A 72,089-nucleotide genomic window follows, 5' to 3' on the forward strand; every position below is an offset into this window, starting at 1 on the left:
AATGAGTAAATCATGTACAAAGCAGGTCATTGTGATAAAACAATATAGGAAATGAAAAACTAAAAAAAAAAAAAAAAGTAGTGCTGGGAAAACTGGTCAACCACTTGTAAAAGAAGGAAATTAGAACACTTTCTAACACCACACATAAAAATAAACTCAAAATGGATTAAAGATCTAAATGTAAGACCAGAAACTATAAAACTCCTAGAGGAAAACAGGCAAAAAAACACTCTCTGACATAAACCACAGCACGATCCCCTATGACCCACCTCCCAGAATATTGGAAATGAAAGCAAAAATAAACAAATGTGACCTAAGTAAAATTAAAAGCTTCTGCACAACAAAGGAAACTATAAGTAAGGTGAAAAGACAGTCTTCAGAATGGGAGAAACTAATAGCAAATGAAGCAACTGAAAAACTAATCTCAAAAATATACAAGCAACTCCTGCAGCTCAATTCCAGAAAAATAAACGACCCAATCAAAAAATAGGCCAAAGGACTAAACAGACATTTCTCCAAAGAAGACATACAGATGGCTAACAAACACATGAAAAGATGCTCAACATCACTCATTATCAGAGAAATGGAAATCAAAACCACCATGAGGTACCATTTTATACCAGTCAGAATGGCTGCTATCCAAAAGTCTATAAGCAATAAATACTGGAGAGGGTTTGGAGAAAAGGAAACCCAATACACTGTTGGTGGGAATGCAAACTAGTTCAGCCACTATGAACAGTGTGGAGATTCCTTAAAAAAAACTTGAAATAGAATTGCCATATGACCCAGCAATCCCACTGCTGGGCATACACACCGAGGAAACCAGAATTGAAAGAGACACATGTACCCCAATGTTCATCACAACACTGTTTATAATAGCCAGGACATGGAAGCAACCTAGATGTTCATCAGTGGATGAATGGATATGAAAGCCATGGTACATATACACAATGGAATATTACTCAGCCATTAAAAAAAATACATTTGAATCAGTTCTAATGAGGTGGATGAAACTGGAGCCGATTATACAGAGTGAAGTAAGCCAGAAAGAAAAACAGCAATACAGTATACTAACACATATATATGGAATTTAGAAAGGTGGTAGTGATAACCCTATATGCGAGACAGCAAAAGAGACAGAGATGTATAGAAGAGTCTTTTGGACTCTGGGAGAGGGCGAGGGTGGGATGATATGGGAGAATGGCATTGAAACATGTAAATTATCATATGTGAAACGAATCACCAGTCCAGGTTCAATGCATGATACAGGGTGCTTGGGGCTAGTGCACTGGGATGACCCAGAGGGATGGGATGGGGAGGGAGGTGGGAAGAGGTGTTCAGGATGGGGAACACATGTACTCCCATGGCAGATTCATGTCAATGTATGGCAAAACCAATACAATATTTTAAAGTAAAAAAATACATGTTTCAATGCCATTCTCCCAAATCATCCCACTCTCTCCTTCTCCCTCTGAGTCCAAAAGTCTGCTATAGAAAGGAAAAAAACTGAAAAAAATAATAAAAAATTTAAATTAAAATTATAAAAAGAGAAGAAATTAAAGAAGAAGAAACAAAAAAGGAAAATTCCACAGAACTCCAAAAACCCAACATAGAGACAGAGGTTTATAACAACAATAAAAAGCATGACTAAATATACACATATACATATACATTCATGCTGCTGTTGCTGCTAAGTTGCTTTATTCATGTCTGACTCTGTTGGATCCCATAGATCAGCCCACCAGGCTCCCCTGTCCCTGGGATTCTCCAGGCAAGAACACTGGAGTGGGTTGCCATTTCCTTCTCCAATGCATGAAAGTGAAAAGTGAAAGTGAAGTCGCTCAGTCATGTCTGACTCTCAGCGACGCTCCTCTGTCCATGGGATTTTCCAGGCAAGAGTACTGGAGTGGGGTGCTATTGCCTTCTCTGATATATACCTGTAAGCAAAATCAAAACAGTTCAACAAAAATAAAGTATAATAGATTGACCTACAAAGAAAGGAAACCAAAGATTATATCTACCAGTTAAGAACAAAACTAACTAAAGCACAAACACTGGAGTGGGTTGCCATTTCCTTCTCCAACTAAAGCACAAACTGGAATACAAAACTAAAGCAAGGTGCCAGTTATTGAATAAAGCAATGAAAATAAAATGAACAAATATGTTGAGAGGAAAGGAAAGAAAGGAAGAATAGACATGAAAAATTAAATACAGGTAGATGAAGAAGATTTACATTGAAGATTAACTGTAAGGGGAAAAGAACAGTAGGAAAAGCAGACAAAGGAATACATATTAAAAAAAAATAGTATGTATAAAAAATTTTAAAAAGAGAAAAGAGAAAAGGAAAACTCTACAGAACTGCAAAAGCCCAACATAGAGGCAGAGGTTTATAACAACAAAAAATGTGACTGAGGGGAAAAAAAAAAAAAATGCTCCAAAGCTTAATTAGATGTCATTGTGCCAATAAAATCAACAGCTACAATGGAGGGGAAAAAAGGAAAAAGGAAAAAAGAAAAAAAAAAATCCAAAAGAATCTACAAAACAAGTCAAAACATAAGAATAATAAAGGCTTTTCTTGATTCACTGCTGTTACAGTCCTTTCCCTCACTGGGAGCTGCAGTCCACCTCACTTCCCTAGCATGCTCTCATTCATGGTGCTGATCTCTGGATCTGCTGTGCAGGCAGCTCCGATTCTAATCTGGTCCTACTCCCCTCTGTGTTTTTGCCTCCAATGTCCACAGCTATCAGAAGTAGTGTGTTTTCCTTTGTGGGAGCTCTCAGTGTCCTTTTATATATTTCATAGACACAGTCTGCCTAGTTGATCATGTGGATTTAATCTGCAGCTTGTATATCTGGTGGGAAGGTTTTGGGTCTTCTTCCTTAGCCATATTGCCCCTGGGTTTCAAGTGTTGCTTTATTTCCACCTCTGCATGTGGGTAGTCCATTGGGATTTGCTCCTGAGTCTTGCCTGGAGGACTTAGGTTTGCCCCTGTGAAAGGCAGATATGGAGGTGGTCGCAGCTGCTTGGGTCACAGGGGTTCTGACAGTATGAGGTACTCAGAAGAGTTGGTGGCTAGGGCAGCAGGAAATAAAGTGCTCTAGAAGGGTATGGTAACCTATATTGGCCAATATGCTCCAGTATTCTTGCCTGGAGAACCCCCTGACAGAGAAGCCTGGCAGGCCATAGTCTACAGGGCCATAAAGAGTTGGACAGTACCGAAGAAACCCTGAACGGGCAGATGCAAGGTTTTTGTTGTTGTTGTTGTTGTTTTTGTTTTTCGCCTGTGGCAGCTCTGCCCCAGTGAGAGTTGTGCGTGAAGGTGGTGCAGCTGTTTGGATTGCAGGGACCCTGGCGGGACCAACTGTGCAGCGACACAAACTGTCTTTGCCTCAGGAGTTATGGCCATGATCAATCTTTTTTCAAGCCTCTTGTAGCTGGCAATCAGAAGGCCTCTTTGGCTAGTCTTTCTCTGTGGCTCTGCCTGCTCAGGCACTTAGAGGACTCCCTTGCCTGGGGTCCTTCTCTGTTGTTTGGCACAACAGGCACCTAAAGGGCACCCTAGGTGGGGTCCTACTCTGTAGTTCAGTGCACCAGGCATTTGATGGGCCAGCCTCTCTATTGTTCAGCTGCTGATACTGGCATCTGGGGAAAGAGAGGCTATGGTGATGGCTTCACCCCTCTGCATGACTCAGCAGTATCACCTTTCTTCCATGGTTGCCTGGCTTTCCTCCACAGGTATTTCCCACCACTATCTCCTCCCTCACATCCTCTTGATCTGTCTCTCTGCACTCAACAGCAGCACTCACCCTGGGATTGCTCCACAATCCCTAAACTCCCAGCTGCTGGACCTTCTAGGGGACCTATGTCCCTGTCCGGGGTATGTATGGCTGCAGCAAGGACTGTCTGATTCTCATTCCATTTAGGCTGCCACAGATCACCTGTTTCACTCTAAGCCTTAAATGTTTCTCCTCAGACTCAGACAATTGCCCCAGTATGGAGATCAGACCCCTGTTACAGTTCCCTCACCCAGCGAGGGCAGGTCCAATCATACTACAGTCCTGTTTTTCCCCCTATTTCCTTCATCCTACCAAGTTGTGTGTGGTTCTATATATTCTTTTCGGCTGGTCAGGTACTTCTGTCCGCTTTCACCTGGTGTTCTGCATGCACTTCTGTGTCTGAGAGAGATGTACTCCACGTACACTTACTCCACCACCATCTTGTTCCCCCCCCAACCCCCTGGTATATGAGCCTCTTAATATATTGTTGAATTTGGTTTACTAACATTTTTTTGAAAATTGTTGCATCTATGTTAATCAGTGATATTGTACTGTAATTTTCTTTTCTTTTTGATATATCTGTCTGGTTTTGATATCAGGCATTATAGAATGAGTTCATTAGCGTTCCTTCCTCTGCAACATTTTGGAGTAATTTGAGAATGTTAAGTGTTAACTCTTCTTGAAATGTTTGGTAGGTGATAGCTAAAATAACTGCATTTTGAAGAATTAACTCATGTTTTGTTTAGCAAATATAAATTTTGTGTCCAAGGCACTCTAATAGTACATGAGTTACAGTATAACGGTTATAGTATAAGATACTTAAGTCATAATCTTTGTTTTCAATAGGATTTAAATTCAAATAAGAATGTCAATAATCAAATAAGTGCAATGAAATTTTCTATCAATATGGAGGCAAATGCTTGCTATAAATTCTGGCAAGTAATACCTGCTTAATAAATATTTATTTAAAAACAAATAGTAGAATTGATGCAAGTATGTGCCTGGAAAATTGAATGACAGTTCTGTGTTTTGAGAAAGGTTTAGGAATTATTATAAGAGGAAGTTTGTCTAGAAAAAAATGCAGGAGTTAACCAATGGTGAGCACAGAGGAAGATAACATTACAGGCACAAATGTTTGACCAGAGATCAAGAAAGGTACACTGTTGAAGTGTATTTACATTTGGCAGGAATTCTATACTAGAGGATGCCTACTCATTTTGCAAGTGTGCAGAGGGAGTTCTGGTTACTTCTCACCTTTACCAAGATGAGGAGAAGTACTTGTAGTCAGTTGTCCATGGAAATTTTCTTAGTTACTAGCATGTTGGGAATTTGCCTAGTTAACAATGAGAAAGCTATTAGTTCATTCATGAAACCATACATTTTTGCATTTAGATACATTTATTGAATGAATATTTATTTATGTGAAAACCTATGTTACTAAGTCTGTAAGGTTTGCATCTCAACATTTTTCCCAGGAATAAGAAGCATCTGTATCACCCAGGAGCTTGTTAGAAATGCACATTATCAGGGCCAGCCTCAGACTTCTTTAATCAGAATCTGTATTTAAAAGAGATTTCCAGATAATTCATATGGATAGATCTGAGGGGAAGAAAGAAAGCTTGCCTAGAGCTTTCTAGAGTTTAGTCGAATAGGGGAGATAAAATACATGAAGGAACAAGTATACCACAGTACCAGTACCCAAGTGGCACAATGTCAATATGTGTGACACAACCTAAACTCTTTGAAGTTAGAGAAATACTGATTTAAAGAATAATCTTAGATGCTTATTTGCTGTGTGAACTTGGACAGGTTATTTTTTCTTTCTCTGACTCAGTATCTTTACCTGTGGAGTATTAATGGTGACTAGTTTACTAGGCTACTTAAGAATTTAGAATGGCCCATGTAAATCCCTAGCATGGTATCTGCAGCAGAATAAATAATGATGAATATTATGGAAATTTCAAAGTTCACATTTTGCAGGTAGACATAATGTTGTAGATATATCTTAATGGAAAGATAACATTTTATATCTCTTACTGATAGAATTTTAATGTAGGGAATTAGGACACTGAGTGACTTTCACTTTTCACTTTGAAGCATGCACAAGGAAGGAGATTTTCAGCATTCTAATCATGATTTTCAACTAAGGGAAGCTATATTTCTTACAAAAACAGATACACCTGAGAGTCAAGGACTTTATATGTTACAACAGATCATCCATCATGCAATTTAGATCTAATTGTCAATTTCGACCAATTGTCCATCTGCAAACTCAATAATATAGCTTAAGCTAGATAGGTTGTTCAGATACATTACTAAATTTATTGTTTCAAAGTACCTTTAAAACAAAATCCTTTTCAAAATAAACAAACTGCCTCTTATAGTTTATTTATTTAGTTTAGAATTAAAATTAAATGACTTGGTCTTTTTATTGTTGAAAGCATGGTGACACTTTATAAAAAATATTGAAATTCAATCAAGGTTATTAACAATGAATGGACAAATACAAATCATACACCTTAGAATTCATGGCAATTTGACAACTGAAGGATTTTTCTTGGCAAAATAAAGTTTTGTGCGTATTATGTCTTGATTGATTGAAGAAACTGTAACTGAGTAAAATCATTTCGTCAAACTTACTTTGACTATTAAAGCCAGCATGCCTTCTCAGGATGCATTGGCAAGAACTACTAACTCTCTCACACCATGGACCAAGACAGAGAAAGTGTCTAATTTCAGCTGATGAGGCCAGGATTTATCCTTCCCGCATATTATTTTGTTAGGGGAACCACTGAAATTGCCCACCTTGGCCAGGCTCCATAGTAACACTTGCATAAGTTATCTTAACAGGAGGTTCTGGTAAGGAACATAGAACTAACAAGCTGTCACCAACTGGAAGAACTGGGGAAGGCTCAGAGGTTAAAGTATCTTCCCGCAATGTGGGAGACATGGGTTTTATCCCTGGGTCGGGAAGATCCCCTGGAGAAGGAAATGGCAACCCACTCCAATAGTCTTGCCTGGAGAATCCCATGGACAGAGGAGCTTAGTGGGCTACAGTCCACAGGGGTGCAAAGAGTTGGACACAACTGAGCGACTTCACCTTCTTTCTTTCTAAAGGAGAGAGAAGACTCCAATCCATATGTCCTACCAACCTCCCAGAATCCTTCCCACTGGAATCCATCTTGGTTGAGTTTGAGCAGGCCAACAAGAAGGGCCCTGAGTCAGAGTGATTGACTAGAGACAACCCAGAACTAACTCAATGACCATGAAACTCTAGACAACAAGAAGCCATATGGCAGAGCAATTCTCCTGGGTTCTTACCCTGCTGTTCTCCACCTGGGCCCTTCCCAATAAAGTCTCTTGCTCTGTCAGCACGTGTGTCTTCTAGAACAATTCTCTTTCTACTGTTAGACAAGAGCCCACTCTCAAGCCCTAGAAGGGGTCCCCCTTTCTGCATCAATTTCATTACAAATTTGCTAAATATTTCATTAGAAGTTCTGTGGTTAACACTGTAGAATTGTCCAAATTATAAGGGAAAACAGTGCTACCCAGGGAGAAATGTAAGTATTGCTATTTACTATTCCAACCTTTCCTTCCTTTCCCAAAGGCCTGCCTAGCTAAAATGAAAGTGTCCTCAGAGGGCAGTAGGAAGTTGCAAGGAGACCAGATATAAGGTAGAAAGACAGACTTTCACTTCCTCACAGTATAACCTTGTACCTCTAGGCCTTGTACATTTCCATCTGGCTCTTGTTATGCTTTTAATCAATACACTGGTTTTCTTTTTCTTTCCTTTTTCTCCTTTGGGAGACTATAAGAGGGGTTATTAAGGACTTTCACCTTCCTTCCACCTGCCTTAGTCAAGAGAGTGGAATTTTTGCTGCAGGCAAGAGATAGATGAGCAGTTTGAGCTGCTAAAATCTTTTAGATTTTGGGATTTGATGAAAGCCATAAGGCAAGGATTTCCACCATGTGTTTTGTGGGCTACAGGGAGACTTTCAATATTTACTATTTTTATCTATAATATTTTATATATTATAAAATATAAAAGTGTGTTTCACATATAATAAAATATAAATTAAAATAAATATATAATAAATAATAAGATGAATAATAAACACATATGGTTTTATTAGAAATCTCTAAGTACCTTGGTTGTTTTGGATGAAAAAAATTATAAAATGACTTGTTCACAATTATTTCACAAATTTTATTTATGTAAGAGTTAGACTTTCACTAAAATACCACCACAAGAAACTTGGGCAGTTTCTTGTACAGAACTCAGTTTACATATTGATCCTCACCTGAAACACAGTATTTTCTCATCTTTTCAATGCTATTGTTTTCATTTCCTAAGTTGACAATTGCATTGTTTATTTATTTATTTATTTACAATACTGTATTGGTTTTGCCATACATTGACATGAATCCGCTACAGGTGTACATGAGTTCCCAACCCTGAACCCCCTTCCCACCACCCTCCCCATATCATCTCTCTGGGTATTTTATATCCTGGATTGTAATAAGAATTCTAGTAGCTCAAAAATAATGCTTTAAAGCACACAATTAGCCGAAGCATAATAAGAGCTCACAAATTCTATTAATCGGAGAATAGAACATGAATCTTTTTGTGCTCAAAGCACTAAATCTGCAAGTGGGGTGGCTTTATACAGCTGTTCAAAACAGAAAGTGAATAAGAAGTACACTAGATGTGTGAAAATTAGATTTTTGTTGGTAAAGGCAACCATTGTGCTCCTAGCCACTACTGTCCTGTGTGTTAAAATTTCGGCCAAAGAGTCTTGAAGCCATAGATTATTTTCCAGACACTTTTCAAATGAAGCATAGTAGCCTCTCTGTTGTGTCAATAGATTTTTCCAAGACAAGTGCAGAATAACGTTGTCTAGGATGACTTTGATAGATACAGTCACTAAAAGTAGAGAAGATAACAAACCTATGAAGATATTATTTGAAGTTGCTTTCCTCATGACAAAAAATAATTAGTCAATTGCCTGCACAGTAGTTTAAGGAATAACCAACAAACTTGTCTTGCAGAGAAACAAAATGAACTATTGTCACAATCCTTAATCAAATGACCTTTTTGACCATCCAATATTAAGTACTTTAAATAGGAAATGCAAGTAGTATCTTGTGTGCAAAACTGCAGATTTTAAATTTACATTTTTCTAAAACTTCAATGTATGAATCTATTTTTGGCACATATATGGTGAGTATATATTTATTATTTGAAGCTTTTGTGTGGCTGTACACAGTTTTATTGGAGTAAAGGCTGATGGAGCAGTGATGCAAAGAAGAATACTGTGACATGAATAAAGGTTTGCACCTGAGTGCCTGGGCACCCACTGCTTTAATCACAGAAAACAGTTGGAAGATAAAAATATGTTGTCTCATCTTGGCTCCATATTAAAGAAAATAGTGCAAATCATAAGTACCATTGAATCACAGCCACAGAGTAGCCATCATTTTCACTGTGTTATTTGGAGAAATTGGCAGGAAGCAAAAGATTTTTCTTTTCCAAAGCAGAGCAAGCCAGCAACAAGCTGACAAGCTACTCAAATACATTGTAAATAATGTATGGGATAAAATTTTCCTGAAGGCATAAATAATGCCAGTAAAGAGTGTTTATATAATTCCTAATGCATTGTTCCAATTGAGTAGTTCAGTCATATAATTGATTTCTTGAAGAGCTTTAACCCATTATTTTGAAACTAAAATATGATATCATCTTGGTAGATAAAACTATCTGGGCTTAGTAGGCAGACAAATACGTGGTGCAGGTGACTCAATTGCTGAGAAAAGTATTCTTTTCACAACTTGATACTTGTCTTCATTTGACTGTGAATCACAGCTTTGTGATAAAATCATTTATAGAGCTGAAAGCAATAAATAAATGGATTAGGAATCTATTCATCCCTATCTTCCAAGTTGAACCATTTTAACTTGCCAGTTTTTGAGTATAATAGGCTTGTCAATTTAGTTTATGATGGATTCATGAAAAGAATTTTATGTAAGAGAGTCATTTTTTTATGATTTCATGATTGATCCTAACACAGAGGGCCATCTAATATAGCCATCAAACAGTTATTACCATTCCAGACCACATGTAAATTATACCACATTATAATGTAGCAAAAAATAAAGAATTATAAAAGAAACTAACAGGATCATGGTCAAGGTACTCATCATGAAGTTGGGTAAAGGGAATTTATAGAAATAAAAATTGTATGTACAATTTGTATCACTTGTATATAACCTGAGGAATCACTTCCATCCACAGAAATCTTGTTTTCTGAATGTATGTAACATTTGTCATTTATATCATTGTCTTATTTTCTGTTCTTGTCTTGCGTTTTCTTTTTTATTTGATTTGTATGCATGTCATATGTGACTCTCTAAATTTATCGAAAGGCAGACTACTAGAGCAAATTATAGCCCATGAGCCCAGTAACACAAAGCCTACTGCCTGTTTTTCAAAATAATGTTTTATTGTTATAAACCACACCCAACTTATCACATATTATCTATGCTTATTTCAGATCAATAATAACAGAACTGAATACTTGGGACAGAAACCATACAGTTCAAGAAACCCAAAATATTTCTTTTAATTCTAGCTCTTCACAGACCCTTATGCTAAAATGTTGGCAAAGTAATGTCTCTGCTTTTTAAAATGCTATCTAGGTTGGTTATAACTTTCCTTCCAAGGAGTAAGTGTCTTTTCATTTCATGGCTGCAATCACCATCTGCAGTGATTTTGGAGCCCAGAAAAATAAATTCTGACACTGTTTCCACTGCTTCCCCATCTACTTCCCATGAAGTGATGGGGCCAGATGCCATGATCTTAGTTTTCTGAATATTGAGTTTTAAGCCAACTTTTTCACTCTCCTCTTTCACTTTCATCAAGAGGCTTTTTAGTTCCTCTTCACTTTCTGCCATAAGGGTGGTGTCATCTGCATATCTGAGGTTATTGATATTTCTCCTGACAATCTTGATTCCAGCTTGTGCTTCATCCAGCCCAGCGTTTCTAATGATATACTCTGCATAGAAGTTAACTAAACAGGATGACAATATATAGCCTTGATGTACTCCTTTTCCTATTTGGAACCAGTCTGTTGTACAATGTCCAGTTCTAACTGTTGCTTCCTGACCTGCATATAGGTTTCACAAGAGGCAGGTCAGGTAGTCTGGTATTCCCACCTCTTTCAGAATTTTCCACAGTTTATTGTCATCCACACAGTCAAAGGCTTTGGCATAGTCAATAAAGCAGAAATAGATGTTTTTCTGGAATTCTCTTGCTTTTTCCATGATCCAGCAGATGTTGGCAATTTGATCTCTGGTTCCTCTGCCTTTTCTAAAACCAGCTTGAACATCTGGAAGTTCACAGTTCACATATTGCTGAAGCCTGGCTTGGAAAATTTTGAGCATTTCTTTACTAGCATGTGAGATGAGTGCAATTGTGCGGTAGTTTGAGCACTCTTTGGCAATGCTTTTCTTTGGAATTGGAATGAAAACTGCCTTTTTCCAGTCCTGTGGCCACTGCTGAGTTTTCCAAATTTGCTGGCATATTGAGTGCAGCACTTTCACAGAATCATCTTTCAGGATTTGAAACAGCTCAACTGGAATTCCATCACCTCCACTAGCTTTGTTTTTAGTGATGCTTCCTAAGGCTCACTTGACTTCACATTCCAGGATGTCTGGCTCTAGGTGACTGATCACACCATCGTGATTATCTTGGTTGTGAAGAACTTTTTTTGTACAGTTCTTCTGTGTATTCTTGCCACCTCTTCAAAGATCCATCTAGTCAAGGCTATGGTTTTTCCAGTAGTCCTGTATGGATGTGAGAGTTGGACTGTGAAGAAAGCTGAGTGCTGAAGAATTGATGCTTTTTAACTGTGGTGTTGGAGAAGACCCTTGAGAGTCCCTTGGACTGCAAGGAAATCCAACCAGTCCATTCTAAATGAGATCACTCCTGGGTGTTCTTTGGAAAGAATGATGCTAAAGCTGAAACTCCAGTACTTTGGCCACCTTTTGCAAAGTGTTGACTCATTGGAAAAGACTCTGATGCTGGGAGGAATTGGGCACAGGAAGAGAATGGGATGACAGAGGATGAGACAGCTGGATGGCATCACTGGCTCGATGGACATGAGTTTGAGTGAACTCCGGGATTTAGTGATGGGCAGGGAGGCCTGGTGTGCTGCAGTTCATGGGGTTGCAAAGAGTCGGACACGACTGAATGACTGAACTGAACTGATGCTAAAATGTTAGTTATTCAGAGATTTATTAAGTTTTTAAAATACTTGATGAATGAATTGTGTCAGGTTTAATATTACCTGATATTTTTATAGTGAATTTATTCAACCACCTTTAATTACCCTTACAGACACTTAGACTAAGAACATCACTCACAGTCAAACTATAGTCAGTCAAGTTAAAACCCAATTTGAAAATCATGAGCAGGTATACACGAATCAGAGGTGTTACTGTATTTACTATTTGTTTGGGTAAAGTTAGCCTGGTAAATTCTCATGGGACTGAGGCAACACATTTTGAGAATTTCCAATTAGCAACCCCAAACTGAGTCTCCAAATAAGACTGCAGCTCCTCAGAAGAGCTACGTTCTCCCCAGGCAGAGCTGAGGTACCGTAAATCATAGTGACACTCTTCACTCACCCATACTACCTAATATAAGGATAGTCCCCTAATGCACAATGCAGTTTAGCTTTATCATTAAAAGCACCTTGGGGTACACTGTAGACTCTATGGCCACTCAAGTCATTTTCTCAGTTGTAAGTGAATGATTTTTAAATGCACTGAGACGACCTAGAGGTATGGTACGGGGAGAGAGGAAGGAGGGGCTTCAGGATGGGGAACACGTGTATACCTGTGGCGAATTCATGTTGATGTATGGCAAAACCAATAAAATATTGTAAAGTAATTAACCTCCAGTTAAAATAAATAAATTTATATTTTAAAAAATTAAAAATGCAAACATTTTCTGTTAAGAGAGCAAAGTAAAGCCAGCATGTTTTGAAACATTTTAATGTTAATATTCAGCTTTGCATATAATGCAGATGGGAGTTCAGCATCATGACATTTTCAGTCACACCCAGAACCTTCAATCTGTGAGATTAAAGTCAGCCTATCTTTAAATTTTTGCAGCACATCCCCATGGTAGTTTATTCACAAATAGGGGGATTTATGTCTTCATTTGATGATCAGAGTAATGCAATTATTTCAATCACATGGCCATGTTTTCTTAGCTTTGCACATGGCATGTTTCTGATACCTGAGAAATGTCAGGACCAAAGAGATCATTAGATGTCTCAGTATTTAAAGTAATAGATTACAAGCTTTCATTTAAAAATCATACTTTTAGAGACAGGTTAGATATTAAGGAACATCTGGTCAAACATACTCATTTTGCAAATGGGGAAAGAGGAGAGTCAGGTCATTTTTTTGAAAGTACAGTAGCTGGTCAGGAGGCAGACTACACGCCTTTCCTCCAGTTCTGTCATGAGAGAGCTATATACTGCTGTCTTTAATCTCTGAAGAAGATTTCAACCATTTTACACATCTTTGAGAAGACCTGGGCAGCTAACAAAATTGGAGATTAGATGTGAGAAATGATTTGCCCAGAGTCAAGTCGCAGGTAAAGGCTTGAGCATCTTCTCCACTTGTCACCACACTCCCACTGAGGTTGCTAGTTTCTGCATGAAAGCCTGTCTCAAAATTTTCATTTCACACACAATCAAATGATATATTTTGTAGCCAGGTGGCCACAGGGTATAATTAATTGCAGTATGCACTAATTTAGATGTTTTAAAAATTAGGACATAATTCTGTGTCACTAAAACTATCTGTACACATCACACATTACCTTAGACTACTCTAGCTGCCATAACACTGCCCTAAAGAAAAACTGGAGTGAGAAAATCCATTTCTCTGGGACAAAATTTTCATTTTCTACTTATCGAGGTGGTGCAAACCACTCAGATTGTGACGTTTTTGACTTGTGGCCTTGAACCCATTCTTTTGTCACAAAGAATCCTTAATATAATCCTGTAAAATGATAATTTGCCTTCTGTAGTTTCTGCACTTCACATATCCAGGTAGTGACTTTAATCTTCTCTAACTTTTACTAGTTTATGAACACTATGTGAGGAGCAGAAATCATAAAAAAAATATGGGACTATGTATCCAATGAGTTATAAATATATACAAATCTAAAGTCTGATATCTCATTTAATAAAGTATCATCAACAAACCACTTGGAATTGTGCAGAGTGGTTTCATGTACCTTTTTCTCTAAATTGTACCTTTTCCATATTTCTTTGATGTGTTCCTCTGGATTAGAGATGATCTACAAGAATATTGAGCAAATGGAAGCAACATTTTGATGATCATAGATTTTTTTTAAGATGCAACTAAATCAATGAAATAAAACAGTTAAAGTTACATCTTAATACTATCACTATTTTTAAAACAGGTCAATCTTTATCTTACACATACAGAGTTTCCTAGAATTTTCAGTTCTAGTAATGACTAATAATTTATGTTCTAAGTTTAAATCAGTGCTAATGTGTGTGTGTGAGAAGAGGAAGAGTGGTGTTGCATGTGTGTACATGCACGTGTTTAAGGACAGATGGCTACTGCTGATCAAATCAATTTGCCTATCATAATGGAATGAGATATTTTTTCTTTAGACATATTTTTGCAACTACCATCAAATCACAGTGTTCACAGTCCTTTTGTTTTCTTTCTTTTTAAATATTTAAGATGGCCATAATGTTTTTCTTCTCTCATAAGATATCAATATGGCAGAAGAAAGTCAGATAGATAATAGATAATTTGCATAATCAGCATTTAATGTGGTACGTGAGATTTTCTAAAAGATGATTATGCTTGTCTGGTAGATGTTTGAAAGAGGCACTCTCTGAAAGGAATAAAAACTCTGAGGCCAATAAAAAGTGAGAACAAACAGATTCCCTGTAGCAAGCCCATTTGTGTACATATACTTTTTATCTAGTCTATGGAAACTGTCCTGTGAATCATATCGTTCTTTATTTTGTCCATACTGCATGGGTTCCCTTAGTTTACTCCCACTTCTTGATAATAGTGTGTAAGGATCAAGAACCAATACAGGGACTGAAGCCCAGTAGTTGCAGTAAGTTTAATCATCAAAGTGAAAAGTGGCCCAGAGCTGAACTGGGAGCAGTAGGGAAGTGCAAATACTGGATCATGGCTCAGTAAAGGATGTGAGAAAATGTTCTTTCCTAGATGCACTGACAAGACACAATCCTGGCTAGACTAAAGGTGGTGGAGGTGGAAAGGAAGCACCCTGGTGCCAGAGTTGCAAACACATATAATTGAAAACTCTACAAGGCAGTAATCCTAGATGCCAAAGATAAATGAGAAGACGTGTAGAAGTGTTCTGGTTGGGAAAAATTTCATGGTGGCTGTATGATTATATTTAACTACAAAACTACAGTGAGAACATAACCTTTAGTACAAGCCTTCCTATTAACCTTATTTTAATTTTTTTAATTGATAATTTATTATTTCACTTTTGAGTTTTTACACTTTTCCTGTTATTCCATGTAAAGTGGAAACTAGACTTGTTTAAAAGATATACACATATGTAGCGTATCAATAACTGGGGTTTTTCTGTAGGGGCAGTAAGAATTTATGAATGTGTTTCTTATCCTGACTCCATATGAAAGCAGAACACCAAAATGAATGAAAAAAAAAAAAAAATTAGGTACTATTTCTAGCTGTTTTGGTGATTCAGATGATAAAGTGTTTGCCTGCAATGCAGGAGACCCAGGTTCGATCCCTGGGTCAGGAAAATCCCCTGGAGGAGGAAATGGTAACCCATTCCAGTACTCTTGCCTGGAAAATCCCATTGACAGAGGAGCCTGGTAGGCTACGGTCCCTGGGGTTGCAGAGTCGGACTTTGCTGAGCAACTTCACTTTCTTTCTTTTCTTTTATACTAAATGCTGAGGTGTTAGTTCTATCAGGGGAACATACTACAGATTAAAATAACAGAATACACATTTTTTCTATTCAGTAGCCATTGCCAATTTCTTGTCATGCAATAAATCAAGATAGAAACAGGATCTACCCTGGTTACAAGATTTTTTAATACTGCTTACTCTTCCCTCTTTTTAAAATTTAGACTAGAATTGTCATAATGTACATTATTTTACGGATGACACAATCTATTCACAATGATTCTACTACCTACTTTTGAAATCTATCTCTATAAACTTTATATTGGAATATAAATTGGCCTTTTAAGTGATACTATTTGTTTTGTAGCATTTTTGCCTGAAGCCTTCTCTAAATCTAAAGTCTCTATAAAGACCTAAGAGGGTTGCATTTGAAAATGCCATCTGATTTAATATGATAGCTTTTCTTCCTTAATGAAAACGTTTTCCATTTCTATGCAAGTGTGTAGTCTTCAAATTATCATAATTGCACATGTTAAGGTGCTTTATGATGAAAAGCCATTCTATTAAATGTGATTTTTTTCCCTCAGTGCTAAGAATTATTTCTGGAATTTTATAATATTCCTACTCATAAGAGAATTGAAGACAGCAAAGATTAAAAGAAGGCAATCTAATTTAATGGTTTGCAATTAGAGTTGACGAAGAAATATGTTAACAAGGGGGAATAACTCGGATAACTTCCTGTTGGAAAAAAAGTGAAATCAAAGAAAGGAAAATGAAAATTGTTGCCTTCAACTTGTTTATTCCCCATACTGACAAAATGGCCATAAAACAGACATAGATTAAGGAGTTTCATTCTAAACATGCACCTAAATAGTATGCAATGATGTCTTTATAAAAAATATAAGATATTTAGGCTGTTATGAATATGGACACTACATGTGATGTCATAGCTTTTGAAAACAGAAGTAAAATGATCATTTAAGTCAAATTTATCATTATAAACTGAAGAGCATATTCTATCTCAGTATGTCTCAACAATGTGTTGTCTTGGAATATAGCAATTTAAAATAATAGTTTTTTTTAGTCAGAATAGGTTTTTTCACTGTGAAATGATGAACTCTTCAAAAATATGAATTACTATTGTAGAAAACATAATCCAATTTTCATTCTAAGTGATAGCCATCAGTTTCATTAGGATGACAGAATGTTGGTGTTTTGTATATTTTTAGTGAAATTATATGTAGGCTGAACATGGAAATTAGAAACTTTTTGACCTTGCTTTGTGTTGGTAGACTGTCTTCAGGTGATAAATTGAAACTCTTTCTCAAACAATGTAATAAGGCATCTGGAAAACATAGTAGCTCAAGTTCTCCAAAAGTAAGTGATGCTTCTCTCACTGAATCAAAAATTGTATGAAATGGAGACAGAAATGATTTGGGGCTAAAAAGGAATGTAACAAACAAGTCACTGGGCAGGACTAATGTAGAACTTTTATAGGTTGTCAAAGTGACAATGGACACTTGCTAAAGATAATAATAAAGAATTTCAGGTATCTAAGAAATAAACTCGGCGAAGGCAATGACACCGCACTCCAGTACTCTTGCCTGGAAAATCCCATGGATGGAGGAGCCTGGTGGGCTGCAGTCCATGGGGTCACTAGGAGTTAGACATGACTGAGCGACTTCACTTTCACTTTTCACTTTCATGCATTGGAGAAGGAAATGGCAACCCACTCCAGTGTTCTTGCCTGGAGAATCCTGGGGACGGGGGAGCCTGGTGGGCTGCCATCCATGGGGTAGCACAGAGTCGGACACGACTTAAGCGATTTAGCAGCAGCAGCAGCAGCAGCAAAGAAATAAACTGGGAGAAATCTTCATATGTTTCATATTGCATTCAAGAACTGATTTTGATGCAGCTTGAAAAAAATTAAGCATGTATTTTTTGTCTACTAATGAGTGAAATCATTACAATAAAAATAAAGGTGTCATTCAATGCTTTAATTCTTGCTACCGAGATTTTGTTTGACCTATTAGTCTAGTATTAAGTCAGAAAGGACTATTTTCACATTGCCAGCCCCTGGGTTTAAATGGAAAGTTGTTTCCATCTCAAGACAGTATTAATGGTCTATTTTGACATGAATCATACTCCTCAGGTCACACCCATGATTCCAAAATACTTATTAAGAGCTCTCCCTTCACTTTCAAATATGTTCCAATTTGAAAAATAAGATCATTATATATTTAAAAACCCTGAGGCTGGCATTTCTAAACACTAACCACACTCACTTTTTTCCTAGTTTGTTTCCATTCTGTTTATTGTTCTGTGTATACCTACCTAGATCATCTTGCCCACAAGAGCTGCATACAAGGATTTGTTTCAAAAATGTTCATTCAGTTGAAAATATTTAAGTTATTCTAATATGAAGAGACTTCAGATCTTTTCAACAAAAATTAGTTTTGGTATATATAAGTTCATGATATATTTTTGCTGTTGTTAATGATAATGTTTCTTTGTTTATGCCCATTGCAGATTCAGGTCTAATTTCTCACAATATAGAGAGAGTAAATATAAATCATAATGACAATCATACATTATTCAGCTTACTATACAAGAAGCATCATATATATGAATATATGTATATATATCTGAATATGATTTGTTTAACTCATGCATTTTTAAACAATATTTTGAATGAGTTATATGATGCCCACAGTCTCTAGATGTTCATATGTAATAAGTCCTCATTCCTCTATGCATAATCAATGAAGATATTTATATTATCTATCCAGTCCTTATAAATATTTCTTTGTGACAAATTATAAATGCTTAATGTTTAAATTAGTAATAATATTTCAGTATAATAAAAGAAACAAAAACATCTTTGACTAGAGTCTAAATTCTAGATCAGACTTTGCTACTAATTAGCTTGTTGACCTTGGATATCCTAGTTAGCTCAAGCTGGTATGAAAGAATACTGACAACTGGGTGGCTAAAACAACAGTCATTTATTTCTCACAGTTCTGGAGTTTGGAAAGTCCAAGATTAAGGTGCTGGCAAGTTAGGTTCCTGGTGAGAATCTTCTTACTGATTTGGAGAGGCCTCCATGGATCAGCAGTAAAGAATCCTCCTGCAACACAGAAGATGCAGGGGATGCAAGTTTGATCCCTGGGTCAGGAAGATCCCCTGCAGGAGGAAATGACAACCAACTCCAGTATTCTCACCTGGAAAAATTCGATGGGCAGAGGAGCCTGGTGGGCTGCAGCCCATGGGGTCTCAAAGAGCAGGACCCCACTAAGCACACACACACCTTCTCCCTATGTCCTCACATGGTAGAAGGTGTTATGTATCTCTCTGGAGTCTTTTCTAAGGCACTAATCACCTTCATGAGAGCCCCTCCTTCGTGGTTTAAGCACTTCCGTGTAGGCCCCACTTAGTAATAATACTTTGGGAGTTACAATTTCAACATACAAACTTTGGGGGAACACAAACATTCAGACCATAGCAAGCGCTGATTCCATCATTAGGCCTCCAGACTAATGACCTAATTACCTCTCAAAGACTCTACTTTAAAGCACCATCACATTAGGAATTAAGGCTTCAATATATGAATCTAGTTGAGACACAAACATTTAGTCAATGGGAATGGGAATAATACTTCTTATGCAAGTATCTCAGTTTCTTCTGAAAAATGGAAATACTACCTGCATTTTCCAATATATCCAGATTATTGGAAATGTGATGATAAAGCCCTACACAAACCATGGGTACCATTGTATTTTCATAAGCTCTAGGAATATTTCTATATAATAAAATGCAAACATAATGAATCCTTACTGAACAAATACTCAGTCTGATATTTGGTGACCAAGGCAAAGATATATAAAAATAGAAAATGCATCCACTATTTTTTTTTATTTCTCTAAAGAGACTTATTTTGTTGATTCTAAGATTTTGTTCCCTCACTCTATTTTATAGCTAGACTGTTTTCACATCAAATGAATTAAAGATGAGCAGGTAGCATGTACCCTGAATCTGCCTCATTGAGGAGGTAAAACACCCTACGGTGAGTCTTTCCAAGGACATGTGTCAGTGCCCCTCAGAAGGAAAGGGGTCATTCCCTCCACCTCTTCTGTGCTTTCCCTCCAGCTGAGTGCTGATACAGCATCAGACATCTGACCTTTTGCCCTGCTTTCCATGGCCAGGGGCTTGAATGCAGCTCTTTAGCAAGCATATTCTCTCATTTGTTCTTTGTTCCTTTCCTCCCACGTAGGCGTCGGTTGACAAAGCTTGTACAAGCAGCAGTTGGAATGAAAAGGGTAAAAGACACTCAAAGATTTTAAAGAACACCTCAACTGGCCTTTTCTCCCTTTTGTTGCATTTCGCCTGGCAGCTAAACTGACATTCGCTCCCTTTCTCCGGGCATACAAAATCCCACCGCTCTCCGTGGGCCATCTGAGACATGAGTCCAGCGGAGTGCCTCACTCCAGACTGTTCACATCATGAGCATTGTTGCAGCTCCCTGCTTTTCATCTCTGTGAATAAAGCTGGCCAACTCTTTTTTAGTTAAGCTCTCCTGGTTGACTGAATGCCACAGTAATGTTTCCCAAATATGTTCAGAGGGGAATTGAAAGGGCTCAGAGTAGGAAAAGGCAAATAAAATCAGTGAAGAGTGACAGACAAGTAATCCTGAGTCTGATTGCTTGCTCATATTTAAATGTTGAAATACAAATTTCTCAATTTTGCCACAATACTGTTCCCTCCTTGAGACCCATAAATTCAGAGGCAGTTGATGAAGCTGAATCTAAGTCGTAGTGTGGCTGAACATAAAAAATTTGTAGTTGTTCAGTATTTGAAGTCTCATGTTTGTTTTATATTGAAATACAAATTTAATTTTAAAAATGAAAATTTTAGTTGAATGTTAACTATATTAATCCTGGATGATAAAAATAAGCAATAAAAAGTTCATTTAAGAAGATGTTTTAGAATCCATTTTTTTTAGAGTTAGTAGGGACCTCAATATTTATCTAGTCTAACCTGCCATCCAATTCCACTACTTTTTATGAAAAGTTCTTACTGAGACTTGCATTGAAAAAATAAAAAAAAGATTCATGATCTTTTTTGGCCATTCTTTTAATAGTTGAAAAATTTTGGCCTGAAAGCTACTAAATGCCATCATTTCTTCAAGAATAGACAGACCATGTCAAAACTATATATATATATATTTTTTTTTGATTATAGAACACAATTAAATAACAAAAGTGAGTCAAGAAAATAATATGGTAAACATCCTTGTATTCATCACTCAGAATCAGCTAATGTTAAAGTGCTGTAGTCACTTCAAATTAATTTTAACACAAACAAGAGAATAGAAAAAGTGAAATTTTCCTTACAGTCCTCCCCAGCCTATTTCCTTCACTTATGTTTCAGAGGAAACGATTACTATAAATGTGTTGTGCATTATTTTGGCCCATGTTTGTATACTTTAACACATACAAATCCACAACATAGTTTTACTTTGTTTTATAATGTGAATCCTCCCACATCATAAGTATATTTTTGCAACTCTAGGCTGTTTGTGTTTTGGTATTCATCAATGCTGACCTGATGTTGGTCCAGTTTGTTTATTCACTTTATCTCTGACCTAGTAGTGTACTATGTGTTTATAACATATCATTTCATAATCAATGTGCACTTAGGTATTTACCATTCTATCTCAAACTAACAATAATACTATGAATATAAGCTTTCAAATCTTATACATGTGGAATTGCTGGGCTGAGAGAAGTATTCTCAATTTATTTGAAATTATGAGGGCCCTATAGAATTTCTGAAGTAAATTGTATTTCTCTCAACAGCATTTGAATTCCTCTTATCTCACATTGTCAACAATAACTGGTAATTTGCAAATTTTTCATTCTTATGGATGTGCTAAAACATCTCTCTATTGCTTGCCTGATTAATAGTAAAGTTAGCATCTTTTTATTGTTTATTTTCTAAATGACTCTCCTTTTATGTAAAACACTATTTCATACACATTGCTCATATTAAGTTGTGGAATAGTTTCTTATTGATTCAAGGAGGGCAATTTTTGCATTTGGATACTTATGCTTTCTTGGTGATAAGAAATATAAATGAAGTCTCACCATCTGTCACTTGTTTTGAATTTGACTATAGAAATTTTAGTATTAATTAATTTTAATTTTATGCCATCAAATACACTATTCTTTTATGTGTAGTGCTTTTATGTATGTTTTAAGAAACTATTTTCTTCCAGAATCAAGCAGATATTCATATATATATTTCAGTTATTTGGTTACATATATTTATTCCTGCAGTGTTCTGTTTTTCTTTCTCTGTTCATGAATATCCCAAATAGAACTTTACAGAGCATATTATGTTACAATTTATTTATTAAATTTAGAACACATTAATTCTTCATTTCAGATGTTGTATTTCACTTCATGCAGCCACAATTTCAATGTGTCAGTAGTCATACTACACAGTTGAATCTTTTTGTGCACCTGATAATTAAAACCATTTTTATCCTTTTATGTGGTGTACTACTAATGATGACTTTCTCCTCCGATTCTTATGAAATTTGCTGGAATATAATGTATTGATATTTAATTAATTAATATTGATTAAACTCCATTTTAAATTATAAAACACATGGTATCAATCTGATATAAATTAGCTAAATTTTGAGTCTGTCAAGTAATATTTGTCCCATTCTACAAGTTGTGTGCATGTGTGTGTGTGTGTGAGACCTTTCCATTTAGAATTTTAGTTTACTGTCTTGCTATGTGAAAAACTATATGAATTTGAGAATTTTTTTTAATGTTCCAGAGTATTTGTAAAATGGGAATTAGAATACTATCTCTCACTGTGTTTGTGTGTTAAGTAAGATTTGTTGTTGTTATTGTTCAGTTGTTCAGTCATGTCCAACTCTTTGAGGCCCCATGGGCGGCAGCACACCTGACTTCCCTGTCCTTCACAATCTCTCAGAGTTTGCTCATGTCCATTGAGTCCATATGCCATCCAACCATCTCATTCTCTGTCACCCCTTTCTCCTCCTTCCCTCAGTCTTTCCTAGCATCAGGATCTTTTCCAGTGAGTTAGCTTTTTGAATCAGGTGGACAAAGTATTGGAGCTTCAGTTTCACATCAGTCCTTCCAATGAATATCCAGAGTTGATTTCCTTTAGGATTGACTGGTTTGATCTCATTGTTGTCCCGGAGTCTTTACATGAATTATTTTACATATATTATTAAGATAATACATGTAAAGACCCAGTCCATAGTGTCAGCCTGAAAAGAAGGGCTTGTTCAGGGCTATTGTCCTTCATTTTATTCTACAAGATACGTGTGTGTGTGTGTGTGTGTGTATGTGTGTGTGTGTGTGTGTGTGTGTGTGTGTGTGTGTGTGTTGATTACTTTCAGTTGGAGAAAACATGATACTGGTCTTCTGCATCTTTGCTTCACTTCCTGTATCCCAAATATCCTTAAAACCGTCTGAGGATAACGTGGTTTTCTGGGTGCTTTGTTCTGCTCTTCCACATGCTTTGCTGCAGAGATTTTCCTTTTTCCTTCCCATGAGAACTCATCTGCCATTGGTTCCTTTCCCTTGTATATCTGCCACAGTGCTGTCTATATCTATTAAACTAGATCAAAGCATAGCTGCTATTATTGTATAATTAATCAAAATTTAAGTGATAATTAAAAATTAAAAGCTAATTATTTTTAAATTACTTCCCCAAGATGCACACAAACACACATACATCTTATATATTTCTTTTGTTGAGCTGTGGTAAGAGACTGAAATTCCACACACCCCCCCCACGCCGTTTCTCAAACAAAGGTTAATAGACAGTTTTGACTGTAAATTCTTCAGTTTAACACCCAAGTAAAATAAGTAGAAATAGGTTTTCAAAGCTTGATTGTGATTTTGACACATTATTCAATAAAAGCAATGCTATCAGTTGTCAGAATAACTTCAGTCTGTGACCCAAGATGAGTTATGCCTCCCCAGTGAACACATCCCCAGCACCCCACCCCTTCAAAAAAGAACAAAGAAATTGAAAAATGCCCCAAGGTCAATAGGACTAGAGAATAAACGAGTGCTTGGAAACCTGTGCCATTTGAATAGTCTCCATGGCCTCCCCATTGTTCCCAGGCAACACTTGGCATCTTTATACCTAATTGGCATCTCACCCTCAGGGATCTTTATTGAATTTTCTACTCTGCTGACACATTTGAACAGTGTTGGAACCAGTATTTGAAAGGGAGCTTTAATCTCTTGAAGGTGATGAAATGCTGTCATCCTTAGACAAAGTGTCTGTCGTGAAGGGCTCAGAACAAACCAACAAAGGAGTCAGGTGCCAGTGAGGGACTGCCTCTTGGGTTTCCCTTTGTCTATCTCAGGTATTCTCATCTAGTCTGCATGCAATGGAGTGGGTGTTTATTTACATAATAGTATTTGAACAAAACTTTTGATTGATTACAAATGTTTTGTGGACACAAAGATAAATGCATTTATGCATGCTTCATAACAGACACTTACAATATACCTTTCTCAATGAATTACTAGATCCTTAACTACTCTCAGATCTTGACTTTCTCAGAGGACACAGAATTCTGGATTACACTCTCTGGAAATGGAACAAGTGTTTTTCAAGTGACTGAAGTAATCTAAAGCTCAATGACTTTATGGATTATGCCTGACACTTTTGCTTTCAGTGTTAAAGTTGATTGCTATCTGTTGGTAACTGTTTTTATTAAAGTCTGTTAATATATCGATCACATTTTGGTAGAACTCAGGTAAGGATATGTCTCTGCAGATATGTGGCTTCTGCAGAAACAGTCAATGATGTCACTTCAATTTATTTTGCTTTCCAAGGTCTCTTTTCCTCTTTTTTTTTTAAACCTTTTTAATACCTTTGCAATGTGCTTAACAGACCCTTATGAGATCAGTAAAATGGACAATCAAATTTTCTCAGCAGAAAGTCATCAGATAGCCAACAATTGATACTGTTATTCACTCATTCACTCATATACAACATTTATTGATAATTAGTTGATACAAACACATTGATATGCACCAAAAATGGTACAAAAATGTGTAGGATAGAAACAACTCACTGGAACATGGACACATGCACACACACACATATCTTATTGATTTACTATAAGCACACCATAAAAGGACACATTCTGTGCCAAAATTTCCTCAGAGAAGAGGAAACAACTTCTAGGCTGGGGGAATCAGGGAAAAATGATGGTCAAAATTACATTTAAATTCTATCCTGAATCAGAAATGGTGGCCAAGTGGCAGAAACAGGGTATGAAAAAAGAAGGTATCTCTATAGTATGATCAGAGACATAATATGTGAAAGGTCAAGGCTTTTTCAGGAGCTGCTAAGCACTTACATTTCAGAACTACAATTTGGTAGACTTATAGAAGGGAAAACATAGGACGAGTATATATGGGTACTCTCTGAGTATCCAATAAAAACCTTCAAAGTGATTTGAAAGACTGGAAATCTGCATGGTTTTGGAGCAGAGTGGACTGGATTCTTAAAATATCAACTTGGTTGTTTTGTGTGAAATTGATCGTAGGAGGGACAATGAAGGTGAGGGAACAAATCACATAGGCAGCTACTGAAGTAAATCTTGTGACAGGTTGCATGTCAAGGTGTTTACCAAGAGTAAATGGCTTACAAGTAAGAGGCATATACAAGCTCAAAAATAATAACAATGCATGAGGTAGAGCTGAATGTTATTCCATCCTCTCAGACCTTGATTACTACAAGTTAGACTACCTGAATATAAATTCCTATCCCCTTATTTGCTAGCTTAGGTCTTTGGGCAAGTTATATATCTTTTTGTTGCCGTATACCCATCTGTAAAATGGGGATAAAATGATAGAAACTATAGTAAAGGCTGCCATGAGCATAAAGTTAGTTAGTACAGGTAAAGCTCTTAGCTTGGTTCCTGGTCTATAGGAAGAGAAATAATAAGCACATTGTGATTTAACTCCATTTTGTTAGTCTTTCACATTACTAAAGTGATCAAAGCCAGCTTTGCGGTTAAGGAGAGGAAGAAGCTTTCTACATTGTAGTATTATGGTCTAATTTCAAGATACTTTGTAAAATTCCACCCCAAAGCTGACTCCAGATGGAGAGATAGTAGCCAAAATGCTTTTTGGTATTTTGATGCTGATATTACAATGTCTAGCCATTGCCATAATTATATGAGTTATATACCTCAATCTTTGAGATGTATTTTACATTATTTTATAGAATAGCAAATAAATTCAACAGAGCTATATGATTTTCTGAGATCCTATATATTCAGAAGTAGCTATGGACCTGAACTATTCCCATCCAGAGGCCCACAGTGGGACCTTATTTTTTTTACTTTTAGCTCTCCATTCAATGTTATAAAATTGTTGGGCAATTAGTGTAAGTCTACTTTATAGCCTGTAATCAGAAGATCTTGGGTCAGGTCCAAGATCTACTATCAGTCCAATCTTATCAGATAAATCCTAATTGACTATTAATAGAATAAGGAGTGTAGGGCAAGCCTCTTGACTCCAGCATAGGGGTCTTTACAATATACATGATTTTTAATCATGTGTGAACATTCATTTTTATTTTTCCTATGAAGTGAAGTCGCTCAGTTGTGTCTGACTCTTTGCGACCCCATGGACTGTAGCCTACCAGGATCTTCTGTCCATGAGATTTTCCATGCAGGAGTACCAGAGTGGGTTGCCATTTCCTTTGCCAGGGGATCTTCCTGATGCACGGATCGAACCTGGGTCTTCCGCATTGTAGGCAGACGCTTTACCATCTGAGCCACCAGGGAAGTCCCTGTTGGTTTGTTTATTATTTTTTCCTTTAGACAAATAAAAATTACCAACACACAAGCAACATACACCCCCCCCACACACACACACACAATAAGTCTATTTACCCACATCAATATTTACCCATATATGGCCATGTATGGATATGAGAGTTGGACTCTGAAGAAAGCTGAGTGCAGAAGAATTGATGCTTTTGAACTGTGGTGTTGGAGAAGACTCTTGAGAGTCCCTTGGACTGCAAGGAGATCCAACCAGTCCATTCTGAAGGAGATGAGCCCTGGGATTTCTTTGGAGGGAATGATGCTGAAGCTGAAACTCCAGTACTTTGGCCACCTCATGTGAAGAGTTGACTCATTGGAAAAGACTGTGATGCTGGGAGGGATTGGGGGCAGGAGGAGAAGAGGACGACAGAGGATGAGATGGCTGGATGGCATCACTGACTTGATGGATGTGAGTCTGAGTGAACTCCAGGAGTTGGTGATGGACAGGGAGGGCTGCTGCTGCTGCTGCTGCTAAGTTGCTTTAGTCGTGTCCAACTGTGCAACCCCATAGACGGCAGCCCACCACCTCCCCCGTCCCTGGGATTCTGGTGTGCTGCAATTCATGGGGTCTCAAAGAGTCGGACACAATTGAGTGACTGAACTGAACTGAACTGAAATGCAAGTAAAGGACAAATTTACTTCATTTGCCTTTTCTTGCTCTTTTATACTTTAAGAACTAAGCCCTCCACAAGTCTGCATACACATATTTTGGACATATTACCTTGTTGGAGCATTTGCTTTTCAAAATAAATTCAAAAAGAATGCTTAAGGTGGAAGATTCATAGCAGAACATTTATCTCGGCAAAAAAATCTAAATCACAGTGTAATTTTTGAGTAAGGAAAACAGTGAAGAGCCTTGTGCTCCATATGATCCTATGATCAAGTAAGAGTCAGAATGTATATTCTGGGACTTCACTGCTATTTAGTCACATCAGTGGCCTGTAGCAAACTGGAAGAAGCAAAGCATTCAACCATGTCAGATTCCAGAAGCCTGTATAGACACAGTCTTGGAGCCTTTCTACCAGTCTTTTACCACCCAGTCTTGTCTGTGTTCAAGGCAGTAATTAGCACCATCACAAATGTTCTCAGCCAAGAACAGTGCCTTCATCAGTTGCTTTAACTTCCTTTGGGGCCTTTGCTGACTGAATGACAAAGTTCTATTTTTATTATTTTTGACACATTAGGCTTGAGATTTTGTTCCTCTGGGTATATTCATTGTTGTTGTTTAGTCACTAAGTCACGTCTGACTCCTTGTGACTCCATACATTGTAGCCCACCAGGCTTCTCTCTCCATGGGATTTCCCAGGCAAGAATACTGGAGTGAGTTGCCATTTCCTTTTCCAGGAAATCTTCCCATCTCAGGAGCTTGAACCTATGTTCCTGCTTGGTAGGTGGATTTGTTACTACTGAGCCACCAGGGAGCCAAGGGATATTCATACAAGTGTCTTAATTGCTCAGTCTATGTACTAAAATTGCCTTACACGATGGGAGCAACACCATGGAAGATTTTTGTTGTTTTGGTTTAAGAAGCTAAGCAGTTATCTCATCCTTCTTTCCTCTCTTCCTTGTTCCCTCTCTTCTTCTCTCCCTCCCTCTCCTCCTCCTCTTCTTTTTCCTTCTCTGCCTCTCCTGATGGCTCTCTCTCTCTCTCTTTCAGAAATTTCAGAATGTTTTGTGGGAATGAATTTAGGTGGTAGCCGTTCCAAATTATCTAGAATTAAATATCTGACATCCATTATAGACAAAATGCTTTACTTTGAGAGAAAATCATTGCCAACTTGACCCAATAACATTTTATTTTAATAATTTAATTAACACAATTTTCAGAAAATAACTGAGATTTTAAAATTCATGCCCATAGCAAACACTTATGCAATGAACATATTCCCCTAAAAGTATATTTATGCTGTTTATCCTTTTTCTTTCCATATAGAAAATAATTTCTTATTAGCTTTATATGCAGCCCTCTGACATGCCTATAACTGTATCAACAAGGCACATAAAATATTGTATACATTTAAAATAGATGTACAATTAATTTCAAAAGTGCAATGAATCTACTTATATTAATCACCTATAGTTATATGCCATATCTACAATATATATGGATATATCTATATATAATATGTATTTACATATACACTACTATTATTAAAGACTATATATACATATATGGCTTTAAAAACTATGTACCATACATTTGCATATATATACATATTATATTCATATTATATATATATTGATCAAATGTTCCTAAAAATAAAGTGTTTAGGAAAAATAATTATGATAATATTGTAAATAATACTATGATGGGTTTTTTGGGGGGGAACAAGCTTATATGTAATCTATAAAAATATGAACATTTATAAATAAACTAGGGAATAATTATCCTCATAATTCAGATAAGACATTTTAAATAATGTAATTAATCACTAGCAACATCAATGTTATGCTAAATTTTAGAAAACACTTTATAGTAATTACTTTATCATGCATCAGTTACCATCAGCCTTGGGTCAGAAGATAGTAGAGATGTGTAAGGTATTGTTGGCTGATAATTTGGGGATTTACAGATAATCAAACAAAACTTGCTCTAGTTAAAAGTTAGATAAAATTAACAGCTTAAGGTTTCTCTTTGTCAGAGACTTTCAATCTTCTCTCCCTGTGCACATGGAATCTCCTTGGAGTAGCCTTGGAGGAGGGTTTGGGCTGGAAGGAATCAGTGACAGTACTTCTCAGTTAAAAGCAAAGCACCTTTAATTTAATCTGTTTTATACATTGTAATTTCATGTTAGATTTTACTGGAAATAAATGTCTCTACTAACAAAAGTGTTGAAAACCAGTGATCCAAATATTAACTATATTGACATTTTCTCTAAACGTTGTGTACTTATGGGTACAACCTGAATTCTTTATTGAGGTGGAAGGAGCCCACTCGTGTCATCCAGTGTCTTCTTTCTAAGCTCCAAGCAAATTGAACTAAAGTACCTGGATTTCCCCAGTGCTCTCTTGAGATTCAATTCTTTGTTATTACTTTCTTTCCTTGGACTTGCCTTGTCTGTGACTTTTCCCCTGGCTACCTCTTTCTCTTAATTTTTTTTTTCCTTTTTTACAATAAACAGATCATTTGAGACAAGACCTCTTCACAGATGTTTAAGTATGCAGTAGAGTGTTGTTAACTGCAAGCATGATGTTGTGATACAGAGCTCTAGACCATTTGCCTCTGGCATGATTGAAAAACTCTGCATGTACTAAACAGCAACTCTCCATGTCTTCTTATCCCTAGACCCCGGCAACCACTGTTCTACTCTCTGCTTCTAACTTGTAAGAGTTTGACTACTTGAGATACCTCAGAGAAGTGGAATCATGCAGTACTTGTCTTTCTGTGACTAGTTCATTTCACTTGTCACCTTGTCTCCAAGGTTCATCTAAATTGTTGCATATGACACAATTTCCTTCTTTTGTGACTGAATAACATTTCTCCTTCAGTTTTTCTTAAGTCGTGATCAGCAAAGCACTTACACCTGTCTTGTTACAGCTTCTAGTGTTCAAGTATTTGTTCAACTTTATTGTGTTTGCCTATTTGCCTTTCTTTCTAATTTTAAAGCTTATTCAGTTTTGTTAGTCCTAATATAGCTCTTAGCATACATTAGACAGTCAATAAGTGATGTCACATTAATGAGAAACGTAGAAATATTTTTGGAAGGGAATGTGAGAATGGCCAAGCCTTCTTTAGTCCCTGACAATCAAGTATTTAATGAACAGATTTGCGTCTTCATCATTCACTAAAGAACAATTTATTGGACAGTTTGTGACTGTAAACACCTCTATGGAGCAGAAACCAAAGTGAAATACAAAACAATGGATGAGGCTAGAGTTAAGATTTGTGCTCCAGTTGCCAGTTTGGCCAGTGTTTTCCATTCTGGCTGCATGTTAGGAATTGCCAATAAATTCAAATACCCTTGATAATCCCCTACTCTAGACCAGTTTAAATAAGAAGTTGAAAAAGCAGTGTGTGTGGTCTGAGCATCAGTTTTTAAAAAAGATCTCCAGATATTTCTATTTTAAACCAAGGGGGAGAACCACAGAAACAAAATGTTGGCCAGATATTCAACATACCAAAAGTGCTCCATCCTTGCTTGGGGGGTAGAGATGACTCCTTGCTGTAATTGAAGTACAACAATATTTTAAAAAGCTACAATTAACCATTATTGGGATCAATGGCATAAAAATAATTCTCAGGTGTAGAGAAGTGGGATAACACATACATAGCCAGTGACCATAAAATTGAACACACTTTTCTCCAGTTATGAGTAAATATTGCATTATTAGTGATTCAACAGTGGACAGAAATCCAAAATCAATCTAAGATTCATATTTCTGGGATGTCGGCCAAGACACTAGTGGAGAGCAATATAAACTTGTTAGAATATATGGAATGAATTAAGAAAGTGAAAAATCAAGCAAATAAACAAAAGTACCTTCTGTCTAACCTGAGCTTACAATTAAAATTAAAGAAATACATTACAAAATCTTATACTAACAAATATAAATGTATTAAGAAATATAGCTGCATATTAACAATCATAGATTCAAATCACCATACATAAGGTTAAAATAAAAACACAGAAGATAAAATACTTTTAAATACTTTAAAAAGTAATTTTCAAAGGGATTAAATTTAGAATAATAATAAAAATAAATATGTTTTAGATATTGGTAACATAAGAACAAGTTGCTATAATAAAGAACAAAATATAACATCTCAAAGTGAAAAAAAGTTTTTTCATTTAAATAAAATAATATTCTCAGTAGATATGACTGATTTCAGACTGAACACGTTAAGAGGGCATTTAGTGAATTGATAAATATACTGAATAAATCACCCAGAAGCTAGCACAGAAGGATAAAAATAAATGGGAAATATAAAAGAAAGATTTTAGATCTCTGAGGAACAGAGATCCTCTGAGATTGAAAGACCCACTATTGGTCAAATAAAAAAATCCAGAAAAATAGAAGACAATGAAAAGTAGAGAACCATTATAAGAGAATTTCCTAAAAGGGAAGACAAGAATTTTGAAATTGAAAAGCCTATCAAATATTTGTCAGGATAAAGAAAATAGCTCAATATCTAAACTCATAATAATGAAATATATGACATTAAGAATAAAGAAAAAATATGAAAAATTTCAGGCAGGAATAAGAGCCTGTAATAAAATTTATATCAAAACAGACTTCTGATAGTTAAAAATAGAAAAATAACATCAAGTGCTAATGTAACTTATCTGTCAGCGTAAAATTCTATAAAAAGCACACTGAGAGAGAAAGTATGCCAAAAAATCAATGGTGTACATAAAACTTGAAATTTAAAAAGTGTATATATATATATATATATATATATATATATGTGAGTGTGTGTACATTTATATACATACACAAAACAATCATATACAAGTTATGTATATATAAACAATTATATACAGTTTGTATATACATGTTAAAGTTACATTCATAAATACTACTTATTATATAATAATATTTATACATCTTACTAAACTATATTCTCTAATGCCAGCAAAATCTTAATAGCAAACATACCAAAAGAAAACAATCATGAACAAAATATAAAAATTAATAAATTTTTCAGTAAATAAAAATTCTAGTCATATATTAAAACCATAATGGGTTTATCTCAGCAATTAAAAAATCCATCACATTACCACATTAAAAGAAGAAAATAAAAGCTTCTTGGTATATGCAGAAAAATCATTTAATTAAGTTCAATTCTTATTTGCAATGAAAAGGAATCCTCCAGCAAACTGGAAATAGACAAGAACTTTATTAAGAAACCTCATGAAGAGTATACAGTATATGGAGATTCAATAAAAAAATATGCCAAATGGTAAAACTTTAGAAGAACTTTGGGAATTATCAGAAAGAACTAACAGATGCCTGCTATCACCTCTTCTCTTCAACACTGTGCTAGAGACAGAGGCTTTGGAAATTAGGTATTAATTTTCTGTGGTGACGCAGTGGGACTCTTGGGATATATGCAAACTGCAATTTCAGTTTTGTCTCCCTCCCCCTTGTACACTTATTCTGTTGTGTCAGTTCTCATTTTGCCAGTAGGTAAAAAATCAGATGGATCTTTGATTTTTCCGTCACTTTTTGGAAATGATACCACCCTTCTAAGTCAGAAGTCAGTAATTGCAAGAATCCTGTCCAATATCTACATCAGTTTTAATCTACATTCACAGATAACACAGGGCTGCTAGAGTAGGTTATAGGTAGTCAGGTACTTTGTAATCCATTCAGGGATAAGGATATAGCTGATCTTTATCTCTTTCCTGCTCTTATTATTTCTTCTCTTCCTTCACATAGTTAACCAAAGTTTGTGGTCCTACCAGTGTTATCTAAATGGTAGGAGAGAGAACCATAAGGGGAATATGAGGTTCACACCTGATAAGGAAACTTTATAGGTGAATTTGTCCTCTCTGGACCAGGCAGGTATTTAGAAATGAGTCTTTCTCTGAAGGAAACTTTTATAGGTGCTTCAGAAGACTTGATCTGTCATATTCAACTTCATTCCTTGTGATAATGAGTAATGTGTTTACCACTATATTACTCTTCCTTTGGTTCTGCCTTGATTTCATTTTCTTCTTTTCTTTAATTTTCTAAGGATCACAAATACCATTGCAGTTGGTCCTTTGGGGCAGATAATAAATGACTCCTTGCAGGCTCTTTCTTTTGTGTGTGCCACTTGTATTTTGTGGAACATGCCCTTGTCCCCTGCCATGAGAAATGAAGCTATTTCCTGATGCACAAGAATCTGTTTCCTTCTCTCTCTCTCTGTCTCTCTCCTGTCAGCTCAGATTCATTGTCATACTTTTATACATTCATACCTTTAGAGTCCTCAAGTCCATTATCAAACAGTAGCCCACAACCTCCAGTTGGTGTGTGTCGAGTTCACAGAGTGACCTCCATGAGGCTAGTCTCATTAAGCGTAATATAACTTATCCTTCTTTAGAAGAGAAAATACATAGGAGAATGCATTGACTGAAGACATTATAGGTCTGAAATTTCTCATAATAAAATGGATTCCTCTTTAAGTACCTACTTTGATGAAGAAAAATGTAAAACATGGGTTATTAGGCATGAGATAATGGTAAGGAATACATTTTAGTCTTTTCTACTCCTCATTTCTCCTTCTTCAAGGTACCCCTTAAATAAAGAACCACCTTGAGAAAGACAAATTGAAAGGGCAAGACATCATTTATTAGGAAAGAGCATTTCTGCTTAATGGCCCCTTGAGTAAAGTGTTTCTTTAGGATATCACAGCTCATGTGAAGGCAGATTTAAAGGCCAGGGCATCAATTAGAAAACCAGTCTTGCTGCCTAATTGCTCTTTGTACAGCTTATTTTAGCAAGATAAAAATACCATCAAAATAGAAAATGAGACTTGCCAAACAATTTCAGCACTTCCCTTAGGCCACAATGCTCAATACTGTCAGACACAGCATTTCTGAGCTTCTGGTGAAGCTGGAAAGAATTACATAATATTTTATGTGGCTTGTTGCTATCTGCAATGCTGATTTAAAGAAACAGACATTGGTGATGAAAAGTTCAGTACTGAACATCTACCCTGGCAATGACAAGTTTTAAAAGCAAAGTGACAAAATTGAACTATGAAAATTTCATTGTTAGGACAGAATGAGTACTGAATATAAATGAAAAAGTTGACATATAGGACTTAATAAAAATTAAAAATGCACTGTTTTTTTGAAAATATACTGTTAAGGAAATAAACTGCAGATTGGGAGAAAATATTTGCCATATATTTATCTGTCAAAGGACTTGTCTCCTATTATTTTAAGGTTCTACATCAATAAAATTGAATACAGATACACATACACCACTATAACTTAGTTAAATGTTTGTAGAACTCTTTGTACAGACATAAGAATAATCTCAATCTCACAATACTGCTCCTTCCAATGCCATCTCATAGCTGTGATAAACCTAGCCTGTTCACCTTCAAAATAATGGAAGAGAACTTTAAAAACATGGCAGAGTGTCAACGAGGTTAACAAAAATTTTAATTGAAATCTCGGAAAAAGAGAGAAAGAGAATGTCATAGAAAACATAACCAAAGAAATATTGACTGAAAATTTGGTAAATGTGATTAAAAAATCAGCATACCAAAGTTCAGTGAACTCCAAACCAGATAGATGCATGGAAAACCAAACTCCAGATAGATGCATGGAAAACCATACATAGGTATAGTATTCAGTCAAACCTTACCTCTTGATGACTGTTTTCTCTGTCTTTTTCACCGGTATACCCAAGCAGTAAAAAATATATACAACTAGCCATATTTATATCATTCTAATTAATAGACTTTACTTATTTGCTTTTGGTTGCTCTGGGTCTTTGTTGCTGCATGCAAGTTTTCTGTAGTTACAACAAGCTGGCACTACTCTTTGTTGTGGTGTGCGTACTATTCATTGTGGTGGCTTCTGTTGTTGCAGAGGGTGGGTTCTAGATGTGTGGGCTTTAGTCGTTGCAGCACATGGGCTCAGTGATTATGGCACATGGATTTAGTTGCTATCAGCATGTAAGAACTTCCTAGACCAGGGATGGAACCCGTGTCCCCTTCATTGGCAGGTGGATTCTTAACCACTGGACCACTAGGGAAGTCTGAGAATACAGATTTTAAAAGGTTGTCATTGCTGCCCGTGAATATCCAGTGTAGTTGGAGAATTACCTAAGGAAGAGGGGTTAAACTGAGGAAAATATTACATTTATCTTTTTTAATTTAGAGAAAAGTATATACTATAGAATCACAAAATACACAAAATGGAATGTTTAATAATTTAATAAAATTGTGCATGTTTAGTGTCTTTGTAATTTTCCTCATGTCATGAAAGTACTGATTACTTTGAAAACATGAATCTAAAACTTTTTTTAGATATATAATGATTAGCTTAGGCTTAGGTAAAATAGAAAAATATGGCATATGTAACTTTCATTTTTAACACATTGTCTTTAAACATGATTTACTAGTGATTTCTCTGCATGATTTATTTTCAAAGTAACATAGTCATTACATTTTTAGTGCTTTAAAAACAATACTATAATTTTGTTTTATATCTCATGCAGAAAAATAGATTATTTGTTAGTACAATGATAAAAGCAAAAATCTCATTTTGAGGTCTATGTTTGAAATGTAAAAAGAGATGCTCAATTTAACTAAAATTACTCACCGAGAAGATGTAGTATCAAAGATGTGATTAGATATGATAAGAAAATATAATGCACAAGATCAAACAGCCAAAGCAATAAAATTCAAGAACATTTAATGGACCAATACTAATTTTGCTTCTCAAAGTAGTGTTAGGGCTCACCTTCACAAAGACTTATAATACTAAACACAACATGAATAAAAACTATGATGTGTAAGTGAAAATCTAAAAGGATCTCAGAAAACATTTAAAATTTCCCAGAAAGAAAAACTATAAGCCAACAGGACAGGAACTCAAGGGGTCAGTGTTAGTATGGCAAAAATACAAACAGCTAAAGTAGAAACCTAAGTGCTGCTGAGAATCAATACAGATAAACCAAATCCATAGTACAAAAAGAAGCAGAAGAAAAAAAAAAAATGTTTGTCATTTGAAAACAAGTTGAAATAAAAAACCAGTGGGGAAGCAAAAATCTGGAGGTTAAACTTTCACTACTACAAGTTGAAGGAAGTCACAAGAGCACACGGTCATTACTCAAATCACAGAAACTTACCAGACAAATTATGAAATGTGAGATTAAGAAAATCAGAGAGCAGAGGTTACAAAGAAACCTAAATTAACTAAATTACAGAAAGTGACAAGCCCTATCTTGGAGAAAACAGAAGCATGTGTTCTTCCATTTTTATCGGAGAGCTGTTAAGAAGAAAAATCTATCATAAACAGAAATAAAGCCAGCATCTAATGAATTTCTATACTTGTGTGTTGTTTAGTGTGATGGATTAGTACCGTGAGCAGCACCAGTGAAAATTTTTATCTACCTGGCACATTTCTCTCAAAAACCTTCTCACAGTATGATCAAGAGAGCTGACAGAGTTTGCTCTCAGGCAAAATGAATTTTTGTTTGACTCTCAAGGAAAGTTTTCCTTCTCAAGTTGGATTCAGGACAGAAATGCTCAGAGAGACACTGAACCAAGTCACTGAATTACCCCAGGTGGCGTTAGTGGTAAAGAACCCACCTGCCAATGCATGACACAAAAGAGACTGGGTTTGATCCCTGGGTCTGGAAGATCCCCTGGAGTAAGAAATGGCAAGCCCGCTCCAGTATTCTTGCCTGAAAAATTCCATGGACAGAGCTGGACACGACTGAATATGCACGTGCCACACACACACACCTTTGAAACTCATCAAATACCTGCACACTCAGTCGTGTCTGACTCTTTGTGACTCTGTAAATTGTAGCCCACCAGGCTCCTCTGTCCATGGAATTCTCCAGACAAGAATACTGGGGTGGGTTGCCATTCCCTTCTCTAGAGAATCTTCCCAACCCAGGGACTGAAACAGTCTCCTACCTTGCAGGCAGATTCTTTTCCATTTTGGTAACCAGGGAAGCCCTTTTGCAACTAAGTTAAGGAAGTGATTTTTTTAGATGAAGAAAGTAATGGGTGGAACAGGAAAGTAGAACGAATTTTCCAGAAATTCAGAAAACTGGTAGTCAAGCTAAAAAACGGAGAGAAATATCCCACAGTTAAAAATGTTGAAGGCTGAGTCATTAATTGAAAAAGAAAACATCTCCAGAATATTGTTCACGTTTGCATGATGAGATCTAAAAAAAAAAACAAGTTACAATTTTGCCTTCAGAATATTTGAACTTAATAATGAAATGTATCCAAACTAAATATGCCAAAAAGCTGATTCGTCTCAACTAGAGATTAGATTGACTTAGTACTACAAACATGCAGCCATAAAGAGAAGACATGCCTTTAGTAGGCATAAACATTATTAACTGAAAGCTCTATATTTTTTCCAGTCTGTCTAGCAATAGAAGATTTACACGGCATCTAATAAAGCATGAAAAGAGAATCCATGGTCAAGAAAGAAGAAATTAGTAGAGGCAGTCCCAGAACTGATATAGATGCCATATCATCTGTATCAGAGAGGGATTTTAAAGTAATTGATAAAGATATTAAAGGATTTATTATAAACATGGAAAATCTTAATGAACTTATGAATGTGTTTAGCTGAGAGATAGAAGTTTAAAATAGAATAAAATTGAAATGCTAGGAAAAATATGATATAAAATGAAGATTTCAATTGAAGGGCTCAATAAAAGACTGAATCCACCATGAGAAAAGATAGATAAGCCAGAATGCAAACTAATATAAGAACAGAAGAAAACAGTGAAAAATGAGCAGAACCTTCAATACCTATGGAGCAATATTGAATGCACTAAAACATTTACAGTTGGATCTTCAAAAAGAGAGAGAAAAAAAAAAAAGTGGTACAGGGGACATATTCAAAGAGATTAAGACCAAGGGCAGGGGGAGAGGGTGGTGGTGCACACCTTGGCACATTATAGTCATCCTGCTGAAACCACAGAGTAAAACAAACCTTATTAAAAGCAGAGAAAGAGGAGGAAGGGTGTGAGGGAAGGAGAGAGAGAGAAGGCCAAATATTATTGCAAGATAGATTTAATGTGCTAAAAGAAAAAGAATAGTCAATCTAAAACTCTGTATACAGAAAAAAATATTCTTCAAAACTGAAGGCAATGCAAATCATTTTCAGTCAATTGTTTAGATAATTTATGTGCAACAGATTTCCACTACAAGTAATTCCAAGGGAAATTTTTCAAGGTAAAGACATGATAAAAGTCAATAACTACAAAGGTGAATAAACAGCAATAGAAATTATAATGCTTTGGTAAGATATAAAGCTATAATCATCATAAGCAATGTAGTATTGTTTTAAATGTAGACAAATAGATGAATGCAATTTCAGTTTCTATAGATTTTCCCCATAATATCAAACATGAAATAAAAAAAAATATAAGACATTTAATCAAGCATGAAAATAGGACCTCTGATCAAGAAAGAAGAAAGTGGACACAGACTCAGAATTGATATAAATGTTTTAGTTATCCTTACTGAAAAATTCAAATATATATATACATATACATATATATGATAATTTTCCTTATACTGTCAATTGATTTGAAATTATGAGTCAATTTAATAAAATTTTTTTAACAAATCGTATTGGAAAAATTCAATATTTATATCTAAAAATCTAACTAAATAAAATTTCACCTATATCACTTTACATACAAAATGGATGGATCATAGTCCTAAATATAGCAAGAAACATGCAAAGTCTAAGAGAAAATAAGGAGTTAATCTTAGTGATTTTGCAGTAAGGAAAGTTTTCTTAGAACCAGTTACTTTAAACAAATAAATATGTACATTTTGACTTTACAGAAATGGCAAACTGAGTTTAAAAAAATATAGTAGAAAAATATCCACGACACATGAATACGTAATTCACACAATTCAACTCAGAATACAGATTCATATCCAAAATATTTCAAGAACATCAATACATAGTCAGAAGCCAAAATAAATATTATAAATATGGGCAAAAGATGCTCAGTTTATTTGTCATCAGAAAATGCATTTTACAATCACAATGTGTTACCAAGTCACACAAAAAGGATGGTTAATATGAGTCAGATTGACATCAATCATTGGTGAAATGTGAAGCAATCAAAACAGCTATACATTGCTAGTGGACAAATGAAATGATGTTACTCCTTTTTACAACTATTTGTCAATTTTCCTCAAAGCTAAGCAAACATTAACTCTGAGACTAGCTTTCAACCTGTCTTAGTTATGTCTAAAAGCAAACAAAGAAACTAAAAATAAAATAAATAACCAAGCAAGCTACTTGTATAGATATGTTCAAAGCAGATTTACTCATAAGCTAAACATGGAAATAACTCAAATATCCACTAACAAGTGAATAAAAAACAAAAAGAAATGTTGGTGTGCTTCAGCCATGGCATAATACCACAGCAATATAAACTTAAACAAAAATAAATACATACAATGATATATATTAATCACAGAAAGATTATGTTGAATAAAGATATGTACATGTGCTCAGTTGTGTCTGACTATGTGATTCCATTTGCTGGGGCCCAACAGGCTCCTCAGTCCATGGGATTTCCCAGGAAAGAATGCTGGAGTGGGTTGCTAGCTCCTTCCCCAGTGGATCTTCCCAACCCAGGGATGGAACCCAGGTCTCCTGTATTTCCAGCCAGACACAATAGAGTACATATTATATTTTTTGGTTTGCACATTTTTTTTTAGACAGAGAAAACAGACTAATAAATGGGAATAGAAGTATGAACTTTTTACCCTATGCGGAGTGGGAATTTGCTTGAAGGGAACTGAAGGGGGTCATTCTGAAGTGAAGGAAATGTTCAGTCTTGAACAAAGTAGTGGATGTTTGAATGTATGAATTTATCAAAACTCATTTAATCTGTGAGTATTTCAGTATATACACATTTTACCTCAGAGGGAAAAATATAAGGAGATTTAGAGTAACTATAAGAATACTGCTGAAGAGATTTTTAATGGCTGTTCTGGCATAAAGTCAACTCTAGGCATATTCCAACCTGGCCATTCCACATCTTGACTGTTGTATTTCATTTGAGACATTAAATTTATAATGCATATCAATGTGTGCATTTATAGAGGATTAGAGGAGAAGGATGGTTCTTAAAATATCTTTATGGAAGAAAAGAATAAATAGCTGAAAATGCTTACAGGGAAAATAGAATATACTTTGGTAAGGACCTAGTAAATTTTTTCCAAACAAATAGTCACATGAAGGAGCACCTATTAGATTAGTTATGTGTGAGGCTTAGAGATGCAGCCATAAATTGATGGAGCCCAAGGATGACATTTTTATTTTTTATCCATGCAAACATGAAATCAATCCGAATTTAATTTTTGTGATAGAATGAAGACCGTATATCTTTGTGTTTTTGGTTTTATTCAAGGACGGAAAAGAAACATTATTTTTATTTTAGCTGCACCAAAGGCAAAGGCATATCCTAACTTTATTATTGCACCCATTCTTCAGAGTCAATATAAACCATAAAAAAGTCCTGTAAGTTTGATAGCAATACCACCACCACCCTATAAAATATGACAAAAGGCAGAGAAAAGGTCGTTATGTAAGGCAAATGGGGAGCCCTGATGATGGCACCAGGCTTGGCCTCAGCCATCCCCTGTGCCCAAATAGAATGTTTTTAAAAATTTGGACTAATATGGTGGTAGAGGAGGTTAGAAAATAGACAAACTAAAGATATTTATTAGGTAAAATAAAAAGAAAATTCTGCTGTTTATTATAGGAGTAAACAAAAGGAGGAAGTCAAGAATCCCTCCTAGGTTTGGGCTTGTGATACTGGGTGGAAAGTTAACTATTAGCTATAACATTTCAAAGTATAGCTTTATATAAAAATTTAATATTATTGATATTATTTGCAAGACAAAAATATATTCTATATATCTTCAGATTTTATAGTCACTGTCTATATATGGTATATATTAAAAGAACAAGCATTAAAAAAAAGAACAAACATTTTAAAAGATTATTTTGTAGAGAGGATCTTCATGTCTCTACCTGTGTTCAGAGAATATCAAATAAATGTTGGAGCATTTCACTTCAAAATGTTGTACCTTTGAAGAGGTTCAGGAAAATCTCAACTACAGAGTTTCACCAAATGGCAAAAAAACAAAAACAAAAACATCAAATATCTTTCATTTAAGGAATTGATTTTGATATCTGCAGTAGTTTTCTTTCAAGGGTTCAAAAAATGTGTGTAGGGAACAAGTATAACTTATTGATTTCTTACAGTCCATTGTAAGATAGACCACAAATATGTTCATTATTGCTTTTAATTATATGGGCTTGTAAAAATTGTGTCACTGAGAAACATGATGTTTTAAAATATTTTGGATAAAAATTTAGAAATGTTGTTTTTAGATACTGGTTTATCTGAAAACAGTTACAAGATGTTGATCAAATCTCACATATGCACTTATAAAATTGGATGATTTGACTAAATTAATTTTAACCCTTGTCCTGAATTCCCAATCTTATGATTAAAAAAGACTAACCTCTGATCATATGATTTAGGATACTTTTCAATATGGTGGCATGATAGCAGCTCCTGGTCTTTTGGTCAATGAATGCAATTAATCCTTTTGCATAGAAATGATAGCTAGAAATGTCTCTGAGACTCCTTCACTGATATATCTATCAGGTATTATCTCTGGGATAAAACAGAGTGGTGAAAATTCCTTCTTTTCCCACTACAGAATTCATTCTGCTCTAGATTTAACCAGAAAGCTGAAAATGAGCAGTGCAGATGGTGTATTGCTTGAATAGAGTGAGTCAATTAATTCATAAAATATATTTACATTTTAAAATTATATAGTTTACCTGACATTCTGAAACAAGCTTAGCCATGCATTCACAAATTTCAGTATGATTTACCATAGAGAACCTACATAGACCAACTACTTTCTATTAATAGTACTCAACATTTAAAAATTCTCTTACTTAAATAGCTAGGAGGTCTGTTGTTAGCATGTTTGCATTTGTTCTTTCTTTAGCCAAGATGTCCCCGCCAAAGATATAAAGTAGATTTCAAGATGCTGCCATTTCCTTATCTCCTCTGGAGCATACCTAATAATATTTGATTGCTTGTGTATCGGCTTCCCACGTGGTGCTAGTGGTAAAGAATCCCCTTGCCAATGCAGGAGATACAAGAGATGTGGGTTTGATCCCTGTGTCAGGAAGCTTCTCTAGAGGAGGAAATGGCAACCTGCTCTAGTATTCTTGCCTGGGCAATCCCGTAGACACATGAGCCTGGTAGGTTACAAAGAGGGGTTGCAAAGAGTCGGACATGACTGAGCACACATACACATATTATTTGTACTCAAGTTAATGTTATCTTTTTGGAAAACTATGTTGGCCACATCTGTTACTAAACTGATTCATTGATGACTGATCACCTTAATTTAATTAGGGATGTGTTGCACTGGGCTTTCTGTGTGGCTCACACACATGATATGCTAAAACTGGGTTTCATCTTGGGCTTCCATGGTAGCTCAGACAGTAAAAAATCTGCCTGTAGAGACACAGGTTCCATCCCTAGGTCAGGAAAATTCCCTGGTAAAGGGAATGGCAATACACTCCAGTATTCTTGCTTGGGAAATCCTGGGTTTCATCTTTGGTGAGACTTAGTTTACTTCTGCTATATGTTAGTTCCTCAGTCATATCCAACTCCGCAAACCCATGGACTGTAGCCCACCAGGCTCCCTTGTCCATGGAATTCTCTAGGTTATCAGTTGGCTTCCAGAATTTTCAACTGAAATCTTGATATTTTCTGAACCCTTACTCTGGCAGGTTTAGATCCCTTTTCTTAATTCCCCATGCTGTTTTTCCAACATTGGATGCTTCTGTTTTCATTCTGACTCCTTGGAATTCCCAAATAAGGTAAATGCCATGAGTGCCAAAGTAACCATATACCTGACATTCCTTGTCTCCACCAAAAGCTCTGCTGAATATTTTGCCCCTGAGACAACTGATCTGAATTTCTTACAAATATATCTATTGCTCTTTTATGTTTGAGTCTTTTGCTTGTTATCTCATCCTACCTCTAAATAGAAGTTCTAATGTGCCTCCCAAATGAGGCAGCATTCTTCAAAATTTAAAAGTTTGCAAGGATTCTAAAAATAATATGTCTCTAAAGAATGTAGTCTTGTGGACTCTGTGAGAGAGAGAGAGGGTGGGATGATTTGGCAGAATGGCATTGAAACATGTATAATATCATATAAGAAACAAATTGCCAATCTAGGTTCAATGCAGGATACAGGATGCTTGAGGCTGGTGCACTGGGATGACCCAGAGGGATGGTATGGGGAGGGAGGTGGGAGCGGGGTTCAGGATTGGGAACACGTGTACACCTGTGGCGGATTCATGTTGATGTATAGCAAAACCAATACAGTATTGTAAAGTAAAATAAAGTAAAAAAAAAAAAAAAAACAGAATGTAGTTTTTAAATGAAGTATGCATTCTGAAACCTTGTAAGAAATTACATTATCTATTTTTTAAATACTGATTGCAAGCCATATTCTACACATTGAAATTTATGTTAATGTAGTACTTCAGTGTATGAATTATATGTAAATAACTACTTAAATAGCTGTTTCATAATAAATAAAATTCATCAGTAGGATGAAAATGATCATTTATGCTTGCACATTGGCTTTGGGGAAGATATGCAATTTGCCTCTTTTTATATTTACATTAAAAAAAAACTATTTAGATAAGTTACCTTGAAGAGTGCATAAATTAACAAGTCTTTTAAAAAGAGTAGTCTTGAACATAATTAGCAGCTGAAGACTAACAGGTGATTTTAGTATCCATGGTTACAGTGTTATTACTGAGAAGTCTGACCCTCCTAACAGAGCAGAGTGAGCTATTTATCTTTTTATCACTCAAGCATTGGGAGGTAGAATCATATAGAAAAAGTGACATTTTCATATTCACACCATATCGTTTTTGTGAATGTTAACTGATTATTTAAGTTTTCTCAATTTTTTTTCAAAACTATGGAGGAGACAGAAATGGTACAGGTAGCTAGCTGGTCTTCAGTGAAAATGAGACCACAATTTGATGAAGTAGGTAAAAAGACTGAGTGTAGTTCGAGACTTGCTTTATTTAGAAATATGCATTTCATTATCAGGAAAAAGAAAGGAATAAAGAGAATGATTTGGTGGCCTTATTCATAGAGATGATGTGTGTGTGCTCAGTTGTGTCTGACACTTTGTGACCCCATGGACTGAGCCCACCAGGCTCCTCTGTCCATGGAATTTCTCAGAAAGGCATACTGGAGTGGGTTGCTGTTTCCTACTCCAGGGGATCTTCCTGACCCAGGGATTGAACCCAGGCCTCAAACAGTTCCTGAATTGTAGGTGGATTTCTTTACCAGCTGATCCATCAGGGAAGCTCTAGATGAAATTTTAAAACTAAAGAGATTACCCAAAAAGAAATAAAATCTTTAAAAAGAAAACTCTGAAGCTAGAAACTTAAGATAGCTTTTATATTAAATAAGATAATGGTTCAACGCAGTTCAGTCACTCAGTCATGTCCAACTCTTTGCGACCCCATGGACTGCAACACACCAGGCTTCCCTGTCCACCACTGACTCCTGGAGCTTCCCCAAACTCATGTCCGTCCAACCATCTCATCCTATGTCACTGCCTTCTCCTCCCACCTTCAATCTTTCCAAGCATCAGCGTTTTTTCCAATGAGGCAGTTCTTTGCATCACATGGCCAAAGTACTGGAGTTTCAGCTTCAACATCAGTCCTTCCAGTGAATATTCAGGACTGATTTCTTTTAGGATTGACTTGTGGGATCTCCTTGTAGTCCAAGGGACTCTCAAGTGTCTTCTCCAACACCGCAGTTCAAAAGCATCAATACTTCGGCGCTCAGCTTTCTTTATAGTCCAACTCTCACATCCATACATGACTACTAGAAAAACCATAGCTTTGACTAGACTGACCTTTGTTGGCAAAGTAATGTCTCTGCTTTTTAATATGTTGTCTAGGTTGGTCATAACTTTCCTTCCAAGGAGCAAGCATTTTTTAATTTCATGGCTGCATTCACCATCTGCAGTGATTTGGGAGCAAAAAAAAAATTAATTCTCTCACTGTTTTCATTATTTCCCCATCTATTTGGCATGAAGTGATGGGACCGGATTCCATGATCTTAGTTTTCTGAATATTGAGTTTTAAGCCAACTTCTTCACTTTCCTCTTCACCTTCATCAAGAGGCTCTTAAGTTCTTTTTCACTTTCTGCATAAGGGTGGCATCATCTGCATATCTGAGATTATTGATATTTCTCCCGGCAATCTTGATCCCAGCTTGTGCTTCATACAGCCCAGCACGTCGCATGAGGTACTCTGCATATAAGTTAAATTAACAGGGTGACAATATACAGCCCTGACATGCTCCTTTTCCAATTTGGTAGCAGTCTATTGTTCCATGTCCAGTTCTAACTGTTGCATCTTGACCTGAATACAGATTTCTCAGGAGATAGGTCAGATGATCTGGTATTCCCAAACTGTTTCAGAATTTTCCATAGTTTGTTGTGATCCACATAGTCTAAAGGCTTTGATGTAGTCAATAAAGTAGACGTAGATATGTTTTCTGGAACTCTCTTGCTTTTTTTTAATGATCCAGCTGATGTTGGTAATTTGATCTCTGGTTCCTCTGCCTTTTCTAAATCCAGCTTGAACATCTGTAAGTTCATGGTTCACATACTATTGAAGCCTGGCTTAGAGAATTTTGAGCATTACTTTGCTACTGAATGAGATGAGTACAATCATGCAGTAGTTTGAACATTCTTTGGCTCTGCCTTTCTTTGAGATTGGAATGAAAACTGACATTTTCCAATCTTGTGGCCACTGCTGAGCTTTCCATATTTGCTGGCATATTGAGTGCAACACTTTCACAGCATCATCGTCCAGGATTTGAAATAGCTCAACTGGGATTCCATCACCCCCACTAGCTTTGTTCATAATGATTCTTCCTAAGACCCACTTGACTTCACATTCCAGGATATCTGGCTCTAGGTGAGTGATCACACTATTGTGGTTATCTGGCTCATGAAGATCTTTTGTGCATAGATCATCTGTGTATTCTTCCCACCTCTTCTTAATATCTTCTGCTTCTGTTAGGTAATATTGTTAAATATTTACCTCCTCCAAGTTATTCTGAAAATTTTATTTAACAAAAGTCAAAATCATGGACTCTAAGTTCTTTAACTGAGATTCCATTCAATCTATATGTATCATATTGTTTTACTTATTATGATTCAAATATATTTAGTAGTTATTAGGGCACACTTAGGAATAATTAACATGCAATATTATACATTCAGAATATACTATATTCTTATTTAATCACACATACATACACACTAATCTTGTATATGTTTTGTTAGAATGGCTCTAAAATTCACATTCTGTGTCCTTATGAATTAATTCTTCTTATGTTTCTGACTGCTTATTATAAGAATATGTGTTATTAATCATTGTTACATAATTATATATATATTTTTTCTTGACTTTAATTAACTGATTATTCCTATTCTTTTGGTTGATTTTTTCCTAGTATTTTTTAGGTTTTCAGAGCAGATGGTCAAATTTTTCTCTTTAGTCTATTCATTACTAAATCTCTTATTTCTGTTTTAAGTCATATTGGTTTGATTAAAAACAAAATTACATGATCATATAGCAGCAGGTGATTTTATGTTTCTTTTGATTTCAGTAGAAATACTTTATTTTACCATTAAAAGTATTTTTTTTCTATGACTTGAGCCCTAATCTTCCTAATAATTTAAAAATTTATAGTGTCTTAAGATTTTCACAAGTGTCTGTGTGGGTATATGTATGTGTGTGTGTGTGTTTTCAGTTAAGAATGGGTACTGAGTTTGAGGTCTTCCCTGGTGACTCAGATGGTAAAGAATCTGCCTTCAAGGCAGGAGACCTGGATTCAATCTCTGGATTGGGAAAATCCCCTGGAGAAGGACATGGCAACCCACACCAGTATTTTTGCCTAGAGAATTCCATGGAGAAAGCAGCCTGGTGGGCTACAGTCCATGGGGTGGCAATGAGGTGGACACAACTGAGCAACTAACACACATACACATGCTGAATTTGAATTTAAAAAAAATGTTCTTTGTTTGGAATCATGATAATCATATGATTTTTTCCTCCTTTGTACATTAGTTAACCTAATGATATGCAGTATTTCCATATGGTTTAGGTGTAAATGATATAACCAATCTTGATTCCAGCTTGTGTTTCTTCCAGTCCAGCATTTCTCACGATGTACTCTGCATATAAGTTAAATAAGCAGGGTGGCAAATATACAGCCTTGATGTACTCCTTTTCCTATTTGGAACCAGTCTGTTGTTCCATGTACAGTTCTAACTGCTGTTTCCTGACCTGCAAACAGATTTCTCAAGAGGCAGGTCAGGTGGTCTGGTATTCCCATCTCTTGAAGAATTTTCCATAGTTTGTTGTGATCCACACAATCAAAGGTTTTGGCATAGTCAATAAAGCAGAAATAGATGCTTTCCTGGAACTCTCTTGCTATTCCCATGATCCAGCAGATGTTGGCATTTGGATCTCTGGTTCCTCTGCCTTCTCTAAAACCAGCTTGAACATCAGGAAGTTCACAGTTCATGTATTGCTGAAGCCTGGCTTGGAGAATTTTGAACATTATTTTACTAGCATGTGAGATGAGTGCAATTGTGCCGCAGTTTGAGCATTCTTAGGCATTGCCTTTCTTTGGGATTGGAATGAAAACTGCCCTTTTCCAGTCCTGTGGCCACTGCTGAGTTTTCCAAATTTGCTGGAATATTGAGTGCAGCACTTTCACAGCATCATCTTTCAGGATTTGAAATAGCTCCACTGGAATGCCATCTCCTCCACTAGCTTTGTTCATAGTGATGCTTTCTAAGGCCCACTTCACTTCACATTCCAGGATATCTGGCTCTAGGTGAGTGACCACACCATCGTGATTATCTGGGTCGTGAAGATCTTTTTTGTAGAGTTCTTCTGTGTATTCTTGCCACCTCTTCTTAATATCTTCTGCTTCTGTTAGGTCCATACCATTTCTGTCCTTAATCGAGCCCATCTTTGCATGAAATGTTCCCTTGGTATCTCTAATTTTCTTGAAGAGATCTCTAGTCTTTCCCATTCTGTTCTTTTCCTCTATTTCTTTGCACTGATCACTGAAGAAGGCTTTCTTATCTTTTCTTGCTATTCTTTGGAATGCTGGACTGGAAGAAACACAAGCTGGAATCAAGATTGCTGAGAGAAATATCAAAAACCTCAGAAATGCAGATGACACCACCCTTATGGCAGAAAGTGAAGAGGATCTAAAAAGCGTCCTGATGAAAGTGAAAGAGGAGAGTGAAAAAGTTGGCTTAAAGCTCAACATTCAGAAAACGAGGATCATGGCATCCGGTTCCATCACTTCATGGGAAATAGATAGGGAAAGAGTGTCAGATTTAATTTTGGGGGGCTCCAAAATCACTGCAGATGGTGACTGAAGCCATGAAATGAAGAGGTGCTTACTCCTTGGAAGAAAAGTTATGACCAACCTAGAGAGCATATTCAAAAGCAGAGACATTACTTTGCTGACTAAGGTTCGCCTAGTCATGGCTATGGTTTTTCCTGTGGTCATGTATAGATTTGAGAGTTGGACTGTGAAGAAAGCTGAGCACTGAAGAATTGATGCTTTTGAACTGTGGTGTTGTAGAAGACTCTTGAGAGTCCCTTGGACTGCAAGGAGATCCAACCAGTCCATTCTGAAGGAGATCAGCCCTGGGATTTCTTTGGAAGGACTGATGCTAAAGCTGAAGCTCCAGTACTTTGGCAACCTCATGTGAAGACTTGACACATAGGAAAAGACTCTGATGCTGGGAGGGATTGGAGGCAGGAGGAAAAGGGGATGACAGAGGATGAGATGGCTGGATGGCATCCCTGACTCAATGGACGTGAGTCTGACTGAATTCCAGAAGTTGGTGATGGACAGGGAGGCCTGGCGTGCTGTGATTCATGGGGTCGCAAAGAGTCAGACAGGAGTGAGTGAGTGAACTGAACTGAACTCATATAACCAATAAAATATACTTTTAGACCTTTCTTCTTCTGGAAAATGTTCTGGCAAGTTCCTTAATGTAATTGATCTGTTATGACTAAATTCCAGAAGATTTCAGAAAGAAGGAATATAGCTTCCTGTAGGTAGAGACCAGATATTTTATTTTTTAACTTAAATGTATTAGTTAGGATTCAGTCAGAAAATATACATACTCTAGATTTAAGACAATGAATAACTAAAAGATGAAATATCAAGAAATATTCATCTCTAGGGCTAGAGGGACAAAGAGTAAACTATGTAACTAGGTATCATGAGCTCCTGTCAAACAGGTGGAAACTAGAAAAGTACTAGCTCCTTTTGGTTAGAGCTGAGATCACAGAAGTTAAGAGCTGTCTAGTGAAGATTCAGCTGCTCCAAGAAAAAGATGAAAAATATATCATCATGCCCCATCTCCCAACTTTGTCTTCTGCTGAAGACTCTCATTGACTGAAAAGTCTTAAAAGCAAGTAGGCAAGAGATTATGATTTATAATCATATAATTTTCTGCAATACAGAGATAGACAGGAAAGGATTCAGAATGGATTCCAGGGCAAATAGAAAGATGGCCAGAACTCTGCAGATGAAGGCTACTGTGTTTTGTTTGATGGGAGGGGAAATTTAGAAACATCCACAGAAAAATAGCTGTGTCACAGTCCAAAGGGTTTAGAAATTTACCTATCATTGCAAAGTTATAACTTTTATTTCAAATTATTACTTTGTTTGAGATTCCAGGAAACTGTATCATACCTCTAATAATATGAAATTATGATGCTAAAGCACTAATTGCGCATTCGTTTCATTTAATGTAATAATAGAATTATCTAAAGTACTTGTATAATTTGTTTCTTCTCTCAGTAGAGAGAAATGACAAGCAATATCAATTTGAAATCACATAGTTGAAATTAGGCAATAAATTAATTGGCATTATAAGTTTGATTTCCTACCCCAAAATGAACATATTAATTTGAGCAATTTAAAACTCATTGAAATTGTTTTGAGAAGTCAGGCTTGCAACCTATTATGGTATCTCAGAAGCCTTACTGACAGTTTTAGAGAAGCTGCAGGGACAACTGGAAAAGACAAATTTATTTCTCCTGAGCCAATATCAACAACATGGGACCTCGAGATGCTTATTGCAGAGAGAGGTCGATGATTCCTGTGATAGGTAACTGATGTGCTGAGTGACATTGAGACTGTTTTTAATGTATTAAACTAGTTTGAATATAGCCTTCACACCTTTAATTGACAAATTGATATGTGCAGTTAAAATACTCTTCTGACCATACATGTATATAGAGAAAAACATTTAAACCTGTATGTTTTGCTGTAAAGTTTACTAATACCAGTGATAGGAAATCAACTTGGCAACCTGTGAAATGCCTCATTAACAACACTTCCTCTCCAAAAAAGAAGAAAGGAAAAACATGCTCCATTCATTTATCATAAGTATGTGTTTAATGGTTAAAAAGAAGAAACAACGCTGTTGGATTTCATTTGGCAGAAATGATATCTATAGAAAAAAGTGTCTTTTCATAGGGAAAGCTCACAACATCCAAAGAAAATCAATTCTAATATGTGTATTGACCGGTGTTTCTATTGAGGGGTGTCTTCACATTCAAGCACTGTCATTAACTGTCTGTGGACCTAATTTAGAGGTCTCCTAGGAATACCTTGACTCTTGGAGGATTTGATCACATTAATCTAGATTTAAGCATTCTCAAAGCATATATTTATGTTTCAGGTGGGAAAAGAAAAGAAGAAAATTGATTAGTACTTCCCGCAGACTTTTCTGTTACTTATTTGTAATACACATTTATTGAGCATATATCTCTATCAGGCCAATTTGTAAATTGTTTTGAGTGTTTTATTTATCAAAAAACTCTTATGAAGTAATGAAGTAGCTACCTGGGTGTTCTTAGTCACTCAGTCCTGTCCGAGTCTTTGCAACCCCATGGACAGTAGCCTGTCAGGCTCCTCTGTCCATGGGATTCTCCAGGCAAGAATAATGGAGTGGGTTGCCATGCTGTCCTCCAGGGGATCTTCCCAACGTAGGAATTGAATCCAAGTGTCCTGCATTGCAAGTGGATTCTTTACCGACTGAGCCATCAGGGAAGCCCAAGCAGCTACATATACCATTTCAATTTACAGAGTTCAATTTACACTTCAATTTACTGATGATTACAGAGCTCAATTAGTTTACTCATTATCATACTGCCAAGAGATAGTGGAGTGTATGTTCAAACCCAAATATCTCAGAATCCAGGATCTGACTATTTAAACATTTAAAAATAATTCTTCAAAGTTTACTATCTACATTTGGAAAGAAAAAGAGGATTAACAAGTCTCAATAACTTATAGAAAAAAAATCCAGCTATTCATTTGAAGAATTATAATTGAAATCTAGATATTCCATACTATGCCATTCCACTCTGAAACTGTAACATAAAATGCTTCAACATCACAGTGTAAAAGAAACAGAATATTTAAATACAGAAGACTTTGGAAGGAGAGAGACTCAAAAGCCTGTAACGATCCAGATACACACAGTTAGCTCACTTATTTGTGAATGATTAATTTTAACTAAAGAGAACTTACATTCCTCAAAACTCTGAAAAGCAAATCTAAATTTCTCAATGTGCTCAGCTCAACCTGTGTAATTTAGTAGATTTCTTAGCCTTGATGTTGAAATACCAAAGGGTAAGCATACAACATATGATAGTATCACCATCACTATCAGCAGCGGCAAAGTAAAACATTGAATAGTTGCTCTGGGACAGGCAATGAGTTTACTTAATATACCATGAAATATACTATTATTATTACAAATAATATATTTGCAAATTATTCCCATGTTGTAGTTGAGGAAACAAGCTGAAACTTGCTAATCAACATTTCCAAGATCACACAGCTAGAAAGTTCAGGAGCTGGCATCTGAATGTATATTGTCGAACTACAATGTTCACACTCAACTATAAAGTAATGTTTATGCTAATCTAGTTAAAAGCTCAGTATGTAACTACATATAATTAGTTTATTAAATATCATAAGATATATGCAATAAAAATGGAAATATTTAATTATACATATATGTGGAGAGATGAAGAGAAGATAATCAGCTGTGTAAGTGGTATGAGAACTCTAGATGGTGTAATGATAACTGTTTCTTCACTACTCAGTGACTAATACTCATAAATTATAAACTAGTGCAAAATCTGGTGGAATATTTCTTTTTTTTTTTTAGATTTTTAAAACCCAATAATTTTTATTATTTCATCAAAGATGTTTGAAATAAAACTTGATTTCTTTTCCTTCTTTTCTCTGAGTATAGCAGGAAAGAATATAGTGTTTTCTAGTACAGTTTGGTGCCACTGCCTTGGTTCAGGTTAAGAGAGCAAAGTTTTACCTACTGTTGGTTTTTCACTATCAAATAAATGTCAACCTAGGTAAATAAGGTCTTAGAATTTATTGTGAAAAGCTTTGAACTTGTGAAATTCCCTTGAAAGTCTTGGCTCCCCCAGGGGCATTGGACTACATTTTGAGAATCATTGCTCTTAGAATAAATAGCAAGGCCTTTCCTTTTTCTCTCTAATCTTCAGGCAGAGAAGCTAGTAAGCTTAAGTGGATTATTCAGTATCTCCTTTTTTTGTGTGCGTGCAGTTGCTAATCCAGTTATATCCAAACACCATATTTGATTTGAAATTCACAGAAAATATTTTAGAAGCCATCTGAACCAATAAGTAGTTATTTTAAAATGTTCCACTATTTTCTGACCTGAATGCCATCATATGAATTTTTGTTCACCTATATGATTCGTTTGGTAATTTTTTGTTTGCTTTTAAGTTTTTTTTCTTTTTTAAAATCTTTTGGCTTTAAGCAGTTTGATTGTGATGTGTCTACCTATGATTTTCTTTAAGTTTATCCATCTAAATTTTTGATGTGCTACTGGGATCTACGAATTTATACTTTTCACCAAATTTGGGAGGTTTTCTACCATTATTTATATTATTTTTTTTTTAAATTTTACTTTATTTTAGGATACTGTATTGGTTTTGCCATACCTCAACATGAATTCGCCACGAGTGTACATGAGTTCCCAATCCTGAACCCCCCTGCTACCTCCCTCCCTATACCATCTCTCTGTGTCAAACCAGTGCACCAGCCCCAAGCATCCTGTATTGTGTATCAAACCTGGACTGGTGATTTGTTTCTTACATGATAGTATACATGTTTCAATGCCATTCTCCCAAATCATCACACCCTCTCCCTCTCCCACAGAGTCCAAAGTTCTGTTCTATACATCTGTGTCTCTTTTGCTGTCTCACATACAGGGTTATCATTACCATCTTTCTAAATTCCATACATATGTGTTAGTATACTGTATTGGTGTTTTTCTTTCTGGCTTACTTCACTCTGTGTAAGAGGCTCCAGTTTCATCTACCTCATTAGAACTGATTCAAATGTATTCTTTTCAATGGCTGAGTAATACTCCCTTGTGTATATGTACCACAGCTTTCTTATCCATTCATCTGCTGATGGACATCTAGGTTGCTTCCATGTCCTGGCTATTATAAACAGTGATGCAGTGAACATTGGGGTACACGTGTCTCTTTCAATTCTGGTTTCCTCGGTGTGTATGCCCAGCAGTGGAATTGCTGGGTCATAAGGCAGTTCTATTTGTAGTTTTTTAAGGAATCTCCACACTGTTCTCCATAGTGGCTGTACTAGTTTGAATTCCCACCAACTGTGTAAAAGAGGGTTCCCTTTTCTCCACACCCTCTCCAGCATTTATTGCTTGTAGACTTTTGGATTGCAGCCATTCTGACTGGTGTGAAATGGTACCTCACTGTGGTCTTGATGTGCATTTCTCTGATAATGAGTGATGTCGAGCATCTTCTCATGTGTTTGTTAGCCATTTGTATGTCTTCTTTGGAGAAATGTCTATTTAGTTCTTTGGCCCATTTTCTGATTGGGTCGTTTATTTTTCTGGACTTGAGCTTCAGGTGTTGCTTGTATATTTTTGAGATTAATTATTTGTCAGTTGCTTCATTTGCTATTATTTTCTCCCATTTCAAAGGCTGTCTTTTCACCTTGCTTATAGTTTCCTTTGTTGTGCAGACGCTTTTAATTTAATTAGATCCCATTTGTTTATTTTTGCTTTTATTTCCAGTATTCTGGGAGGTGGATCAAAGAGGATCCTGCTGTGATTTATGTCAGAGAGTGTTTTGCCTATGTTCTCCTCTAGGAGTTTTATAGTTTCAGGTCTTACGTTTAGATCTTTAATGCATTTTGAGTTTATTATTGTGTGTGGTGTTAGAAAGTGATCTAGTTTCATTCTTTTACAAGTGGTTGACCAATTTTCCCAGCACCACTTGTTAAAGAGATTGTCTTTAATCCATTGTATATTCTTGCCTCTTTTGTCTAAGATAAGGTGTCCATAGGTGTGTGGATTTATTTCTGGGCTTTCTATTTTGTTCCATTGATCTATATTTCTGTCTTTGTGCCAGTACCATACTGGTCTTGATGACTGTGGCTTTGTAGTAGTAGAGCCTGAAGTCAGGCAGGTTGATTCCTCTAGTTCCCTTTTTCTTTCTCAAGATTGCTTTGGCTATTTGAGGTTTTTTGTATTTCCATACAAATTTTGAAATTATTTGTTCTAGCTCTGTGAAAAATATCGCTGGTAGCTTGATAGGGATTGCATTGAATCTGTAGATTACTTTGGGTATTATACTCATTTTCACTATATTGATTCTTCCGATCCATGAATATGGTATATTTCTCCATCTATTAGTGTCTTCTTTGATTTCTTTCACCAGTGTTTTATAGTTATATATATATATATAAATATATATATATATATATATATATATATATATATATATTCTTTAGTTTTTTAGATAGATATATTCCTAAGTATTTTATTCTTTTCATTGCAATGGTGAACGGAATTGTTTCCGTAATTTCTTTTTCTACTTTCTCATTATTAGTGTATAGGAATGCAAGGAATTTCTGAGTGTTGATTTTATATCCTGCAGCTTTACTATATCCATTTATTAGCTCTAGTAATTTTCTGGTGGAGTCTTTAGGGTTTTCTATGTAGAGGATCATGTCGTCTGCAAACAGTGAGAGTTTTACTTCTTCTTTTCCAATCTGGATTCCTTTTATTTCTTTTCCTGCTCTGATTGCTGTGGCACAAACTGCCAGAACTGTGTTGAATACTAACGGTAAAAGTGAGCACCCTTTTCTTGTTCATGACTTTAGGGGAGATGCTTTCAATTTTTCACCATTTGAAAGGTTGTTGTTGATTTACGAAGCTGGGATTCTTGGCCCCTGGAGAAGAATTCAATCTGGGGCCTAAGACGAGGCTTGATCGCTCAGAGCTTTTGTGTAATAAAGTTTTATTAAAGTATAAAGGAGATAGAGAAAGCTTCTGACATAGGCATCAGAAGGGGGCAGAAAGAGTACTCCCATGCTAGTCTTTATCTGGATGTTATATAGTCACCAGCAGTCTGTTAATGAAAGAAAGGAATGTCTCAAAACTTAGAATGGCACCAGGCCTCTCCCCTATAAGATGTATTTTTGGATAATCTCGGCTCCAAATGGTTTATCTTGGGCCATAAAATGATTGACTTGAATCTTGAAGAAGGGCAGATCACCCCTACAAATAGTTTCATTTACATAGATTAGAGAAACGATATTGGAGTATAACATACTAGTTTATCAAGTAGGTTCTGAGCCCAAAAGGCAGAACTGACTTGAAGACAGAGTTTGGGGTAAATGCATAGTACATTAGCATAGCTTAAGATAAACATTTCCATAAGAAAAAGGCATTGGTTAACTTCAGGTGAAACCAGGTATCATTATGACAACACACAATTTTAAGAGAAACCTCCTTTTAAATTTGTATAGAGAAGGAAAAAATATTGCTAGTTTGTTTCCTCTTGCCGTTTAAGAGAGATAAAATGTCTAACACTTGCACGCTATTTCCTCCATTTGGAGACCCCTGGCCTTCCTGCCTGTTACCCTCTCACATTGAGGATAATGTTTGCTGTGGGTTTGCCATATATAGCTTTTATTATGTTGAGGTATGTTCCTTCTATTCCTGCTTTCTGGAGAGTTTTTATCATAAATGGATGTTGAATTTTGTCAAAGGCCTTCTCTGCATCTATTGAGATAATCATATAGCTTTTATGTTTCAATTTGTTAATGTGGTGAATTACACTGATTGATTTGCAAATATTGAAGAATCCTTGCATTCCTGGGATAAAGCCCACTTGGTCATGGTGTATGATCTTTTTAATGTGTTGTTGGATTCTGGTTGCTAGAATTTTGTTGAGGATTTTTGCATCTATGTTCATCAGTGATATTGGCTGTAGTTTTCTTTTTGTGTGGCATCTTTTTCAGGTTTTGGTATTAGGGTGATGTTGGCCTCATAAAATGAGTTTGGAAGTCTACTTTTCTCTGCAATTTTCTGGAAGAGTTTGAGTAGGATAGGTGTTAGCTCTTCTTTAAATTTTGGTAGAATTCAGCTGTGAAGCCGTCTGGACCTGGGCTTTTGTTTGCTGGAAGATTTCTGATTACAGTTTCAATTTCCGTGCTTGTGATGGGTCTGTTAAGATTTTCTATTTCTTCCTGGTTCAGTTTTGGAAAGTTGTACTTTTCTAAGAATTTGTCTGTTTCTTCCACGTTGTCCATTTTATTGGCATATAATTGCTGATAGTAGTCTCTTATGATCCTCTGTATTTCTGTGTTGTCTGTTGTGATCTCTCCATTTTCATTTCTAATTTTGTTGATTTGATTTTTCTCCATTTCTTGATGAGTCTGGCTAATGGTTTGTCAATTTGATTTATCCTTTCCAAAAACCAGCTTTTGGCTTTGTTGATTTTTACTATGGTCTCTTTTGTTTCTTTTGCATTTATTTCTGCCCTAATTTTTAAGATTTCTTTCCTTCTATTAACCCTGGGGTTCTCCATTTCTTCCTTTTCTAGTTGCTTTAGGTGTAGAGTTAGGTTATTTATTTGACTTTTTTCTTGTTTCTTGAGGTATGCCTGTATTGCTATGAACTTTCCCCTTAGCACTGCTTTTATAGTGTCCCACAGGTTTTGGGTTGTTGTGTTTTCATTTCTATAGCTATGACAATGATATTGCACAATTCTCACAACTGTATACTTACAGAGTACTTACCTCTGAGAAGTAAAAAGCTGTTTGTAGACTTATGCAATTGCCACTTCAATTTTTTTTTCCTTGAGTCCTCTGCTGTTAATAGTCTTTAAAAGTACAATAAACACAGGAAGTCATTCTCCAGTCATTGAGGGATTTTGGATAAGTATGTCTATAATATTTCAAGATGGCAAAATACCTTTAAAAATTGACATGATGTGTATCTAACTCATCAACAATAAAACCTGGGGGTGGAGTATACTGTTATATAGTAACTCATTTTTTCAATCTAATTGTCTGAACTTCCTGTGACCATTATAATTGTCAACCATGTTCACACAAAATTGCTCAAGGTCAATACCTCTAATATTAAGTTATGTCATATAGAGCTTAAGTTTAAGCTTAAGTTGACAGATTGTGAATAAGAATAGGTTGCTATTCTGTCAATAAAAGTTGGTATCAATGACTAAAATAATGTCACTAGTCACCACTGAATTAAGGTTGTGTTCTAATGACTCTCTCCCCATGACAATCAAAAAGCCGTCTGGTGTAAGATATCACACATATTAATCTAACTCAAGGAGATTGAAAACAATGGATATGTTCCCAGTGAATAGCAACCCTCAAGAAATGATTGAAATATTTCCTGGTTTACAGTGTCCCATTCAGCAGGAAGGTAATAGATTTCTCTTTTTCTTTATCATAAAGTCTATTGTTGCACTTTATTAAGTGTGAGTTTATACCATAATTATTACCATTAGTCTTTGAAATAGCACATGCACAGGCCAGCTTCCTTAAACTATTTTGACATTTTGAAGGCCCTTAATCATTTTCCCTCATCTTATTAAACCTATGTCCCAAATAGCAAGCTATTGTTTTCTGCCTTGCCGGGGCAAATGACGTAATCAATTGTTTCCAACAGGTCTTAAACATTCTATTAAATAGGTAGTGTTTGTGTTAAATCACATAAAAGGTGGCTCATGACTTAAACTTTTCTAGGTTATCTTTGAAAGGAGGAGCACAGGATGGAGTCCAGTTTGAAATAATGCTGAGTTATCTAAAAGGAAAAGAGTACAGGCAGTTAGATAACTTTGATCTATCTTTGTGATTTTCTGTCTTAATAGGCATTCCTTTTGAACAAGAAATTGTAGATGAGAAAAACTGAGATCCACTCTTTCCTTTTCCTGACTTCCTTTATACTTCCAAACTGATGACTTGCAAAACACTTCCAGTTACTAGAAGAGAAATTAGAAACTATGTGTTTCTACATGAAGGCATGTAGTGAATTTTTCCTTAAATTCTATAGCTTATTTATTCAAACACTTTTTCTCTGAATAAAATTTAATAGTGGATGTCATCAAGGTGTATAAGTATTCCACAGTCACTAACAGTCCTCTGAAATAGGCATATTCTATAGTCACTTGAGATCTCAGTTACATAGCATATTTTGTGATACTTTCTAAGTTAAATAGTTGAGACAATATAACTTCTTCACACTCTCATGTTACATGTCATCATTTCTTTATTTCATATTTTTGTTATTGTTGAAGAAATGTCTCTGTTATATAATATGGCATGGATTTATAACTCTATCTACATACTCTTTAGTTTCTGTCTACCAAGTATATGGACAGTCAATAAAGGCAGTTTTAAAAATTCATTTATAAGTTGATGGTCTAGAAGTTAGAGTAAATTTTACCATATAATCAATGTAATAAATAATAGTTCACCAGTCAGATTTTACTAATGCAAATTCTATATACTGAGATCAGTGACATAAAATATATATGAGAATGATATAAATGGAGATATCACCTCTGCCTATGATGAACAAAAATAAAATTTTGAAAACAGAATTGTGTTCATGGTAATTTATTCTTTTTTTTTTTTTTTTAAGGACTTCATCCTTACCTCTTCAAACCCATTTTCCCACCATGTACATTCTCAATACTATATAGCCAAGGCCTGCCCCAAATCATTCAATTTTTTTTGCCTTATGTTTCACTCTCTAACTTGAAATTTCCATCCTCTTCAGTCATAATGCTTTGCCTTTTTAAGAAAAAAAATCAGGCAAAGGATGAAAGAAGTCAAATTCACCTCAGTTCGACTATGAGGGATGCATAGATTTAAACACTTTAAAGAAGATACTCTCAATCTTTTATTGTCTTCTACTCAGGAGACAAGTATCAAGATCATCCCCATGAAAAAGAAATGCAGAAAAGCAAAATGGCTGTCTGGGGAGGCCTTACAAATAGCTGTGAAAAGAAGAGAAGCCAAAAGCAAAGGAGAAAAGGAAAGATATAAGCATCTGAATGCAGAGTTCCAAAGAATACCAAGAAGAGATAAGAAAGCCTTCTTCAGTGATTAATGCAAAGAAATAGAGGAAAAGAACAGAATGGGAAAGACTAGAGATCTCTTCAAGAAAATTAGAGATACCAAGGGAATATTTCATGCAAAGATGGGCTCGATAGAGGACAGAAATGGTTTGGATCTAACATAAACAGAAGATATTAAGAAGAGGTGGCAAGAATACACAGAAGAACTCTACAAAAAAGATCTTCATGACCCAGATAATCACAATGGTGTGATCACTATTCTAGAGCCAGACATTTTGGAATGTGAAGTCAACTAGGCCTTAGAAAGCATCACCACGAAAAAGCTAGTGGAGGTGATGAATTCCAGTTGAGCTATTTCAAATCCTGAAAGATAATTCTGTGAAAGTGCCGTACTCAATATGCCAGCAAATTTGGAAAACTCAGCAGTGGCCACATGACTGGAAAAGGACAGTTTTCATTCCAATTCCAAGGAAAGGCAATGCCAAAGAATGCTCAAACTACCACACAATTGCACTCATCTCACATACTAGTAAAGTAATGCTCAAAATTCTCCAAACCAGACTTCAGCAATATGAGAACCGTGAACTTCCAGAGGTTCAAGCTGGTTTTAGAAAAGGCAGAGGAACCAGAGATCAAATTGCCAACATCCACTGGATCATCAAAAAAGCAAGAGAGTTCCAGAAAAACATCTATTTCTGCTTTATTGACTATTCCAAAGCCTTTGACTGTGTGGATGACAATAAACTGGGGAAAATTCTTCAAGAGATGGGAATACCAGACCACCTGACCTGCTTCTTGAGAAATCTATATGCAGGTCAGGAAGCAACAGTTAGAACTGGACATGGAACAACAGACTAGTTCCAAATAGGAAAAGGAGTACATCAAGGCTGTATATTGTCACCCTGCTTATTTAACTTCTATGCAGTGTACATCATGAGAAATGCTGGACTGAAAAAACACAAGCTGAATCAAGATTGCCGGGAGAAATATCAATAGCCTCAGATATGCAAATGATACCACCCTTATGGCAGAAAGCGAAGAGGAACTAAAAAGCCTCTTGATGAAAGTGAAAGAGGAGAATGAAATAATTGGCTTAAAGTTCAACATTCAGAAAACAAAGATCATGGCATCCGGTCCCATCACTTCATGGGAAATAGATGGGGAGACAGTGGAAACAGTGTCAGACTATTTTTTGGGGCTCCAAAATCACTGCGGATGGTGACTGCGCCATGAAATTAAAAGACGCTTACTCCTTGGAAGAAAAGTTATGAGCAAACTAGATAGCATATTCAAAAGCAGAGATGTTACTTTGCTGACTGAGGTCCATCTAGTCAAGTCTATCGCTTTCCTGTGGTCATGTATGGATGTGAGAGTTGGACTGTGAAGAAGGCTGAGCACTGAAGAATTGATGCTTTTGAACTGTGGTGTTGGGGAAGACTCTTGAGAGTCCCTTGGACTGCAAGGAGATCCAACCAGTCCATTCTGAAGGAGATCAACCCTGGGATTTCTTTGGAAGAAATGATGCTAAAGCTGAAACTCCAGTACTTTGGCCACCTCATGTGAAGAGTTGACTCATTGGAAAAGACTTTGATGCTGGGAGGGATTGGGGGCAGGAGAAGAAGGGGATGACGGAGGATGAGATGGCTGGATGGCATCACTGCCTCGATGGACGTGAGTCTGAGTGAACTCCGGGAGATGGTAATGGACAGGGAGGCCTCGCGTGCTGCGATTCATGGGGTTGCAAATAGTCGGACACAGCTGAGCGACTGAACTGAACTGAACTGAACTGAATCTGTATTAATCTCAAATAATATCTTTTGTCTAATATTTACTACTATCGCATCACTATGTTTTTATAGACTCCTGCATTAAACTGACTTCTCATTATTTTTCATTTATTTTCTCAATTTTAAAGAAATTGGCTTATCTAAGGGGACCAACATATACTGAGCACTTCATATGCTGTAGGCATAAGGGTATGATCATTCACCTAGAGCCAGACATCTTGGAGCGTGAAGTCAAGGGAACCTTAGGAAGCATCACTATGAATCAAGCTAGTGGAGGTGATAGGATTCCAACTGATCTATTTCGAATCCTAAAAGACGATGCTTTAAAATTACTGCACTCAATAAGCCAGCAAATTTGGAAAACTCAGCAGTGGTCACAAGACTGGAAACTGTCAGTTTTCACTCCAATCCAAAAGAAAGGTATTGCCAAAGAATGTTCAAACTACTACACATTGCTCTCATTTCACATGCAAGAAAATTAACACTCAAAATTCTCCAAGCTAGGCTTCAACCGTATGAAACTGAGAACTTCTAAATGTTTCAGATAGATTTAGAAAAGGCAGAAGAATCAAAGATCAAATTGCCAACATCTGTTGGATCATAGAAAAAGCAAGAGAATTCCCCAAACCTTTACTTCTGCTTTATTGACTATGCTAAAGCCTTTGACTATGTGGATTACAACAAACTGAGAAAAATTCTTAAAGAGGTGGAAATACCAGACCACTGACCTGCTCCTAGAAATCTGTGCAGGTCAAGAAGCAACAGTTAGAACTGGACATGGAACAACAGACTGGTTCCAAATTGGGAAAGAGTACATCAAGGCTGTATATTGTCATCCTGCTAATTTAACTTATATGCATATTACATCATATGAAATGCCAGGCTATATGAAGCACAAACTGGAATCAAGACTGCTGGTAAAAATATAAATAACCTCAGATATGCAGATGACACCACCCTTATGGGAGAAAGCGAAGAGGAACTGAAGAGCCTCTTGATGAAAGTGAAAGAAGGGAGTGAAAAAGTTGGCTTAAAACTCAACATTCGAAAAACTAAGATCATGGCAACTGGTCCCATCACTTCATGGCAAATAGATGGGGAAACAATGGAAACAGTGAAAGACTTTATTTTGGGGGGCTCCCAAATCACTACAGATGGGGACTTCAGCCATGAAATTAAAAGATGCTGTTCCTTGAAAGAAAATCTATGACTGACCTAGATAGCATATTAAAAAGCAGAGACATCACTTTGCCGACAAAATCTGTGTAGTCAAAGCTATGGTTTTTCCAGTAGCCATGTATGGATGTGAACATTGGGCCATAAGGAAGGCTTAGCACTGAAGAATTGATTCTTTTGAACTGTGGTATTGGAGAACACTTTTGAGAGTCCCTTGGACTGCAAGGAGATCCAACCAGTCAATCTTAAAGGAAATCAGTCCTGAATATTCATTGGAGGGAATGCTGCTGAAGCTGAAGCTCCAATATTTTAACCAACTGATGTGAAGAGCTTACTCATTAGAAAAGACCCTGATGCTGGGAAAGCTTAAAGGCAGGAGGAGAAGGGGATGGCAGGGGGTGAGATGGTTGGATGGCATCACTGACTCAATGGAGTTGAGTTTGAGCAATCTCCAGAAGATGTTGAAGGACAGGAAGGCCTGGCATGCTACAGTCCATGGGGTAGCAGGGAGTCAGACACGATTGAGCAACTGAGCTATAACAACAGTACTCTAGGCACTTCAGAAGTTTTCTACAAATTTTCCCAAATTAGAATAAAACCTATGGAGTAAATATTATTCTAGTTTTTAGATCAGAAAACTAAGACTTTGTGAGTTTATGAACTTAAGCCAAGAGGATCGCTATTAGATTTAACGTTCAAACCTAGTTCTGAGTTCAAATTCTATACTTTTTCTGTCAAAATAAACTGAAATACGAAATGAGTTAATAGCTAAAATTATGGTAAATGTAGCAAAATGAAAATAAAGATTTCAGAAAATTTAAGAGTGCTATTCTTGTTTTTTGTGTTGGGACTCTTGGGAAAGATCCTGATGCTGGGAAAGATTGAGAGCAGAAGGAAGAGGGCAGAAGGAAAAGGGCATGAAAGAGGATGAGACGGTTGGGTGGCATCATCCAACCAATGGATGCGGGTTTGGGTGAACTCTGGGAGATGGCGAACGACAAGGATGCCTGGAGTGCTGCAGTTCATGAGGTCACAAAGAGTTGGACATGACTTAGCAACTGAACCTCTGCTGCTGCTGCTAAGTCACTTCAGTCATGTCTGACTCTGTGCGACACTATGAACAGCAGCCCACCAGGCTACTCCGTCCCTAGGATTCTTCAGGCAAGACTACTGGTTGGGTTGCCATTTCATTCTCCAATGCATGCATGCCTGCTAAGTCGCCTCAGTCGTGTCTGACTCTGTGCAACCCTATGGACAGCAGCCCACCAGGCTCCTCTGTCCATGGGATTCTCTAGGAAAGAAACTGGAGTGGGTTGCCATTTCCTTCTTGAAATTGAACTTCAACAAGACTGAAAAACAATTTTTAAAATGGATGAATGAATAAATAGTTTTCTAATCATTAAATAGGAAGATTCCTATTTCTTAATTTGAGAAAATAAAAGTTTTATTTATACGATTTTTCTTTTAGTGCACAAATTGGTTTGTAGTTTTATGTGTTTCCATGTACAGCCCTAAAATATTTCGTTCCTTTCACTTAGATACTTATAAATGGTAGTTGACACTTCACATATCTGACAAAGCTATGGCGTTTGATAATAAAATTTGCTAACCTAATATTCTATGTTCTATGAATAAAAAATGCAAATTGCTCACAGGCAGTTTCTCTGTAGAGGAGGAATAGTAGAAATTTAAGCAATTTCCTGTGATTTGCATCAAGCCAGGAAGCTAATCTGAATCATTCATACATTTTTCTGTCTTAACAGAATAGAAGGGCTCTTGCCAGAAATTACCCTGATGGTTGACTCTCAGAACACAAGTTGGGATTTGGCTTCCTGGTTTTGAATCATATGCAGGAGTTAAACACTTCATTTATCCTCTTCCCAGGAGAACATCTGAATGTGGTAAGTCACCATTACTCTATTGTATGGCTTTTCAGACCAGTTGAAAAGAATGTACCAACATTATTTGATTCCTTTCCGATTTGGCTCTTAAATATGAAGATCTCTCTTCATATTATAGGAGATTAAAACACAAGTTTAACCATATAGAGCTTTAGCCATTAGCCCAATCTATCTCTGTGACATTTTGAATCCAGGGGATTAATTTATTACTTCTTTGCATTTTAAATTAAAAAAATTCTTTGACTGGATTAACTTTGAGTCAAAGTCTGTGTGAGTTAAAGTGTGGCCTTGAAAGAAGTAAAAATTAATTTCATGATTTAACTTAGGTACAATGATTGAGTGATATGTCTTTCAGTCTAACTGTCCTATTTTTCCCCTCATAATTATTGTATTTTGTTAGGTAGGGCTAGATTATGCTGCCAATTATCAGTGGATTCAAATAACAAAGTTGTGATTTTTGCTCAAATTACATAAACAACATAGTTAGCAAATTCAGTCAGAGATCCAATCAAAACAGCATTGGGAGAGAAACATAGAATCTAAATCATACAGTGACATTTCACCCTCTGCATGGCAGTGAGATACCCTATGTAATCTCCCATTTTGTTGTCCAAAGCAATTCTTATTATCATGCCTATCTCCAAAATAAATTGAGAAGTGCAGCTTATCATGTGCACCGAATGACAGAGTACCAGAAATGTTGGATGATCAACACCAATCACTATCACATGATTCTTTATAGCACACATTTCCTTTTCTCTCCCAGCAGCATAGAGCTTGAAATATCAAATCCTCACACTGAAAAATCTTGGACAGAGTAGACTGAGCTACTTGCTTGCTACAGAATCTAGACCAAGTTTCTAAAACTCAGTGTCTGTTTCTTCATCTGTAAATGGTGAAAAGCAATGACTCCTCCATCACAGGCAAATTTCCAGTTTTTACAATGAGCTGTTTTTGAGCATTTTTCCTTTTACCTTTATTATTTCTTTACCAGCACTCCACCATCTTAATTAATTTAGCTTTATATCAGGTTTTGATATGTGGAGGGCAAGTATACCCTTACATATCTTGAAAATTGTGTAGGTAATTCTGTCCTTTGTTTTCTACATGAATTTATAAAACTTTAAGAAAAGGTATTTAGTATTTACACTGAAGTTAAATGTTAGTGAGGTTAACAATGGACCATTGTATGATATTGAGTCTTTCTAGCCACTAACCCTAATATGTTCTGCAGATTGTTCAGTTATAAATATTTTCTAATTAGCATTGTTGTTCATTGTTCAGTTGCTAAGTTGTATCTAACTCTTTGTGACCCCACAGACTGCAGCATGCCAGGCTTCCCTCTTCCTCACAATATCCTGGAGTTTGCTCAGACTCATGTCCATTGAGCCAGTGATGCCATCCAACCATCTCATCTGTCGTCCCCTTCTCCTCCTGCCTTCAATCTTTCCCATCAATGTCTTTCCAAATGAGTCAGTGCTTCTCATCAGGTGGCCAGAGTATTGGAGCTTTAGCATCAGTCCTTCCTGACTACTGGAAAGGAAAGTTATGGTCAACCTAGATAGCATATTGAAAAGCAGAGACATTACTTTGCCAACAAAGGTCCATTTAGTCCAAGCTATGATTTTTCCAGTAGTCACATATGGATGTGAGATTTGGACTATAAAGAAAGTTGAACACTGAAGAATTGATGCTTTTGAACTGTGGTGCTCTAGAAGACTTTTGAGAGTCCCTTGGACAGCAAAGTGATCAAACCAGTCTATTCTGAAGGAAATCTATCCTGAATATTCAGGAAGGACTGATGCTAAAGCTCCAATATTCTGATGTCTTTGCTTTTTAATATGCTGTCTAGGTTGGTCATAGCTTTTCTTCCAAGGAGCATGTGTCTTTTAATTTCATGGTTCCAGTCACAGTCGGCAGTGATTTTCGAGCCCAATAAAATAGACTCTGTCACTGTTTCCATCTTTTACCCACCTACTTGCCGTGAAGTGATGGGACTGATGCCATGATAAAGATCTAGTATAGTCATTTTAGGCTTCCCTGGTGGCTCAGATGGTAAAGTGTCTGCCTACAATGTGGGAGACCCGGGTTCTATCCCTGGGTTGGGAAGATCCTCTGGAGAAGGAAATGGCAACCCAGTACTCTTGCCTGGAAAATCCCATGGATGGAGGAGCCTGGTAGGCTACAATCTATGGGGTCACAAAGAGTCGGACACTACTGAGCGGCTTCACCTTCACCTCAACCTCAGTTAATAATTTGTTGTTTATTCCCCTATTAAAAAAAATTTCACCTTTTTTGTCATTATAGATAGTATTGAGAGTGCTTGTATACATCTCTTTGTTTACCTATATGAGAGAAATTTTGGATAGACACTGAAAACTACTGGTCTCAAATTTTACATCTTCAACTTTAGTAGCAATCACTAAGCTGCTGCCAAAAATGGTTGTATAAATTAAAAACCCATCATCAATTATTATGTTAATTTATCTCAAATTAATAAATTATCTCCTTATTAATAAAATGGATCCAAGTAAAAGTATTGAAATTCACACTACAAATTAAAGCTTGAATGCTAATAATACTGGGATTATCAGATTACTCCAAAAAAGGTTCCTTTTCCCCCAGATGTTTTAAAAGTACTCTGATTCTTTAGTACCTCAAGATTTCTTGATTACTCTTTGTTTGCCGAAATGTTTGCTTTCCAGTGGAATAGCCCTGTTCAGTATTTGTCATTTTTTATTGGTATCCCTTGTCTAGCTTCTGCCACTGACAATCTTCTCTACCCCTGTGATTTTTGTGATAGGCCATTTAGTCCAGCTTTCACCCTGGTGCTGGCCTAAATGATAACGACTCCTTCTTGCTTCATCTTGTCCAGTATTATCAACCTTTGGCTATCATTATCTTTCTGATATCTTAAACACAACCTTAAAATAGACCAATGGTGTAATGTAGTATTAAAATCACTTGTGTACTCCTACTAGATTGCATTAATAGATTTTAGAGAATAGAACATAAAACTATTAAACTCCTGTTGCATACCATTCAAACCACATTAATTAGTATTGTGTTGAATTCTGAGTGCCACTTTTTAAAAGAAGAATTGAAAAATAAGAGAGAGTACAGTGAAGGGCATCTAGAATGGTGAGCTGTGGAAGTGCATGAAGCACAGTGGGAGAAAGAATAAAAGAAAAAGAGAGAAAGTGAGAGAGAGGAAAAAAAAAGAAAATAAAAAGAGGAAGAAGCCTAGAAAGATAACCCTGGGATTTCTTTGGAAGGAATGATGCTAAAGCTGAAACTCCAGTACTTTGGCCACCTCATGCGAAGAATTGACTCATTGGAAAAGACTCTGATGCTGGCAGGAATTGGAGGCAGGAGGAGAAGGGGACAACAGAGGATGAGGTGGCTGGATGGCATCACTGACTCGATGGACATGAGTCTGAGTGAACTCCGGGAGCTGGTGATGGACAGGGAGGCCTGGCGTGCTGCGATTCATGGGGTCACAAAGAGTCGGACACGACTGAGTGACTAACTGAACTGAACTGAACCTTTGTCTTTCAACCTCAACTTTTTTTTTTTTTTTTTTTTTGTAGGGAGATCTCAATGGAAAAAATACAGTTAAAAATAGACACTCAATTTAATAAAATTATATCAATAACAAGTCATATCTTATCACACTTATTATAATCACAACACATCAAGGTAAGAACAACTCTCTAGGTTGCCAAGTATTGCAGACAACATTTCCATAAGACTTTTCCATAGATGGACAAACTTTAATGAAGGTTATACTATGTGATATAAAAAAGATGATAAATTTATACAAAAAATAACATTTTCTAAGAAAAGGCAGTAAAGGATTTACCCTGAATTTTAATAAAATGAACACATAACCGTTGTTTCTCTACTCATTTATTAATACTGATTATTTGGAGTCTACTCTGATAGAAAATAGAAAGATGATCAGTTTTGAAATCAGGGATGAAGATGATATTACTATCAGAAGATTTGACTGTTGAGTATTGCTACAGATAGAGGTCAGATTCTTACAAGTCTTCTTAAGTCATTTTGTAAGTTGTATTGAAATGTCAATCGACTCCATTACTCTTGCCTCGAAAATTCCATGGGCCAAGGAGCCTAGTGGCCTACAGCCCATGAGGTCCCAAGGAGTCAGACACAACTGAGCAACTGAACACACATACATTATATTGACAAGACAAGAAGTAGTAATGAATCCCCATCATAAGAGACAAATAATACTTGTTCTTTTCTATGCTAGAAATATGAAAACTGGATTTGTCTTGAGTTCTCACAAATTTTCAAGGTATGTAGATGAAAATTAATAAAATTATACAAATCCTGCTGCTGCTAAGTCACTCCAGTCATGTCCGATTTTGTGCAACCCCATTGATGTCAGCCCACCAGGCTCCCCCACCCCTGGGATTCTCCAGGCAAGAACACTGGAGTCGGTTGCCATTTCCTTCTCCAATGCATGAAAGTGAAAAGTGAAGGTGAAGTCACTCAGTCGTATCCGACTCCTCATGACCCCATGGACTGCAGCCTACCAGGCTCCTCCATCCATGAACTTTCCAGGCAAGAGTACTGGAGTGGGGTGCCATTCCCTTTTCTGTACCCGGGTCTCCTGCATTGTAGACAGACCGTCTGAGCCACCAGGGAAGTCCATACAAATCCTACCTAGTAATTAAAATGCTTAAAAATCTGAGAAATAATGGAATGAAGGTTATCACGGGATGATTCAATTTAGTAGATAATCCTTAAAGTTAGAGCCTTAACATTACCTAAAATGATAAGAAAGAGAGCTGAAATATTACTTATCCTGAAGAATATAAAGGCAGACATTATAAAGAGAAAACCTGGCACTAAGAGAAGAGCTCATTGTAACTCTGAAATGCATTATTATCATTACTGTTTAAGAACGCCCCAACACAGCTGCGTGCTGAATGGCCCCAGGTAGTAGATATGCTCTTCTTCATAGACCCAACTTTATATCAATGTATCTATCAATGTAGACTGCAATTGCATTAGTTTTTCAAGCAGCTACAAGAAAAATCAGTCAAGTAAGAATAAGCTACTTATAGCACAGAAAAACTTATATGCATTTATTGGAGTATCAGGGACACAGCTATTGTGAGGCTACATGATTTAAAAAAAAAAAAAGGAAATAGAAAACAGCAAGTCATTCTGGAGCGTATTAATGATGACATAGTTACGACACTCATAACGTGACCTCAAAGTCAGCGGTACTCTGGCATTTATTATGAGTGCCCCAAAGTCCTTTATGAGGGCCACCTATTAGTTACTTTTTACTAATCTAAATCAATGATTGTCAGCCAAATATCTGGCAATATCTGGAGACATTTTTGGTTGTCACACTGCCAGTAAGAGAGTTGACTCTTACTGGGATCTCTTAGTAGCGTCGAGGGAAGTTGCTAAATATTCTAAAATTCATAGGTTAACCCCTAAAATATAAAAAAAAAAAAAAAAAAAATCTGTACCCAAAGTTCAATAGTCCCATGTTTTAGAAAGGCTGGCCTAAATACAAATTCTTATTTCCTTTTTTTGTCTCTTCTGCAAATGTATCTGCCTACAGAAACCAATGATAAGGCTGCAAACCATTTTTTGAGAAAGATTATTATTAAGAATTATGTCATCATTTATGAAGTATCACTGTCCTGTCAAAGTCATTTAGAGTATTACTCCATCACATAAAGGGCATTATCACAATTAGATTTCCAATATTTTGAGAACAAACATGATGGAATATGTAGCCAAACTGAACTTGACTGAGAATTTCTTAATTGTTTCAGTAACTCACTAAATCAGTTGGAATTATTTTGGGGTGATTTGCTACTCTTGTTTATATTTTACATATTTGCTTGTAATTTGCATATATTGCATCATTTTGTAGGTCTGGAATATGTTGTTTTCTTTTGGATATACTTTATCAGTTAATTTTCAGAATAACTATGGAGGGTAGAATTATTTCCTGTGAACATTCTGTAATGAGAAAACTGAAGGTATGGAAACTAGGTGACTTGTACTTCTACAGGCATACCTCATTTTATCACAGTTCACTTTATTACAGTTCAAAGGTATTTCACAGCAACTCTGAGTCAACAAAGTTCATCAGCATCATTTGTTCAATGGTATATGCTCTCTTCAGGGCTTCCCTGATGGCTCAGTGGTAAAGACTCCTTCGGCCCATATGGGAGACATGAGTTCAATCCTTGGGTCAGGAAGATTCCCTGGAGAAGGAAATGACAACGCACTCCAGTATTGTTGCCTGGAAAATCCCATGGACAGAGGTGCTTGGTGGGCTACAGTCTATGGGGTTGCAAAGAGTTGGGCATGACTGAGTGACTTAAAAAAAGAAAAAAAGAAAGAACAAAAAAATTTTTTTTTAAATGTGCTCACTTTATGTACCTGATATTTTGATAATTCTCACAATATTTCAAATTTTCTCATTATTATTATAATTGTTATGGTGATCTGTGATCAGTGATCTTTGTATGTTACTTCCATAATGCACTGAAGGCTCAGGTGATGGTTAGTGTATTTTAACAATAAAGTATTTTTTAATTATGTATATACATTTTTAGACATCATGTTATTGTTCATTTTACAGAATACAGTATAATAAAGACATAATTTTTATATACACTGGGAAACCAAAAACATTGAGTGACTTGCTTTTATTACGATATTTGCTTTATTGGGGTGGTCTGGAACCAAACCAGCGATATCGCCAAGCTATGCCAATCTTTGATTGTTGTTCAGTCACCCAGTCGTGTCTGACCCTTTGAGACCCCATGACGGCAACATGGCTCTTTTTGATGACTAAACTGCAAAGCCATGATTCAAATTTTGGTCTTCTGCATTCAAAATAGTTCTCTTATCAGTTTTGAAGACTGTTGATAGAAACACATGAACCCAAACTTAAGTAAAGAATTTAGAGAATAAGAGGGGGAATCAGGTAGGTATGTTGAAAGTGAAAGTGAAGTCGCTCCATTGTATCCAACTCTTTGCGACCCCATGGACTGTAACCTACCAGGCTCCTCTGTCCATGGGGTTTTCCAGGCAATAGTACTGGAGTGGATTGCCATTTCCTTCTCCAGGGAATCTTCCAGACCCAGGGATAGAACTCAGGTCTCCCACATTGTAGACAGAACCTTTACTGTCTGAGCCACCAGAGAAGTGCTGCTAAAACTTTATTATACAAGTCACAAGGCATAGGGAGGATACAAAAGAGAATACCAAAGAGTGA

This window comes from Capricornis sumatraensis, chromosome 1, assembly GCF_032405125.1.
Source record: "Capricornis sumatraensis isolate serow.1 chromosome 1, serow.2, whole genome shotgun sequence".
Classification (NCBI taxonomy): Eukaryota; Metazoa; Chordata; class Mammalia; order Artiodactyla; family Bovidae; genus Capricornis; species Capricornis sumatraensis.